General features: G+C 39.8%; 1 protein-coding gene across 2 annotated transcripts; it reads left to right on the top strand.

Annotated features, from left to right (window-relative positions):
• Positions 1-22,505: 22,505 nt before the first annotated feature.
• Positions 22,506-54,037, top strand: LOC104031741 (transient receptor potential cation channel subfamily V member 6). 2 transcript variants are annotated; one of them, XM_075715747.1, is made up of 16 exons: positions 22,506-22,636; positions 33,834-33,931; positions 34,471-34,593; positions 35,556-35,696; positions 36,241-36,339; positions 36,561-36,736; positions 37,301-37,447; positions 41,677-41,889; positions 42,215-42,301; positions 43,451-43,527; positions 43,830-43,995; positions 44,280-44,346; positions 44,946-45,214; positions 46,263-46,369; positions 47,808-48,046; positions 53,937-54,037. In XM_075715747.1, exons 1-16 carry the CDS (start codon positions 22,506-22,508, stop codon positions 54,035-54,037), a joined length of 2,241 nt encoding a protein of 746 aa, XP_075571862.1. The 2 variants fall into 2 exon arrangements, with proteins under 2 accessions (XP_075571862.1, XP_075571866.1); XM_075715751.1 differs by lacking the exon at positions 53,937-54,037 and having other exon boundaries at positions 47,808-48,081.
• The last annotated feature ends 18,052 nt before the right edge of the window (positions 54,038-72,089 follow it).

The raw sequence follows: 72,089 nt of genomic DNA, 5'->3' as shown, positions 1-72,089 counted from the left end.
CCCCAGTTCCCTCAGCCGCTCCTCATAAGGCCTGTGCGCCAGACCCTTCACCAGCCTTGTTGCCCTTTTCTGAACACGCTCCAGCACCTCAATGTCTTTCTTGTATTGAGGGGCCCAAAACTGGACACAGTATTCCAGGTTCGGCCTCACCAGCGCCAAGTACAGGGGGACAATCACCTCCCTGCTCCTGCTGGCCACACTATTCCTGATACAGGCCAGGATGCTGTTGGCCTTCTTGGCCGCCTGGGCACACTGCTGGCTCATGTTCAGCCGGCTGTCGACCAACACCCCCAGGTCCTTTTCGGCCAGGCAGCTTTCCAGCCACTCTTCCCCAAGCCTGTAGCGTTGCATGGGGTTGTTGTGACCCAAGTGTAGGACCCGGCACTTGGCCTTGTTAAACCTCATACAGTTGGCCTTGGCCCATCGATCTAGCCTGTCTAGATCCCTCTGCAGGGCCATCCTACCCTCCAGCAGATCGACACTCCCACCCAGTTTGGTGTCGTCTGCAAACCTACTGAGGGTGCACTCAATCCCCTCATCCAGATCATCGATAAAGATATTAAACAAGGCTGGCCCCAAAACGGAGCCCTGGGGAACACCGCTCGTGACCGGCCGCCAACTGGACTTAACTCCATTCACCACTACTCCCTGGGCTCAGCCACCCAACCAGTTTTTTACCCAGCGAAGACTACTCCCGTCCAAGCCATGAGCTGCCAGCTTCCCAAGGAGAATTTTGTGGGAGACGGTGACAAAAGCTTTGCTAAAGCCCAGGTAAATGACGTCCACAGCCTTTCCATCATCCACCAGGTGGGTCACCAGGTCATAAAAGGAGATCAGGTTGGTTAAGCAGGACCTGCCTTTCATGAACCCATGCTGGCTGGGCCTCATCCCCTGGTTGATCTGCACTTGCCTGTTGAGTTCACTCAATATGAACTGCTCCATAATCTTCCCTGGCACCGAGGTCAGGCTGACAGGCCTGTAGTTCTCCGGGTCCTCCTTTCGGCCCTTCTTGCAGATGGGCGTCACGTTGGCAAGCCTCCAGTCATCAGGGACCTCCCCTGTTAACCAGGATTGCTGATAGATGCTGGAAAGATGTGCTGTTTGGCTCACAAAGCTTCTGTGAATAGAAATTTTAAAGAAAAACAACAGTAGAATGACAAGCATGTGTTTTTAAATGTCCTCTAGATGGGGATCTAACAACATCAATGCAGAAACAGCTCATCTTACAAAGCACCTATTCTACAGGGGAAAAAAAGGTCTCATGTCTTATTAACCCTTGCCATTCACTTTGCTGGACAAAATTGCCCACTCTAATTGAGCCTCTGTCCAGACTACATTTTAGGACTCTGATGATAACTTTCCACCATGTAGCCTGGGAGACAATTTTCTAATTATTTTCAAACTCACATTTAACCCCAACTAACACTTGCTGTACCAAATATCTTTCACATTTCCTGAATTTACATACAGTTTTATGTTACCATTGGCTTTCCCTTTTCCTTTGTTTATTCCCCCTTTATTTTCTACTATTAGTAATGGTCTTTTTATTCAAGATCTTCACATTTTTTCCGAGATGCCCAAAAATCTGTCTGGTGTTTAGGCAGGTCAGGAATTTAGCTTGTCAAATCAACATAATAATTATCCCAGGCCTATGAAAGTCACTGCAGCATATGCAAGGATATATACACTATATAGACACTGAGACTTCTACACCAGGTAGTGGTCTTGGGTCACCTTCACCTTGCTGCCCAAAACATTAAAGGATTTCTTTCCCACTAGTCTTCAAGATTTTACACTCAGCCCAGAAAGTGCTGATTAGACCCAGACTTCAGGAACTTAGAAGATCAATTTTTCAGAAATATTCATTAAATTGAATGGTTGAATATTATTACATGGCTGTATAAATTTCTTATATACTTACTCCTACTGAATGGTATATAATAAGGAGTGAGATCAGTATGCCAGGTATCAGTAGCTATACACTAACACAGGACAAGGACAGAAGCTTCAACAGATCTGAAGACAGAGTGCATCAGACAGAGTAAAAGGGAATGGGACTGGAATGTGGAATTTTCAGTCCTGCAGTGCTGCTAGTAAAGCAGCTTCAAGGGGCATGTTCCCTACAGAGATCTCTGGATCTAAAGGAATCTGTACCCAATTCAGTGTAAGATTGTATATCAAAGGTGTTCTGCATTCCTCACAGGGAATGTGGAATACTTTCAAGTACTCACCTGCACCTTTGAAATTCTTCATTTAACCAAAGTAGGTAAGTAAATAGATGCCAGATGTGGAAACTCATACTACTACTCAGGTCATGGTGTGACATAGTTATTCTGGCATAAGTCCAGGCTCCTGCCACAGCAAGGGATCCTGCCACAGGAAGCTTGCTCCTACCTCTTTTCCCATGCTGACACTAGTGTTGGTGTGGCTCAGTTAAGGAGACACGTTAGGTGACAAAACCATTTTAAATACAGGTTTTATTCGGTCACTTTTGTAATGGGTGAGTTTTGGATCCAGTTAACTGTGCAGTCACACAAATGCTAGTCTGCAGCTAGGCAGCAGAAACACTGAGTGCCAGACACTACAAATTCAGTAGAATCCATGGCCTTAAAAAGAGATGGAGTGACTATGCAAACTTTGCTTGAGTTTAGAGAGTTCTGACTTTTCTTTTCCTTCATTTGTGGTTATATATGTTCACCAGCAAAGAAGATGTGTAATGAGTAGGAAAGGGATGTACTAAGATGAAATGTGAAATGAGAAAGATTTAAGCTAATAGCACTGCTCCTTAAACGCAGCTCCATGGCTGAAGACTTCATAAAAACAAAATGCAAAGTCCTTTTTTAAAAAAAGAAAAGAAAAAAAAAAAGCGGAGAACAGAACCAGACTGTCTAGCAAATGGGTTTTTACTCAGTGTGGCTGACGGTAGTAGGATATTCAGCTGTCCTTCTCAGATCTTGTATGCGTATTTCTCTGGATGTTCCCTGTTACAGTGTTTTGCATGTGTGGGTGCAAGTATGTGTGAAAATTTCAATTTGTATGCATTCAGCACAAGAAAGACAGAGGAAAAAAAAAAAGGTTGAAAGAATTAAAGTAATATTGACTTTTTTTCCCACTTCATCTCGATTCCCAGAATTAAATCACACTTTGTCAGCACTGCCACCCCACGTGGAGGCAAAGATTGCTCTACATTATACAAATCTATCTTCAATAGATTAATTAAACTGATTTGTTTAAAAAGTTGTTGGATATTGTGCCTAAGTTGGACATATTTTGACTGAGTCTTTTTGTGCTTGGGCTCCCCTGGCCGGCACACTAGTAGGTTAACATCACTTCCTGCTTCTGAAGAGGACTGACTCCCATTCAAAAATCTCACTCCACATGGCCTTGTCCTTTTCTGGAATCCTCATGGTCATTCCTGCTTATTGTCACACTGACTGTACTGGACAACAGATTCCTGCCTAAGGCTGTGCTTTTCTAACCAGACCAAGAGGTATAGGTGCATTCCTGCATCCAGTGGAGTGGATTCTTAGTCTAGTCCAAAGGACTGCCCTTGGACTCCTCTGAAGTAGAGGCTCCAAGGTAGAAAACAGCAGTGGATATGGATTCCTCTGTCCATACAGTGGATCCAGAGTGGTGGGGAATGAGCAGCCTATGAGATGAATAAATTGAAACAATTGGATGAACCAGAGTCATTACAATAATTTATCTTTCTAGGGATTTTGACTCAATATTTCATGTGTTCCTCCCTTAGCTAATTCTGTACCATTGACCCGGTGTGAGGTGCAAAGACAATCAAAATATCCAGGCCAGTACAGCACATTGGCCACTGCTCTCAGATTGGGCTGGGGGAGGGGGATAAGACAAACTAGTTAATGCATGCTTTCTCCCTCCTTAGGTTGAAAGAGCTGGTGCATGAAATCTAGTAAAGCAGCTCTCCGGTCCAGTGAAGCACAGGACAATTGGCAGCACGGGGAAGGTTATCACTGTCTGCATCAGATGACTCTCCTATGTGAGGTTGAAACCCCATTGGATTTATAATGAGGAGGTGGACGAGGCTGTAAATTCATTCCCAAGATGGAGCAGTGAGGGCCTTGAGGCAAAAAGGAGCCAATGGAGGGAAGAAAGGAAATGGACCGAAAGATCATAATCAGTGAATTTCTGCATCCTACCCCAAGGCTGTTCCTCAAAGAACAGGATAGTGCCAAGCAACTAAAGTCACACCCACTGGCTGATTTTGATGCCATGATCAGAAAACTGATAGAGGTGGAGAACTTGGGGATACTCCAGTCTGTAATGGGGGACTCCAGAACATGACTGAGAGCAGGTCCCCTTGGGAGTGCCCAAAACTACAAAAGCCAGGGAATGCAGTAGAGTTGAATGGCACAAGCAGAACTGTGTGAAGATCCCAGAACAGAAATAAGGGGAGAGATGCAGAGCAGGACAGAGGGAATAGGCAGAAGTTTTTTGGGACGATAGGGTGGGAATGACTGGGAAGCTACAAGACATGAATGATGGATATTGGAAGTTTCTGAGTTTGAGATGAATGAACTGCTGCAGATCAGACCACAAACAGTTGTGAGAGGAGGTGTGTGGTGAAGTGACTGCAGACAGTTCTATATTATGGCTACTGATCTGGTGTTGCAAGGGGTCAAAAAGTGCACTGCAAATTCTGAGAAACTAGTTCCCCTCTGGCAGACAGCTCTTTTCATTTTTCTGTTGTGCTTATTATCAGAACAGTAAGTAGTCTGCTGGAATCTGATTTTCATGACTGCCACACACATTACACAGCAAGGCACTCTTTGCTTTCTCATGTGGAATTCAGAGATTCTAAGGTCATCAGTACATGGAAAACTTAGAAAGAGGGGTGAAAAAGAGCAGAAACCTGTCTGGGGTCTCAAATGTAGCCATTTTTCACCACTAATAATGTATCCTGAAAATGAAAATATCTTGGTGGTTCTTACAGCAGATTCCAGCACTCAGGTGGTATCATCCCATGCAAGAGATGAAGATAATGTCCTTATCCCAGAGGTTTCACCTAGCTCACCATGACACAGTAACAAGAAATGAAAACCTTCTTAAGCTGGGAATGATGGTGACAATGGCTGATGATAATTTAAAAAAACAGTGCAAATTGGATTTCCACTGAAGCATGGGCTATATTGCCACTTTCTTTTCTCATTCTCTGCTTGTGCCATTTCTGTTTTCATCTGCTCTTGTCTTGATTGCTATTACTTATTTAAAATAATACGCAAATTACATAGTGTGAGTTTTGGAAAAGGAAATCAGACTGTCAACACAGCTTCAGGCTTGGGTCTGCCTCTTACAGTGGTAACAACTTTGAAAGTTATATAGCATTTATAATATGTGCTGAAGAAAAGTAGGTTGGAGGTTATGGAAAATGCTAAGTCAAAAGTGACTTGGGGACTTAGAAATATGTTCAAAGTATATTCAGATAATTGGACTTAGGATTTTACATGCTTAAGGCAAATGGTGGGCTGTAGGGCCCTAAGCCATCCCACCAAAATTTAGATGCTTAATTGTTAGATGTTCAAACCTGTATTAAACCTATTGCCTCCAGGAGGCAATCCTTCCCAAACAGCTCAAACAGCAGGATATATTACTTTATACACTAACTCAGACTGAACTAATTTTTAAATATCTAGATTTAAGTGAGATAAGCACACACACTCACACACACACACTCTTGTAATTTTGAAGAAAGTGAATTCAGACAAAAGAGTAAGTTCACAGCTGGGAGCTCCTAAATCAGACTACTCCACTGCCAGGCCCCTTCTTTTAAATGCATGAAGAACCTGATGCCTTCAGCAGCAGCAGAGGAGTCAGCATAGCCTAGGGAGAAGAAACTTTAACTGTTGAAGCACCTTTCTGTCTGGCCTGTCAAACCTCACATCATTTATCCAAATATCCTTATGGCAATCATCAACCACCTCCCTATGCATTCAATGAATGTTGGAATCTCTTTTACAACGGTCTTACTATGTTTGTTTTAAAGCATTCTTATGTTTTTTCTCTAATTTACTTCAGGCTACCCTGGCCAAATTTAGACACAGGATAAACCATAAATGACTTCAAAAGAGTTTCAGCTTCTTATACTTACTAGTTCAGAAAGTCACAATTGTTAAGCAAGTTCTTCATCTTTACAATTATAAGAAACACAATATGGGAAATTTTGTTAGCCTTCCACTCTCTGAATATGCTTGGTTAATATTTTCAGGGTTCTTTTTTTAGTAATGAAATCTAGGAAGTCACTTTTTAAAAAGCTGGCAATATTCAGGGACACAGTCCAATATGCACTGTAGGCTTCTAAGGTCTTTCTGCAGAAGGCATTGTAGTGCTTGTACAATTTCTGTTCATTTCTCACGGAATCTGCATGTATCCAACCCTCTATTTTTTATTCAGCTTTTATGATGTAGATATTAATGTTTTTCTTCATTTGTGAAGTGATCTAAGGCCTATGTGGGAAAAGATACAATTTCATGGTTATTTAATTAAATTAATAAACACAATTAGTCATTATTGTTTAATAAATTAATATATATCATTATGGCAATAGAATGAGGCCTCCAAATGCGTGGAGGCTACATATACCCAAGGATTTTACAAATGAGAATGTGAGGCAACTCTCCATGTGCTTATCGAAAGTACAGAGAAGAGGAATGGTATAGCTACCATGGGAATGCAAAAGTCATTAGGTGCATTGTCAGGGCCTTGAATCCCTTTCTCCCCAGGCAAAACATCAGTGACATTGTTCTGACATGTTTTCTTTATGAATGGGCAATTATACAAGGTTCTGTCTAATTTCTCTTGAACCTGTTCCAGAGTTGACCACATGATGTAACTATTCATTAGATAAGGTACAGAAATCACTGCTGCCCTCTCCTTCCAGGCTGTAATTTGGTTTGGGGTAAATGAGGGCAGTACAACGATAAGATGGAGATCCAAGATAATTAGGTAGTTTGTAAGAAAGACTGTGATAGTTCACTGCTGTCAGAGGTGTTACTATGAACTGCCCCTGAAGCTGCACAATCTGTGTCATGCAATATTTTTCAGTTGCTCTTACTAGCAAGGAATAATACTTAATATTAAAAGAACTAAATAAATAATTCTGTGTTTAAACAATTAGATATGATTATTAAGAAAATTAGTCTTATTTCATTCTTATTATTCCAATCATGTTTTCTAAATAGCCATGGAACACTGTATGTTAACCTCAGTGACCTGCACTTCTGAATTTCCCGTGGGATAGGTATCATTCCAGCTTCTCTCTGTTCAGAGAAGTTTTACTCTTCCAGGCTCACTGTTCTTCCCGCAGTAATTGTAAGCCTGGGTTTGCAATACTGACTTGCTGTAATGGAATAGGCAGATAAGAGACTGAACTGCTCCTTTTGAAAAGAAGTCAGTTGCAAAATAGCAATGGCTTCATTTAGAGCCAAGATTTTGCTTAAGTAGTATCTGCATGTGTACTAGCTGAGTGGGAGTATTACAAATAGTCTTCAGGGTGTCTGACGTAGGTAGTTACACAATACAGTACTCCAGAAGTTTTAGAGTGCTTTTTTTCTTGCTTTCAGTTTGCTGAAACAAAACCAGTCAACCCAGAAGTGAATGTTTCAGTGTTATTTCTTAGTAAATTAGTTGAGTTGTCTGGAGAGGGAGAGAGAAGTATTTGTGTCCCACTGTGAAGCATTTTGACTGAGAGGGCAGTGTCCCAGGACGGACTGGACAAGTAATGGCTGCAGCCGCAAAGATATGATCTTAGATGCTTTGCATTATCCACACCTTCTGTAATGTGCTTGACCTTCTCTTTATCTAGTGGATAAAGCTCTTTTAAACCTGAGGCCCTCCCTTTTACAGATATTCCTTCCAAAATGTGAATAAATTGATACTGCCAACAGATGACATTTCCTGTTTATAAAGCAAGTGAACATGTTCTGAAAGTGTAGTTGTGGCAGAAATACTCCCTAGTACCATAACACTGTCATGCCTTCTCAGAATTGCAACAGAAAGCAGAAGTTGCCAGAATGTACATTCTTCCCATAATACTCTTGATAATGTGATGCCCAATCTGTAATCTGATCTATATGTTTTGGAATGTGAACCGTGCCCATCACTGCAGCACCTGAGCTCAGCTTCATATTGAGTTTCTTTGTGTGTGTCTTGTAGTGTAGCCCTGGGAAACAAATAGCAGAAGTTGTTTTGAAGATTTCTTTTGTTGTTTTTCCTTCTTTCCAAAGATAGCACATTCACAAGTGTTTTTGTGAAGATGAACCCCAAAGGTGGGGAAGTTCAAATGCCTTCTGTTTGGTAACTTATGTGACTGCCTTCTGAGCTTCTTTTCATGTGAAATGACACAGCTAAAAGGTATATTCTTAGGGGTTTTTCCTCAGGACTTCCTAGTCATGGCTTGGAATGTTTGCTGTTCCTACATAACATAATCAATATGCTATTAATATAAAGAGTATTTTATAACATTTTATAGGAAAGGATAATATTACACACAGCATAGGCAATATTAAAGAACTGACACAAAAGATAAAATGGCAGAAATTATATTTGCCTCCTGGTAGTGAGAATCATAAGTATTCTTAAAATTGCAAAATGATCTTTTATTAGCCCTATAGTAAGTTACTTCTGGTTTTTAAAGTTGTTTGTTCATTTGGGTAAGGTTTCAATGTATATCACTCCCCTAGGGTTGATAGCTGTGGAAAAACTCTGACCATTTAAATTATTTATTGTTAAATTATGTTATAATTTATTATCAGATTGTATTTTCTCTATTATTAAAAAAATTATCTCCCACAGGTAATGCAAAAAAGCAACAGTAGCTGAACAACTGCCCCAATTCATAGAGTAATCACCAAGATACCTCTATGAAACACTCACCGTATGGCAGCGTGTGAACTAAAAATGCAGCTAAGAGTTTGTGTTCATCATACCATGGCAAAGAAACCAGTATAGGTGGTTTCAGACATAGCTGCAGTAGCTGAAGGAACTACCAGTGCAGATAAGAAGTTTAGTAATACAGTTTAAATTTATATTGTCAATATTGTTGCTTCCAATTTTTTAAAAAATAATAAGTAAGTATCAGTCCTCAACCTCCCCTTGACAATAATGTACCCTTTTCAACGGCACTTTTAACCGAAAATGTTATGGAGCTAAAAGTGTCCATGAAATAGTTGCAGAGCTGCAGAGCACTCATGGGTCTGCAAATCAGCAGTGTTTTGTGAACTGTGGAAATGAGCTAGCAAAATAATTCCTACAGGTTTTATAAGCATTAGTGTATTGATTATATGTACACACTTCCCATACTCCAAGTTCTGATTACATTATTTCTGAAAAAGAAACAGGTATCAGAGTTTTGTTACTGGATGGCAGAAATGAAAATGTCTCAGACTGTTGGGAAAAGGAAATTTCCAGATGAGGAAAGATTAAAAACACTACATAGCCTAAAGAAGAAAAGAGCAAGAGGTGACATTACCCTTTTTAAAGACTGGAACTAAAATACTAAACTGATGATCTGGTCTGTAATAGAAATAATCAGTTTTCAAATAAAGTCTGTATATGGCATCATGTGAAAATACATTGGGAGTCAATATTTATAGTTGACTTCAGATGGAACTTAAGAGGTAGAGAAGGCTTTAATACATAACAATTTTCCTTGGCAATCCCACATACAGGAGAAGCCAAATGGAGTAAATGTATTTGGTTAGCATTGCTTTTTCAGTAAACTTGCTGACTCCAAAGGGTAAATTATGGAAAAATGCCGTGGGTGCACAGGGGATGTTCAGGCGGAAAAATACTTTGTGGTCTTTTCCCCAGGGTTTGGATGAAGGTCACCCAGATACAGTGTTCTTACAGCAGCTCTAGAGATGTGACCTCTGATCTTACAGGCTTAAAATCAGAAGATGGGCAAAGACTTGGGCCCTAATGCTAGTTACTCTGCTGTATTAATGGGAAATCATCTACGTAAGAGCTTTAGCTGATCTGACTTTGTGAAGGTCCCACTCTAAGTGAGAGGTTACACTGCATACCTCAAGGGGTCTCTTCCCAAAAAATGCAATGCTACCATTTTATTTTTTTGGAGACTGGTGGATGTTGTGGTTTAACCCTATCCAGCAACCAAGCACCACACAGCTGCTAGCTCACTCCCCCTGCCCCAGTGGGATAGAGAGTATAGTGAGAGAATCAGAAGAGTAAAACTGAGAAAACTCGTGGGTTGAGAGAAGAACAATTTAATAATTGAAATAAAGTAAAAAAGTAGTAGTAGTTAATAATAATAATAATAATAATAATAATAATAATAATAATAATAATAATATACAAAGCAAGTGATGCACAATGCAATTGCTCACCACCTGCCAACCGATGCCCAGCCAGGCCCCAACCAGTGATTGCTGCCCTCCCGGCCAACTCCCCCCCAGCTTATATACTGAGCATGATGCCATATGGTATGGAATATCCCTTTGACCAGTTTGGGTCAACTATCCTGGCTGTGCCCCCTCCCAGCTTCTCACTGGCAGGGCATGAGAAGTTGAAAAGTCCTTGACTATTGTACGCACTACTTAGCAACAACTAAACCATCAGTGTGTTATCAACATTATTCTCATGATAAATCCAAAACACAGCACTATGCCAGCTACTGGGAAGAAAATTAACTCTGTCCCAGCTGAAACCAGGACAGTGGCCTTGAACTTTCAGCAACTTGACTCTGAAATCACAAGGAGCAGATGAGACGTTGCTTCTTCCTAACTACAAATGCAAAGATCATACATGTTTCAAGAGATACGAGATTAAGAAGCAGAATGGTTCATAGGGTACTCTTGTGTGCAGAGAAAGCTAAAAGGGTCTTTGCTGAAGCAGGTTTGCCCTGCAGTCTGTAGTGGTAAGATACCTGAGATAGCTCTAAACCAGCTAGCTTGGTTGGTGGCAGCAGTATCAGTTTACACTGAATTCTGAGCTGCTGTAGCTGCTTGGTGCCAGGTTCTTACCCAAAAACCTTTAGCTAATACACAGAGATACCACAGTGACTACAGTGTGGTTGTACCCTTGGTGTGTATATATTCCAAACAGGTCAAGGTTAAATTTATTTGGTAGAGGGTATGTCTTGGGAAGACAGTAGTTTTCCAGGTGTTATGAAAGGCAAATTCCTTTTTCCCTGTGAACTGAGATCTTGCAAGTTTTTTTTTACTGAAATCCAAATCCTCCAAACCTCATACATTTCAGTTCAGAAAATAATTTAAAAATTAATACTACAAAGTGAATTTTCCCTTGTTTTCTAAGGTCAGGCTTTAAAAATTATTTTTCAGCAGAAATAAGAGATGCAGCTTTAGCTCTTTGCTACTTGTAAGCAAAATTTGTTGATTTAGTTATAATAACTCATGATTATATCACAAATTGAAGTGTTTGTAACCAGTATTCAGGTCTCAGCAACTGCTGAAAATACAAATAGAGCTGGTTCACACAAAAAAAACTGAAGGACAACAGAGTTGCATTTATTGGATAGTTGTTCACCTCCAGTATCTGCTTTGGCTAATGCTTGAAGAAGATGACAGTGATGTAATTTTGATGGCTGTACAGCTCTAGCATGCACTAACATCAGTGAACAGGTAATGATCAGACACAGGAAGTTCATATGTTAATTAACAAAATATAAATTTTAAAGAGTTGTCAAATTTTTATTTCTTAAAAGCACTTCTATAGATTCATAGCCTTTGAAAAGGCTATACTCTCTCCTTGCTCAAAGCAGTGCCAACATCAAAACTAGATCAACTTGCTCAGAATCTTGTTCAACTGAGTTTTGAAGAGCTCAAAGACTGAAGCTTTCACAGCTCATGACAACCTGTTCCACTGCTAAACCATTCTCATTGCAGTGTTTGAAAGTTGTTGCTTTTTGTCCTTGGTACTTCTGAGAACAGACTGTCTCCGTCTTCTCTATGACCCTGTTTAAGCTAGTTAGACACTGCAATTAGACCTGTGCCTTCCCCTCCCCTCCTCCCACTCCCCCTTAGCTGTCTACATGATAAACAAACCCAGCTCCCTCAGCCTCTTCTGGAACAGTGCTGTCCATCTTAGTGGCCCTCTGTTTGACATGTTTGTCACTCTCTCTCCTGCAGTGGGGGGCCCAGCCCTGGACGCAGTCTCTTATATGCAGCATAACACTTCTGAAATGGAAGAGAATAATAATTTCTCTTTATGCACTTCCTACAGTATTGATAATACAGTCTGGCATGTGGTTGACCTTCATTGCTGCAAGGGCACACTGCTGGCTTATGTTCAGCTTGCAGACTTTTCTGCAGAGATCTAGCCAATCCTTCCCTAGCCTGTACTGACATGCAGAGGTTTTTCTAAGGCGACCCAGGCTTGGGTATTTGACTTTGTTGAGCTCCATGACCTTTCTGTTGGCCTGTTACTTCATTTTATGAAGTAGTCATTGAATGGCAGCCCTGCCCTCCAGCATAGCAACCACTCCCCACACTTTGGTGTCATCAGCAAACTTATCGAAGGCACCCTTTGTACTTTGAATGTCTTTGTGATACCATTAACAATGTGAACGAATTTTCAATTTTCATCAATCCAATAGAGGGCAGTCAGTCCTCAGCTAATTAGCACACAGGGCACAGAGGAATGTCAAAACATATATACCACCCCAACACCAGCTCTTGTTGTGTTTTATAGATAAGTAAGTTAAAAACTAGGACACCCACGATGGAGACTGTTGGGAATAATTAAAATAAAATATGAATTTATGTTTGTTATTCAATTGCTGGGCATTATATTGAGCCTTGAGCTTGTGTTTAGTGATAGTGGATATATAGGGACCATACCTCCATATTGGGACATAAGGACTGAATTAGGGAGAAGTGAGGTTACTACTGACTCATCTCCTAATGCCATTTGATGATACCGGATTTGTGGTGCTTTCTTAAGTGGTGATCTTTGTGTCACATTACCTATACTCCCTTCAGCAGCAGGAGTGATATTTTTGTTGCTCACTCAAGGAAAAAGTGTAATTTTGGATCATCTAAACAACAAAACAAAGAAACCCTTGGTTAATATGTATTTTAAGGAAGATTTAATTATTTGGTCCGTGGCCATGGACAGCAAGAGGCTTCAGGGAGGCTATAAATGAGCCTCCGCCTGGAAAATGTCATGAATCATACTTGCAAAGGGAAAGGTAACTCTTTATTTCAAGTTCTCTTCACAGAAACCTTCAGATAAAATGGTTGCTCTAATTGTTTTCTAAATGTCTGTCCTATTCAGAGTTATGTAAGTCAATGGAACTTCTCTCCCCTTAAAAACCTAGTTAGTAGTCACTGCAAACATGTTTCATATGCTTCAGGAGATTCTTCATAATAGAAAAATTCAACTGTTCCTGGCAAAAAAAAAAAAAAAAAAAGACAGACCTGGAGACAACAGGTTCATCACTTTGGCTCAGCATAGGCAGTGCCTGGAGTATGTACAAGTGCCTGAAGGCCTGACTTATCAGAATAACTTTTGTTCTGCACTCAGTTTCTAAATCAGTGCAGGTCTGTTTTTAGGAAACAGCTTTCTGGTATATTCAACATTCTCAGGGGGGAAGAGAGGGTAATGTTTAATTTTAATCATTCATCATGTTCTTAATTGTGTGGTTGTAATGACAAACCTGTTTCTGCTTTGGAATAAAACTTCTCTCACCTTCTTGGCAGGGATGAGGGTAACAAATCACCAATGCAAATGCAGCTCTTGTAGCTCTTTGGGTGTCATGGTATATTCATTAGCTGATGAAGTCTAGTCAGATAACATGAATGTGAAGAAAACCTCAACATATTACAAAAAGTGCAAAAGAATGATAATGAAATGAAACTCTCTGATCCAGCACAGTGTTATGGCAGGCACAAAAAAGAAGAATTCTGCAATATTAAATAAGGTGAAAACAACAGAATCTGATGAAAAACAAAAAACCAAACAACAAAAAAATCTCAACAACCAACCAGCAGAAATAAAGGAGAAAATAATTAATTGCTTATAAGTAACTAAATTTACAAATAAATTATTTTAGTTTTAGTAGTTACTTTAATAAAGGCATTAACTAGAAAACAACCAGTTCCATTTTACAGGAGGTTTTAATTTCCTTTTTTAGTGCTGTTAAAATTTCATTTAAAGTTTAGTTCACTGCCTTCTCCCTGAATCGGTTCCACTTTGTGTACAGTATTCTTCAGTTTCTACCATAAAATTTTCCATGAGGTGTGTAACAGTCCTTTTCCCAGAAGCTCAGGACAATGAATGCTACAGCCTTTGAGTACTTTCTTAACCATTGTAATACCATACCTCCATAGAAAGAGTAATCCTTTACTAACACAGTAACACAGTAACCTGAACCTTCCCTGGGTTAGCTAACCAAAAATGATTAATAGACAAATACTTCCTCTGTCTATGGGCAAGTCCTTTGATGAATATCCTCCTTCAGGATAATCTGCTTGAGAGGAACATTTCTAGCTTCTCTGCTCTTTTTCAGAGGGGACCTTTTTAAACTCTGTCTGCTTGGGATCAAGCTCTGATATACTCACCTAATTAAAGGCCTTCCAATAGTTAATGCAAGGAACCACTTACTTCTTTGTCACTTCTCTACCAGGAAAATTCTATAAGCAGCTCTTCAGATACTGTAAGTGGACTCAACCATTTTTTCAGTGATTATTTCTTTTCTGTTGTTCAAAGCAACAAGTTCATGTAAACAGATAATTTTTTCTACTTTAATACTGCTTCTAGGATCAGTGGATTGACAAAGTTAATTTTGCAGAACAACCAGTCAGATCTGGCCTCTTCCCATAATCTCTTGCTACTGCCAAAACTTTCAGAACAGGTCAAGACTTCACTGGGACAATCTTTGATACTGCAATTTGAAGACTAATAAGTACAGAGGTATTTATAGGACCTCTTAAATTGTGAGGGAAATGTTAGGAAGCAGCAAGGGCTGGCTGCACCCAAAGGGATAGGAAGCTGAGCATGACTTCACATCAGACAGTACAGGGGCCTCATCAGTTAGGGTACAGCCCCACACTACTTGAGCAAGGTGGGTAGGCAGATCTGGAGATGGTAGCCGGGTTCAAGCAAGACCATAGATTGTCAGGCAATTTTGTGGTGATGAGGCAGGTCTCAGATCAAGCTAGGAAGTTAATCCATTGATCAGAATGATGTCCAGTGATGGTAACCAAGGTCCACTTATCACTAGGTAGGTCCATGTTGACAAGGCAAGTTTGAAGTCAAGCTAGAAGTCAGTCAGCAGGTCAGGGTCCAGATCATTGGAGCCCATGGCCAAACATAAGCATAGCTGTAGCTGAGCTAAAAATTTATGCTCCTACAAAATAGCTCAGGTAGGAACAGAAGGCCCAAGACACATCTTAAATCGGGCTCCTACGCTCATGGGCAGGGTGTATATGTGTATGTGTGAATTTGTGAAGGCACTGGGTTAGACTGGTCAGGGCCATCAAAGCCCATTAGTGCACTCAGGAACCTAACCATAGTGTCCCCTCCCAGCAACATGTGTCCTCACACCCTACAGGGATCTGGGGTCAGAAAGACTGTTTGTAGAGTGATTTAATTGTTGTGGGTTTTCATAGGACTATTGCAGGGACCACAGAGACAAGGACAGGGTACTGAGAAAGAAAGAAGGCATGGGAGACTTGGGGGTGGTTAGTGGAGCTCAGGCTGCCTATGAGGTCCCTAAAGGCTGGGTGGGCCTCAGAGGCACGGGGGGATCAGTGGGGCAGAAATTCACTCTATACCTGACAAGCTTTGGGGGTGGGGCAGGGCAGGGCGGGGCAGGGGGAAGGGTCCAAACTACCTCTAGGAAACCTGGGAGGCTGGACAGGCTTTGAGGTGATGAATGTGTGGGTGGAGACCCCAGGTGAGACTGGTCAGGGCCATTAAAGCCTTTCAGTACACTCAGGGACCTGACCAAGGTGGGATTGGGGAATAAAAAGAAGTAAAATATTTTGACTCTGCTCTGGGATTTCACAGGTTACAGATGTTTGTAGCATGCCCTGTAATCTGTGATGTATAGTTGAATGGCTCTACCAAGCTGTCAGGAAGTGATGTTCTTAAAGACAAAAATTTAACAGGGCCCGGTTTTCCCATGTTGTCCAGGACCAAAGCTGAACCCTTGTCATCAGCAGTTACCTTCAAAATTCTCCCTCTTCCACCAAAACATATATTCAGGAGCTCCCTAATGATGCTTTGGATAACGGCATAACTCAGAGCTGTATGTTCCAAGTATGAAGTGGTGTGACCTGTTGTCACACAAATAAACCAGTCACTCTTTAGGAGCAAGGAGAACTTCTACCAAATAAGAAGGGTCTACCAATTCCAAAACTCACATGTAGAACTTTACAGTTACTTAATTAAAGACTTAGGTATTCTTATGGCACTCCTGACCACAAGGTAAAACTAATTAGTGAGGTACTCTTTTTTGCTAATGCTTTTTCACCACTGTGTTACAGGCTGGTTTTAGAGAGTCCTAGTAACACCCTTGGGCTATGTTAAAATCCCAGACCTCCTTTAAGAAAATCCAAATGAGAAGTTTCTCGCAGCTTGATTTCAATATCTTACAGCTTCAGATCCTACTGTCACAATTTTTATGTTAGTCTACAGTCCAGGTGAGTTTCCAAGCCCTTTTCTACTTTTTCTGCATTACCTATTTTTATGATAGGACCCACTACCAGTTCCCTGTGTGCAGGACTAGAATATCTGTTTCACATTCACTCATTCCATCTTTTCCAAAGGAATCTGCTTCTGCTTTTATTGAGTACATGTGACCCTGAGACACCCTCCTTTGCCAGAAGGCTGGGGGATTGGTCTCTTACCTAAACCAACAGCAAGCTTCCCAACTCACCAACAGAGTTTTCTGACTTAAGCTAACAGGTCAAATCACAACAGTAGGAAAACATCCAGGACACTTGCCTAGGCTTCCCCAGTGAGGTAGAATCCTACTGACCTACTCATTCAAGGTTACGCATGAATTAGGAAGTTTCTTGGTGAACCTGTTTCACTAAAAGCTCTCCTTTAAGTTGCCAGTATAGCTGCACTCACCAGCAGTTTTCAGTTCTTGCTATTCTCTCTTTTGGCTTTTCCTGGAAATGCTACAAAGTCTGCTGCAAATGTTGGTGGGGTCAGTTTTATGAAGTCTAGTGATCTTTGTGCTGCTGCACCAGGATTTTCTGTAACAGCCAATGGAACTATTGCTGTTTCCTCATCCAATTCACCACAACCTTGGGAATGGATCTTTCAAAGGAGTCTGTGCCTCTGCTGCCATTCTCCACCACAAGTAGTTGGCCTTGCTTCTGCCACTCCAAGTCAAAAAGTGGACACCCACTCCACTTTAAGTCTCTTCTTAACCAGGCTTGCCACACACACATGTTCACACACAACAGACACACACATTAATTAAGAGAATTCAGAGTAATGTTTTATTTACAACAAGCTTGCCTCCAGTCTTTTGCACTCCTTCAGGCCAGGAGACAGATTCACAGAATTACACATCAGGATTAGTTACATAATATATAGTAGATCCTTAAAGGACACCTATGCCCTGATACAGTTTGTAATGCATTGTTAAGTTACTTCTATTTCTGAGTTATTGGTGATTTACTGATGGTTAAGTAATTCCTATTTACACAGTAGATGAGATCATAGAATCATAGAATGGTTTGGCTTGGAAGGGACCTTAAAGATCGTCTAGTTCCAACCCCCCTGCCATGGGCAGCAACACCATCCACTACACCAGGTTGCTCAAAGTCCCATCCAACCTGGCCTTAAACAGTTCGAGGGATGAGGCATCCACAAGTCCTCTGGGCAACCTGTTCCACTGTCTCAACACCCTCATAGTGAAGAATTTCTTCCTTATATCTAACCTAAATCTACCCTTTTTCAGTTTAAAGCCATTACCCCTTGTCCTATTACTACATGCCCTTGTAAAAAGTCTCTTTCCAGCTTTCTTGTAGGCCCCCTTCAGGTACTGGAAGGCTGAACAACCCCAACTCTCTCAGCCTGTCCTCATAGGAGAGGTGCTCCAGCCCTCAAATCATTTTTGTGGCCCTCCTCTGGATCTTGTGAAGATAAGAGTTTCTTAAGACTGGTGGAGATAACACTACTAGCATGCTTCTTCTGGAATATCTAGTTATTTTCCTTCTGTTACTTAGTTTTGGTTTTTGATATATATCACCACTCAGTTGTGTGATATGAAACTGTACATAATACTGTGCATTTGCATACAATCATCCACAACTTTGTTTTCCTATGCTACACAAGTAAGATACTATAGCTTGAATGACTGGAAATATCACAGTCCAGCAGGATTCCCAAACATATCTGTAATACATCAAGCAGTTGTTGGCTAGTCATTATTACAACCTTCTCAGATGGAAGATTATCCATTCTACACATGGAGAAACTACATCACTGCTTACTGCTGACTTGGCGAGTTCTTGACTTTCTGTTCTGTGTTCTGTCTGTACTCAGAAACTGTTATTTTCCATTGCTTTTCCCTGTACTTCTGCTTCTCTCATTCTTTTCTCTCACAACTCACATCTTCAGAGCTTTTATTAGATGTTGTGATTTCAGACAAAGAATTGCAGTACAACCAGAAATGTACAGAGGTGATGTTGAAAGGCTGAAGTCTGGTTGTAGGCTGCACTTCCACTCTTGTTCTTAAGACGGTAGCCTAAAGTTGGGTATGGAATCCATGCACTTTGTTTTTGCCATTGCTAAAATGACAGAATTTCTCTTGTGATTTCTGAAGTGGGAATTTTTTAAGAGCATATTTTTATGAGAGGTAAGGTGAAAGATTTTTGGAACAAAATTGGGTCCAAAAATAGAAAATATAATTTTATTTTTAAGGTTTGAACATATATGTGATTCAGAAGGAATATATGGAACAAGACAGGGAGAAATATGCAGTGGAAGAATAAAAGCTTCTGAAAAGGCCTGGCAGCCTGTGACTCTTATGCTGTCCCTAAGACAGCAAAACAGACAAATCTTTGTGCTGAAATTTTCCAAGCAGAAGGGTTAGGGCAATACTTATCTCTGACATAGAAAATTTGGGTTGGCTATAGGCTAGCCAAGACAACTTGGCTACTCAATGACTGTACAATGCTCTGAAGGTGTGTTAAGCGTCTAGTTATGCTACTTTATTTGTCTACCAGATGCCTAACATGGATTTGGGGGACAAATTTGGAAGGCAAATGTAGAAGAGAATTTCAATTCGTCATAATAAATAAGCTGACTTCCCTTTCTTTCCTTTCTCTTCAGAAGCCACTTTGGTAAGTTTTCCTGATACCATTTTTTTCTGTGCTTAACAGAAACCTTTAAAATCTTTTCAGAAGATAAAAATGGGGGACTTTACCATGTGCAGCTAATATTGTTTCTCCTTTAGGTTCAACAGGCTTCCTTACTTTTACAATGCCTTTTATCTTCTCCATTTCCTGCTAATCACAGTTCATATTCTCATGGATTTTGTGAAAAACTAGGATTACATTTATATCTTTGTAGTAACTTTAAAATATGACCCAGCTCTTGCAAATTCCCCCTGCCTCTAAAAAAAAAGAGAAAGAGAAAAAAGAACATGCACTCCCATCTTGATTTGTCACCAGTTAAGCACATTGGATTTAATCCTACATACCTTCAGCACTCAAAATTTCCAGGAAGGTTAACAGGTTTTGTGAGAACATGGAATGTAAGGGTCACGGCTATTCAGAAGGAAAGGAATCCATGCCATGTACTATGCAAATTATGTCTGTGTCTGCATTAGTACTGAAATTACTTTTATAATAGGCCAGGTAATAGCCATTTTGATTTATGTTTGAAAGAAAGAAGGAACTGAAGAGGTGGCTGCGATGAAGAGAAAACTCGAGACTATGTAGAAGTTTTTCCTGTAGTCTTTTTCTGTAATTTTTCTGTAATAATTTTTCCTTTTCAGGGTGTTGCTGGAAAAGGCTAACTTAAGTTCCAGGGTCACTAAAAGCCTGTTCATTCATTCATACTCAGCTATTCAGATTTATGCTTTTTTTTTTTTTTTTTTTTTTTTTTAAATCTAGGCTGACCTAAAAGAAATGCAATGCACTATAAAAAAATGTGGAGTAGTGTCTCTGGCAAGATCACAATCTCCAGTGGCAAAAATGGCTTTCTTGTTCCCTTGTATTTGTAACAGTTATGTGAAAATAGGAATTCCTTGGTTGTTGCTGAAGTATTTCCACGTATTGCCTTACTTACACAGTTTCGATAGCTCTACAAAGGGCAGCACATCCTAACTGTGCCATATACAATATTGATAGGTCCCCCAGCACCATGGGGTGACTGAACTGCACAGAACCAACATCATCCTATGACTGCTAGTCTGCTCCTAATTTTTTGGTGTTAGACACTGTGGTGTGAGGAACACATTTGGCCAGGTTGTGCTTTGTATTTCTTCATGCTTACATTGCTACTCATGGCCTTTGGCCATAGGAAGGAAATTGTGTGTAAGGAGATTTTGACATCAGCTGTCATATTTGTTAGGTAGGGCCAAGCTGGAATCAAGAGATTCCAGAAACCGGGTCAGTCAGAATCAGCCCAAGTCAGAAACAAGAGAAGTCAAGACACACACCAGGAAAGGGCAACACTGGCAGCCAGAATAAAGACCCTATTTGCAGTAGGAGCCTCAAACAAGGAACAGGTAGAGCTAGAATAATGTTGGGAGCTAAAGCTAGGCCTTGAGAATGAGGGCTAGGAGCCAGAGTCACAGTATGACTCATGAACCATGGAAAGGGATACAAAGAGCTAAAAGCAGATATTGGGTATGTGGGAAACCACATACACCAAAACTGTACAGACTTACAATCTATCCTTCAACTACTAGGCCTTATCAAGTCCTTAGTTTTTGAAAAACTGTTTACAGGCTTCCGCTAGACTGAAAGTCCAGCAGTGCTTAAGAGGTATGGCCATGATCTGCTAAAGAGACTTTGGTCCATGCAGTATTCTTACATATTCCATCCGTCTTTCATCTCTGTATTCTATTACCTTCGAAATTGACCTCTATCATGAATTAAATGACAGCTCTCTTTTGCAGTTTTAAGACTTTATAGCCATACAAGTGGGTAAAGGAAAACTATTGAGTCAGATTTACTGCAATCTGAAGCTATAATGAGACCTGTACTGTAATGAGCCTCCCACGACAATGTGGGGAGCTCACCTGAGATACTGGTTTGCAGTTGTTTGAACTGCCCTGGCTGCTGCAGCTGTTGTCTTCATGGCTAGCTGAGTACATACACCGTGAGTTTACAGAAGTTTGGATGTGAATCCTGGTTTGGTAAGTCTAAGTAGCCTCTAAATAAACCAGGAGCTTCAGAGAGATGACTCAGCCCTATTGTTTTACACACTTTTCTCCCTTACCTACTGATTCTGCCTAGGTCCAGGCACCCTGAACAGAATCCTTTTCCACTACAGCAAGAGTAAGAATAAAGCGACATTTCTGTTGATTCAAGATGCAAGAATATTAGGACAAATCTTGGGGGAAAGAAGATAAGAAAGTAGGAGCTTTTTTTCCTTTGCTTTTTTTCCTTTTCTTTTTTTTTCCCACGTAGCTTCCGGCTTCTTCACAAGAAGGAGGATGCCTCCTCTCTCATTTTGATATTTTGTCTACTGCTTTGCAGACACCTCCCCAGGACCTTGATGATGTTTTTCTATACCAAAACGTAGTTTTTGTTAAATAGAAGTTTTCATCCCTTTCATAAATAAGCTTTTCTGGAAGAAATATGAAGAAACAATGAGAGACTGTAGAACATTAAAGGAAAATTAAATATGCAATGTTTACATATTAATCTACATAAACTCTTCTTCCAACTTGTGAAGTGATTTTGTTTGACACAGAGAGGTGGAGTCTATAATGATAATTTCTTTAATGGGATTTGCAGACAGTTGGGGTGGGAGGTGTGTCCTCCTGTATACTACCTTCTGAGAGAGCACAGTGTCTTTTAGGGCACGTTCCCACATGTTCACTCACCTAAAAGGTGTTTTGCCTGACTTGTTCAGCTGTCTATTTCAAAATTGCTTAGATGTCGCTTTCCAGAAGAATTCAGAGATACATAAGGAGGATGATTACTTCTAAATTCTAGACTTCAGAAATGAAATACTAGAAGCCTAGGACATTGATGCTGTGTGAATTCTTCAGTACTGTATAGGGACTTTGTGAGGGGTAAGGCTGCTGGCAAGCCACTTCTAAATCAGACACGCCTTTGGGTTGGGCTATTTTGGAAACTAAGTACTTGATGAGGCTCAAGGTATGGGGACAAGTGATCTTATTTTGGTTTTTTTACATGTACTTCGATCAGATGATGCAGCTGACAGACAGTGTCCTCTGTAAGTAACAGACTGGGGGGAGAGGAGTGGTGACCTATAGTGAGTGAGCCTTCCCTGACTTTGAAAAAAGTGGGGATTGCTGGCTTTCAGGCAGCTAGGCAAGAGAGAAAAAGGGACGTGCTATGGGGGTACCTTTATTTGGGGATAGCAAGCCCTTCTATTTCCGGATGTGGAATGGACTAAGTCAGAAGTTGCAAGGCAAAAAATCCTGGGATAAACATCTGGATGAAATCTGCTTACTCCAGCAGAAAAGGTACAGTGCATTTCAGCCTTCTTTTCTTCCCTTTCTTCTGCTGCTCTCTCCCTGTAGCTGATTCTCACTCTTTTCCCTTAGGCTTTTCTGCCAGTAGATAAACTTTAAACAACCCTGGAGCACTTTTCTCTATCAGATTTCTTCTTTCAAGGTGGAATGCTTCTGGAGTTCCAATCTTATCTGCTTTCACAGGTGGGTTTACTAGGTCACAACTGAATTACCCTGAGTGCAGGACTTCAGTCACAGATTAATAATGTATACTCTTGTCTTTCCTGCTTCATAGGTAAAGCTCACAAGAAAATGCATGAGTGTTTGTTTGGGTTTTTTTAATTACTGTTAAGAGTGTGTGTGACATATATGCAGCAGTCAGCTGAAATGATGGTGGTTTTGCAAGGATTCTGCTTTCAGTCTCTCTAAAGGTTGCCCGTACTGTGGAATAGAGTGAACTCAATGTTGTTCCACATTCTGGTGGTCAGTCACTTCCTGGGTCGGACTGCTGTTTTCTCACCCCAATGGCCCAGGTGTCAACATGTACAGTGACTCCTCTTAGACCTTACATTATCAAGAAGGTTGCCTGTGTCTTCACATGTAAATACTGAATCAAGGATGTTTGTTACTGCTGTGCAGGGTTGCTCCTTCCACACACAGGAATGCAGTATTATTCATGGAAATCCAGCTGAATCTGTTTTTCATTGTTCCTTGTCATTTCTGCATGCACAAACACTGCTATACTCAAATAACAAATTGCTTCCAGTCCCTTGTAAAATTTGTTTTTTCTTTCCTCACAAAACTCTGAACATCTCTGGGGACGAAAAGGTGGCTTGTGTGGGACAAAATCTGTCTATCTATCTGTACGTATGTATGTATACACACATATATGTATAGAAATAAGTAGGATAGTACCTTAAAAGGGACAAATGTACATATATGTCTTTAAGGAAAGAACTTGAATATATATCATCATCTAACTTCTGATGAAATAACAAAAGCCTGTTCTATTTTACTTCAGAGCAGTGGGACTTACATACACTTAAAATGGGAAGGACAGTGGGAACAATAGTATCTCCATGGAATGCTGAAGTGTTTACATTTTGGTATGTTCATGAAAAGCATCACAGGTAACTGAAAAGTTCTCAGCAGATTCTGTACTATCCAAATAAATGTGTGCAAAAGAAAATTCTAGATATATTAATATTTTTATAATTATAACATCTTCTTCATGTTTTTAAGTCATAGAGATGTGGAATAGACATCTGGAGGTCTCTATCTAGCCTCCTGCTTGAAGCTGGACTATTGCCAGCAATTGATCACATTGTCTATCTCAGTCTTGAAAGCCTCCCAGGACAGAGATTCCACTGTATCTTTAGTTACCTGTTACAGTGTTGTAGTAACCTCTTAGTGAAAAAGGTTTTTTTCCTAATGTTCAACCTGGACTTCCAAAATCATCATTTGATGCTGTAACCCCTTGTTTTGCCATCTGCTGTTACCAGGGAGGGTTTGTCCCCCTTTTGTTGCTCCCTTTCCATCATCTATCAGTGGTCCTGGTTAACAGGGGAGGTCCCTGATGACTGGAGGCTTGCCAATGTGACGCCCATCTACAAGAAGGGCCGGAAGGAGGACCCAGGGAACTACAGGCCTGTCAGCCTGACCTTGGTGCCAGGGAAGATTATGGAGCAGTTCATATTGAGTGAACTCAACAGGCAAGTGCAGATCAACCAGGGGATGAGGCCCAGCCAGCATGGGTTCATGAAAGGCAGGTCCTGCTTGACCAACCTGATCTTCTTCTATGACCTAGTGACCCGCCTGGTGGATGAAGGAAAGGCTGTGGACGTCATTTACCTGGACTTTAGCAAAGCCTTTGACACAGTCTCCCATAGCATTCTCCTTGGGAAGCTGGCAGCTCATGGCTTGGACAGGCATATACTTCGCTGGGTAAAAAACTGGTTGGGTGGCCAAGCCCAGGGAGTAGTGGTGAATGGAGTTAAGTCCAGTTGGCAGCCGGTCACGAGCGGTGTTCCCCAGGGCTCCGTTTTGGGGCCAGCCTTGTTTAATATCTTTATCAATGATCTAGATGAGGGGATTGAGTGTGCAAATGACACCAAGTTGGGTGGGAGTGTCGATCTGCTGGAGGGTAGGATGGCCCTGCAGAGGGACCTGGACAGGCTGGACCAATGGGCTGAGGCCAACTATATGAGGTTTAACAAGGTCAAGTGCCAGATCCTGCACCTGGGTCACAACAACCCTATGCAGCGCTACAGGCTTGGGGAAGAGTGGCTGGAAAGCTGCCTGGCTGGAGAGGACCTGGGGTGCTGGTTGACAGCCGGCTGAACATGAGCCAGCAGTGTGCCCAGGTGGCCAAGAAGGCCAACAGCATCCTGGCTTGTATCAGGAATAGTGTGGCCAGCAGGAGCAGGGAGGTGATTGTCCCCCTGTACTCAGTGCTGGTGAGACCGCACCTGGAATACTGTGTCCAGTTTTGGGCCCCTCAATACAAGAAAGACATTGAGGTGCTGGAGCGTGTTCAGAGAAGGGCAATGAAGCTGGTGAAGGGTCTGGCGCACAGGCCTTATGAGGAGTGGCTGAGGGAACTGGGGTTTTTTAGTCTGGAGAAGAGGAGGCTGAGGGGAGACCTTATCGCTCTCTACAACTACGTGAAAGGAGGTTGTAGTGAGGTGGGTGTTGGTCTCTTCTCCCAAGTAGTTAGCGATAGGACGAGAGGAAAGGGGCTCAAGCTGCACCAGGGGAGGTTTAGATTGGATATTAGGAAAAATTTCTTTACGGAAAGGGTAGTCAAGCATTGGAACAGGCTGCCCAGAGAGGTGGTGGAGTCACCATCCCTGGAGGTGTTCAAAAAACGGGTAGATGTGGCACTTTGGGACATGGTTTAGTCTAGTCTACCCTTAATTGGTTTAGAGTGGACTTGGTAGTGTAGGTTAATGGTTGGACTGGATGATCTTAAAGGTCTTTTCCATCCTAAACGATTCTATGATTCTATGATTCTTTCACATAGTATGCTATTAGATTGCCATTCAACCTTCTCTTTGCTTGACAATCCTCATTAGTCACGTGCTGCAGGCCCATGAGCATCTTGTACTTTGCTACTGATAGAGAAAAACAATCAAAATGTTAGGGCATATAAACCCTTCTTCATAAACTTCTATTAGATCACTATAGCGCAACCCCAGCGGTCCCCAAAACTAACATTTCTGTGTTTCTTCATAAAACTGCGTAACACATACAGTATCATTGTCTGTGAAATCAGAGTTGCATGGGAACACAATTGTTCCCTTCCATTTTAGGTCCATAAATTTCCCACAGCTTTCAACTAACATAAATTAGCCTTCTGCTATTTGGTCAGAAATTACATGGTGCCAATATGTGGATACTCTCTTCCTAAAGAGGGGCAGGACCATTTCTTCCTCTCACGATCCTACTCTTTCCTTTCCTTTCTTGTCCCCAGAGATCCTCAGAGCTTGAGGAGAAAGAAAATGCACATTTTGCAGAGGACTGGCATCAGTTTTATTGCTTTCATATTCTTAATTATGTACATACAGAAAAACACAACGGGAATACCTTCTGTGGTGACTTGTGTATGGGTACTACTCTTATAAAACCTTTGCTTTTGTGGAAAAACTGTTTTAAGCCAAGAGATCCTTTACTTCATCCTGTCATTTTGTTGTGTGGAATTGCAGTGTTGTGGCTTCAGCTTGAGTTCTTCTTAGTATTAATGGTGCTGGAATATATACAGGAATAAGCAGAAATTAAATTCTACTATTATCTTACTGAAAGCCTGTGGTAAATATGTTACTATTTAATTAGTATGCTCTGATTGCACACAGAAAGTCTGCAAGAGAAAAACAATGCTTTTTCTTGTCCTGCAACTGGTGGTGATAATACCTGAAAGCTAACTGGTTTGGTAGTTCTCACCTTCACTGTTGCTGTTCATTCTCTTTCTTTGTGTGTAATAGTTTGTTGAATCTTATTGGCAGTTGATCTAAGCATTATCCACAGTGAGGGTTTTCACTGGCTTAATCCTGGACTGTACAAAATTTCCCAAAGGGACATCCAAGTTCAGGAAATGTGATACAATCTCCTAATATTAGAGTGGACTTTGAGTTTATTTTGCCTTATTCTCCTGTTTTCTTTCTGTTCAAGACTCTCCTTTTTAAACAGCCTGTAGCTCAGCATGGAGTCCCAGGGACAGTAGTCACATCTCATATGTCCTTTCTAGAATTATCTTTGGAAGTAAACTCTAGGATCTACATAACCTGGAGCATATGAACATAAAAACCCAATATAGTTCATAATCATGGGGAAAAAAGAGATAATATTTATTAAAATTCAGGCCTGATAGAGGTGAAAAGGAATCACAAGCCTGTCACAGTCTAACAGATCTTCTACAAATTATGAGAGCCATTGCTTGATTTATTTTTTTTAGTCTGGCTTTCAGTGTAAGAGGTTCTAAGGAAATGTGAACAAAATCTCCCTAGCATGTAATTTTAGAAATTCCACTGTATGAGAATTGCATTGTTCATAAAAAAATAATTAATAAATAAATTAAAGCAAGTGAGTACGTGGATCCAGGACAAGTACATTATATTTTTCTTTCTGCTATTGCCTGCCTCTATAACTTTGATTGACAAATAATCTATCTCTATGTGTCTCTTCTTTCTCACAGCTGCTGCTTAGGGATTAGTGGTATCACCTGTCCTTTGTGGGATGCTCTGAGGCTTAATTATTCTAATCACAATAAAACATTTAACTTGTGTGGTACATTTAAAGAAGAAAAAAAAAAAGCCAAACCAAAGCATTTTAATACATTAATTAACTATAGAAATCTGTGCTATGAGACATAATGCCTTAGGGGTGCTTGAGAAAATTTGCATAACTTGCAGAGAGCTGTGGTCATTCCAAACATGTCTCAATAAAAACTTTATATCTCCTTTAGTTTCCAAATTTGTTGGTGGCTCTTCAGTTTCACAGACATATTAGCAAAGTGTTTTGCTTACCCTGAAAACAAATATGGGACAAATAAAAAGTAGCTCAGAGCTCAGCCTAAAACCATTAAACTGAGTTGCTTAAGAGTTGTACAGGGACACAGAGAGCCTTCAGCTTCTAGGCAAATCTTTCTCAAGCTAGTAGTGAATGGGAGATATCACCGTAGTTTTGATGTTCATTTGTTTAAACAACATTACTGATTTTTCAGTGCACAAATTAACATAGGACTGTCCTGTCTTAAAATCCACAACGCCTGTCAGCATTAATTGGTTCCTTTGCTCCCAAAGGTGACAGTGAAATAAAGATGCCAGCTCCCAGTTCCACCACTTCATTTGTAATATGTTTCAATAATAGTGCTTCTCAGTAGTCAAGATGCAAAGAACAGCCTGTAGAAACTGCTGCTGCATGTAAAGGCGTCACTGGCAGCATTTCTCATCTTATGCTGTTACACCTTCATCCTAATGGAATTTTTTAGTCTAATAATATAAAACAAGCCCCCTTAATTTCAGAAGTGTAAAGGTCTTCCAGAACTCACATTTCCCCAACAATGCACAGACATACACACATCTGACCTCAGTGCCCAACATGTGGCTTAGGCTCATAGATTTAGGAAGCTATTTGCCTTCTTAAACTAGGCTATAGGTTTCCTTGTGAAGAAGTAAACATTAAATTTGTGCTCTGAAAAAAGCACCCTAAATTAAAAAGTTGTTAGAGAAAACTAATTAGACACAGGGTGAGGAACACAACCTAGAATAAAACTGCAGGAAAATCCCTGTTGAAGAGGGTTGGAAGTTTTGATGCAGTATGAGGTTATGCTTCAGAGAACAAATTTGGTTTATGAATAACTCAGTGATAATAAATAATAACCAACACCTGCTGAACTGTTAATCCAGTTCTAGCATGAGGTTATTCTTAGGATGGTCTCAGATGCAGAATTAAAGAAAGGAGATTAATGCAAGGAGATTGCCCTGCTGGAAGTGACTGAGCAAGATTTCTATTGCTTAGCATGGTAGATAGCTAAATATCTGAAGGGATAAGACTTCCCTGTCAGTTTCTTGTCTAGTAGCATCAGCAATTAGTAACCAGTTTAATTTATTTCCAGAGAAGCTCTGTTTGCTGTCAGCTGAAGGGGTTTCAACGTACATGCACAAGAAGTTCCAGTTAATTTGCTGAGTCTTGCTGTCAGTGCTGAAGAAATTTCCTGACCCTCACCCTGTCACTGCATTGATTGTCCAATCCCCTGTTATCTGTCTCCTTTCACTTCATGCTATTACTTCCTAAGTCATTCTTTAGCATCTTGTTAGGTGATTGCATTGATCCTCTTTCTGGCTAGTTAGCTTCCTCTGAGCACTCCTTTGCTCTCCTGAAGTCTTGCACACATTTACATAAACATACTAACAGAAGGAAAGGAGAAGATGAATTTCCTTTGGCAATTTCATGATGGAGTGTTGAGCATGGATATTCCGAGCAGCACAACAGGGAAAAAAAAGAAAGCTGAAATAATATCCTACTGATGAATTTATAGCTCATTCAGAAAGAATTACTTTAGACCCTCAGTCACTGACACAGCTATGGGGATAAAGCATGAAGCCAGCAGATGCCAGACTTAAACTAGAGCAAACAATAGGAAAATTCCATACAGTGAATGACTTGAGCAGTAGAATCTGAGAAGGGAAGGAAAGAGGAGAAAGAGATGATCCACTGCACCTCTGGTGAGCTCAGTCTTGAAAAAGAAGCTTCAGATTGGTTGTTGTCCAGACAGTTCACATATTTAACATATTTCCTTGTTTTAAAAGAATAACCCTATAAATCCAAATTCTTCTTTTTATAACAGAGTTAAGACTTATGGACTTGTCCTTGCATTCTTTATCTCTTCATAAGTGTAATGAGCAGGATACATTCCAAAAGAAGGGCTTAAGAAGCTGTAAATCCAAAAGGGTACATATTAGCAGCAGAAAGTGGTTGTGAAATCCTTAACCTTGTTTAAAACTATTTTACATGATGGCCTCAGTCAGAATCTGACCTACATTCTATCTTCTCTTTGTTTCACAATGGATTTTCGGGTGTTCCTGATTTTGTCCTCACCTATATTGAAAAACAACTGACAGCTTCCTGAGCATATCATTGAATCATCTGTTAAGAAAACTGACTGATACTAATGCATGATCAAGGCTTTCTAAGTGCCTCAGCACAGCTACATTCCTTAGCTCAGCAAGAAGAACCCAGGAGTACTTCGAGGTGGATACTGTTGTGGTTTTCATTGCCCATCAGAACTACTGGTTAGCTGTGTAGCTGTGCTTATCCCTAAACTGAACCTGTGAGGCAACAACAGTACTGCCTAGTGTTACAGACCTGATTTACCTGGCTAAATTAGGAGCTTAGTGTCCCTTGACTCCATAGCTGATGGAGAGAATGGTTTATAACAGGAGCTTAACTTAGATGTGCTGAATTATCTTCTCAGGGTGCCTAAATAGGTCTCTGCTGAATCATTCTCTGAAAGCCACCCTCTCCATCCAGTGACTTAATGGTACTTTATGGAAATGAAGCATCTACTGTAGGCAGCTCTTTTAAGAGATTAAGTTATAGATTTTACCTACTGCTGCTTTGACACACAGGAACTAGAGTTGTAAAATGTAAAATTCATGCTGTGTTTGATGGGTCAGGAAGAAAATTAGTTAAATATGCAGAACTTAAATTAAAATGTTTTGAAGGTTCTAGATTCAGGTGACATTTATTTTTTATATTCACTTTGGCTCACCTAGTACTTGACATTTATATGCTCAGCACATTGCTGTAATGCATTAAAAATGAGTTGATAATTATAATGGTATGCTTTAAATGAGACTAAAATGTTTCCCCAATTATGGGACAGAAAATTAAATGAGAGTAAAAGCGTACAGTATAAACATGTAAGTCATGGACCTTTGAGGCATCAGACACAGCGTGCCATGACATTTACCAGTACTTCTGGGTTCTTCACCAGCTTGTTGTTTGGCCTGGGATCTCTGGTTCTTTAAGCCCAGTTGGAGGTTCCTACAATAAGTAGAAAGGTTTGACAATTTTGCCCTAAATTTCTGAAAGCTGAGTATAGTAGTTATTAGGTGTCTCCTTCTTAGCATGCTTGTAATTTGATTAGTTGTTTACAAGGGCTTTGGAGAATTTTGTGAGAAAGGTGTTGTGTGTGTGTCCTCCCACATTGTCTCTTGCCCAATCCTTCCTCCACTCTGAGGTCAATTGAGGGATAAAGGCCTGCCCAGTAAAGCATCAACATATTAATTGTAGCATTGTTTATACTGTTGAAACCCCGCCTCCTTCCCATTTCCTGCCTCTGAAACACACATTCTCCAGGAACACGGAGTCTTTTGCAGCCAAAATAATGGCAGACATGCCAAGCTTGCTTCACTGATATTGAATCTAAACACTTTTACTCAGAGTACCTCTTTATTTTTTTCCTATTTGTCTGATCCTAGATGCAATGTTCATATCAAATCATCTTACAATAAGGAACTAATGCAACTGACGCATGTGTAAGCTAAAGAAGGAATACTTCTCAAAGCTGCAAGGCTAAGAGTTTGAAGGACACATAAAAATATCTCAGAATGGTTCCCTGGTTTGTTCAGGATGGTTCTTTATGTTATGAATATTTTTATTTCTCCTCTGTTCTTCAGCATTTTTCTAGTGTAGTTTCTAGTGACTTAGATAATGGGGTGCTGTTGGTGACAAGAAATGCTCCTTTTATGGAATGATAAATACAATGCTCAGTTATGCTTTTATTACTTGTAGCCCATGCCCATTAATGTACACTTATTCAAATGATTCCTATTTGTCTGTGTAGTTCTGATACTTCTCTTTGTTTTGCTTTATCCTGCAAATTATCTCAAGTGTATCAGTGCCTTTCTGCTGTAAAGGTGTGCAGAACTTGCACATTTCAGGTGGATTAAATCCAGACATAATGGCATATAAAATAATTTTTTTTTTTTGCATCAAGATTCTGTTGTTCATAAAAGAATAAATTAAAGCAAGAAATATATATTTTTCTAAGCCACAGAATTTATGTTGCCTGTTTTCCTATGGTTTTATTGTTAAATTATCCTATACCTTATAAGCACAAGCTCTGAGAAAACTTCTTGTGCAATGGGCCATTTATATTCTATCTCTTTCTCTGATGTGGGTTTTCTTGTGGCTTTATATAATAGAGTTATATTCATAGATAATATATTCTAACATCGGTGTTATCACTTAATGCAAAACACCTATTGCTTTATAGAGTATTTGCCCTATAAACTGTATCCCCAAAATCTTGTAACTAAATAATACCAGAATACAAGGAAGAAATCTGGGACATTACAAGGAGAAAGCATTGAATATATCTCCATATACTGAATACATATATATAGAGAGAATGTATGGTTTGACTAATGTATTTGTCTTACATGCTTTTTTTGTGTGTGGGTGTGTGTGAGACTAACATCCAGTCTATGGGCGGTTGTTAGATTGTAGTAAAAGCACAGACTGGGGCTGCTAGGAAGATGAGAGCTGACATTCTCCTTGATCCTATCAGCTTGAATTTGTCATTTCTCTACTGTGTTCCTTAGACTTATTCCACATCGCACATTACAGCTTGACATGAGCCATGCTAGATAATTAAGAACAAATTAAACATCTGTAGTACAAGAAAGCAGAGTTGATATAAAAGCGCAAAAATAGCATCTGAACAGAGATCTAAAACTGAACTTATCCTATTTGGAGAGAAGAATCTCTTTCTATTTCATACTGAAAATTCAAGAGATATAGGCTGTTCCTTTGGTTTTGAGGGTCTTTCTTCCCCTTAAATCTTTAGCTCCTGAACTTGGGCTGCTTAGAATTCTTTATTTGTATTAAAAAAAAATAAAAAACCCCCACCCCAAAACACTTTTTACGAATTAAAAGATAAATCTGAAAATATTCACGGATAACAGAAATATTTACCCAAATTAGTAGGTTTTGTTCTATTTTGTGTGATTTTTTTGGCAGCCAACTCATTATTTTTCACATTGGCAAAGCTTATTTGAATGCTGAGCAAGCAGGCATTGCAGGTAACTCTTTGCACCCTCCCTTCAGGTATTTATACACATAGATATGAACCCCACCCAAACCTTCTCTTCTCCAGGCTAAACAGTTCCAGCTCTCTCAGCCTTTCCTCATATGAGAGATGCTGCAGTCCCATAATCATCTTTGTAGCCCTTTGCTGAAATCTCTCCAGTAGCTCCATATGTCTTTTTTACTGAGGATCCTAGAACTGGACACAGGACTCCAGGTTTTTCCTTACCAGAGCTGAGTAGAGGGGGAGGATCACCTCCCTTGACCTGCTGTTTGCATCAAAGACCTTGCTGTAGTGAGATTTTGTGACTATACTTGTAAATTCTTCATCAGCCCCAAAGGATCTACTGAAATAACCCAGAGCCTCATGGAAGACCCAAGGCCATTCTTCAACTATAAATGAATCAGTCTGGAACTTGTTTGATAGCATGCTCTTTCCCAGGACAGGCATACATTTAAATTCTCAACAATTTCCTCAATTTTCTCAGCATCAGAGAAAAAAATAGTACAGCTAAGCTTTCAAATTTTTCCTCATAACTTTGTATGATGAGGAACTACATTTCAGAGCTCATTCTTTTAATTACAGCATAGAGAGCATTGGTAGGACACAGGGAATTCTCATTTGTCCTTTTTCTGTTCCATCCATTATGGGAGTAATTCAGACGCTGACCCTTTTTTAATTTATTGTGCTGTGTAAAAAAACCTACTGGCTTTGTCTGGCTCCTGAGATAACTAGTCTACTGGCAGGAGGGGTATCAGATGACCCTCGTTCGCTACCTTCTGTGCCTCAAAATGTGGGCTATACAAACCAGAAACATTTTGGTTATTCGTTTCTCCTATCTTTCCCTCTGCTGCCACCATATGGTTAAGCGTCAGTAAGTCAAGAGATGGTGAACTACCTGGCTTTTTAGCACGGCATTTCTCAGCTTTTGCCAGTTGTTTTTTGTGGGTTTTTTTTTTTTTTGCATTCAAAAATACCTCACATGGTAGGTGTGCATTACCGATCTTTCAGTGAAAATGTTGAAGATACATACTGTCTCAAGCAAAGGCCATGCTAGCTCTGGAGAGAGGCACCATGTGTTTGACTGTGTTTCTTATCAGCCACTTTTCTTGACTACAGGATCTGGGAATCCCCACTCCTCCAGGCTGCCAAAGAGAACAACCTCACAGCCATTAGGAAACTTCTCACTGACAGAACATGTGATATCTATCAGAGAGGTAACTTGATTATTTGTGACAAATGGTTTTCTGTGGAAGGCAAGAGCCTGCTACAGCGAGTAATATGTTTGTTAGTTTGCTAAAACATTAGCATTAGCAGACTCAACCTACTTAACTGTATGTCAGCAGCTTTGCAACGAATTGAGTTTTCTAACTTGGAGGACTCATCAAACCCTAAAGGAATGGTGAAGATCGGAGGTTTACAGCTTGAATGGGCCTTTTTTCTAGGACTGAGGGAGGTGGTTTACTGTGGAAGGTGGTTAGTGGAAGTGCTGTGTGCTCATTCACTTAATGCCTAAGTCTGCTGTCATTTACAAACACCTGCAGTCTCTGGTCCACTTTCAGATTTTGATGGGGTGAAGGACAGAGACTATGCAGTTATGTGGCTGTTACCATGTCATATGATGAGGCGACACCTGGCAGTACTCAAGGGAGGACCTAGCATTCCCATAATTCTCCACCCCAATAAAGCCATTTCTGCTTTTATCGCATATAGTTGAATGTCTAGATGACTCACATGATTCTCCTACTGTTTTTAGGTGCAGTGGGGGAGACTGCCCTTCACGTAGCTGCCTTGTATGATAATGTGGAGGCCGCAGTTACCCTGATGGAAGCAGCTCCTGACCTTGTCAATGAGATGATGACATCAGAGCTCTATGAAGGTAACGTCTCAGGGAATGAGGATGGGCAGGATTCTCTGCAGGGGGAGGGAGGAAGTGCTACCTGTACATTTAGGAAAGTAGCTTATACTGTTCCTGGTTCAGTATGTTGCTAAACTGTTACTTAGCAAAACCAACACACAAATGTCTCCTGACCATTTGTGGAAGGTGGAATTATAGTAAACCCAAGTACATACATATGCAGACATGCAAATACATAATAGACAAACCCTTAACCACAGGTGGGCCTGTTTGCTATAGTGGGATTGCAAGGGTATGTACAGTTTGCTTCCTGCCATAGTCATATATAACAAAGGGGACACCTACCAGATCTCCTCTGAAAGGAGAAAAAAATGGTTCTTTGGTTGACAAAGAATAGGGGTTGAAAGCAAATGTGGCCACTACTTTTGAGTCTAGACTCTGAGCCAGGTTTTTAAAGAATGGTTCTGATTGACTACACAGAAATGCCTGACAGAATCCTGAAGCCACTAAAATAATAACGATGGTGTTTTAAAAATTCTAATACCTAGTTTGATGGATTAGAGCAAGTCTTCTTTGGGAGCTTTGTCTTGACCTGGCCTTCATGTCCTATGAAGGAAAGTATAGTCCTTTCTGAGAGACATGAGCTTTCAGTGTGTTTCTTGGAAGAGTGTGGCATGCCTTTTTTCCCCCCAGAAAAAATCTAGAAAGTGCATCCTGTTGGTTTGGTGAGGTTTTTTTTTGGAAGGTTGTAAAGTCAGTTTTTATGAATTCATAAAAGGTTTACATAGAATGAGACCTCTGGAAAATCTGTAGTCCAACCTTCTGCACACAACAGGGATAACTTCAAAGCTAAATCATATAGCCACTGTGGATGCAGTTCCAAAAATACTTAGATTTACCATGAGTGAAATGTGAACTGCAGGCTACTGATCAACCTGAAGCTTCTTTCTTGGAAGGCAAGGTGTTATTTCTGTGTCTTACAGGGCAGACAGCTCTCCACATTGCAGCAGTGAACCAGAACATCACTTTGGTGAAGGCTTTACTCAAGAGAGGGGCCAATGCCTGCACAGCACAGGCCACTGGGCACTTCTTCAGGCGCAGCTCCCAGAATCTTCTCTATTTTGGTACAGCCTTATCTTCTCCCCTTGCTGCTATGGGAGGGAACCAGCAGAGTGATGAGGGAATATAAGGGAGGTTTGCTTTAGTCCCCATCTAAACTGGATAAGCAGAGGTTCCTGTCTCCAAGTGTCATCAGTCTCACCCATTTTAGCGGACAGTAAGACTCCATCTAAGTATGTGAATACTACATAAATATAACTATATAAATCATACACATTTTATATATTTTCATGTATATAAAAAATATATATGGCATAAGAATTATAATTTAATTTCTTCCTAGCAGCATATACTGCAACTTACTCGTCAACCTTCTTATGAAGATAATCTGAAAAGAATACTTCTTCCTTTTAGTGTTATGTGGAGCAGATCTTCTTTTCCTTTCTGAGTAGGATGAGGAGTGGGGCAGGAAATTTACAGGTTACCTGAAGTAATTCTTCCTTTCATAACTTCTGGCTTCATAGCACAGATAGCTTACCCTCAGCGTGCTTTAACCTCTCCTGCCTCCTGGAGTCTTAAAGTTGTTTCTTCCCATTCTTTTCTTTGCAGGGGAGCATGTTTTATCATTTGCTGCCTGTGTGGGAAATGAGGAAATTGTACAGTTGCTCATTGAAAATGGAGCTGATATTAGAGCTCAAGATTATCTGGGTATGTGCTGTGGGGCCTAGTGAATTGCATACAGTGGTTCTGGACACTTTAAATCAGACTCTGTCATCTGTGAATGCACATACTTTTTTCTCATTACAAACAGCTGTGGGATGAGGGATGTGAGGAAGATGAAAGCAACTGTTAATGGCATCAGTCAATTCCCAGTCTTTGCACAGGGCTGGGCTATTCCATATATTTTATCTGGTCTGCTTCCTTCATAGGTAACACTGTTCTTCACATCCTGGTTCTCCAACCTAATAAGACATTTGCCTGCCACATGTACAGCCTGATACTTTCCTATGACAGGAACAAAGAGGGACCAGGATCACTTGAATTGATTCCTAACAATGAGGGGCTTACTCCATTCAAACTGGCTGGAGTTGAGGGCAACACTGTGGTGAGTTTAAGTGACACAGTTGCCTCCATAGGGAAAGAGGTTATTCACAAACGGAGACTTGAAGTAACATCATCCAGACCAAGCGAGTTTGTGCATGTTCTAAGTGGATAGAAGATACATAACAAGTCCTTCTTTTTTTTTTGCCAGAAGTCTCATGTAGGACCAGAAAACCTGTATAAGAAATTTCTTTATCCTAATGGAAGAAACGAGTGCTTAAAGAATAGATCTTTTGACCCAATTTTTGAAGCATTTGAGTTAAACAGGTATTAACAGAAAGATCCACTCCAAGTAATTTTTTAAAAGTCTGACTGAAATTATTGTTTTTGTTGTCTAGATTTCATTACCCTAAATGTGGCACACAGGAAACTTCTTCAGGTATCCACAGACATTTATTCATAGTCAAGAACTCAATATTTAATGTAAATTCTCATCTTTCCCCTTAACGAAAAGACGAAGATGCTTAGTACATTGTAATTAAGGGTTTTTAACACCTTTGTTTTCATTGCAAATACACTATATACTGGAAAGCTTCTGATATCCTCCACCCCCTTCTTTCCTCCTCAGATGTTTCAATACCTTATGCAGAAGCGGAAGCACAATCTCTGGTCCTTTGGCCCCTTGACCACTGTGCTCTACGATCTCACAGAGATTGACTCCTGGGCTGAAGATCAGTCATTCCTTGAGCTCATTGTCTCAACCAAGAAGAGAGAGGTACTGTGGGCACCACGTGCTTTCTATGTGCAGACCATGGTGATTATAAAAGGAGAAGAATGATGAGTTTGAACGTTCAAGCTCTTTTATATTGTCCATAGAGCAAGGACTTTGTACCATGTGCTGCAGGTAATACATGAAATATAGCAGCTTTTTAATGATCTGGCTACATCTGATGATTTACACACAGTTTCTTCTGAGGTATGAAACTTGCAGGTGACTGGAAGAACTTAGTGTGAGCAAGCTACAGGAAGTGACATTCTGTGATTCAGTAAAGGGTTCTCTTTCTTTCACCAGGCTCAAAGATATCAGTAACAAGTAGCTCTATCAGTAACAAGTAGCTCTAGAGTAGCTCTAGCAAGTAGCTTTCTATAACTGTGATACTGATTAACTCTCACAATGTCCATGTGAGACACAACTATGTTCAGAAATCCTAAACTGGAGTGCATTTAAAACCACTCATTATTATTCTTCCCTTCATTTAATGACATTGCTTGTCCAGGTTTTGACTCAAAACAAAGTAGGTGAATTATCTCTGCTGTAGGCTCAAAAACTTGTAAAGGGATCACTAAGATAAAAATAGCAGATTGTAATGGCAGGCTTAGACAGATCTGCTTAACACTTTCAAGGTACACTACCCTGTCACTTGTCATCACCTTAAATAATCCTGATAGGCCAGGAAATGAATCAGAAGGCACTGTAATTAGCACAATTCTACCCATCCTGTATCATTTCCATCTACCAAAATTTTAGTCAAACTTCTCTAACAAAAGTTTCAGCTATTGGAGAACTTTGCACAATGTGGAGGAAGTCTGTGAAACTCCCCTTTGCTTTTATTTAAAATCTTCTAAATTTCTATGTGGGGCAATACATATGGAAATTCAGAGGAAAGAAGTCTATGTCAAAAAAATAGAACAACCTTAGAAGTTGTCCAGAAGACTAAACCATAATCCTAAAAGAAAGAAGAATATTGTGCCTCTGTCTTCTCCCAAAACATATAGTGCATGCAGGTCCAAGGTTCCTAATTTCAGAGGATAAGATGTCCCCAAATACCATGAGATATAACTATTTCTTTATTTTCCAGAATGCTCTTAAATACAAGTAATTGCAATGTTTGCATGCATAAATAGTAATTCTTTTTTGTATTTGATATATGTTTGGTAAAAATGTTTGCTGTCTCCTCTAGAAGAATGCAATGTGTCACCCCACCCTCTCATACCCTCCTAGTCCAGTATTGGACTAGAGTAGCATCTTTAGGCCCCAATCAGAAGCATGTTGCTCTTGTATTAAGGGGGTTGCATACACAAATAGGTACTAATATATATTTTCTGACCCTTAAGTAGATGAAAAGTGGCAAAAATAGAAGGGAACAAAGCTACAGGAAGATTATAGTAAGCTTCTAAAGATATATCATCCTTTTGAAAATGAAATTTACTCTGCTATGCAAAGAATTCCTGAATACTGACTTATACACAAAACAGAATTCCTACAGCCATCTAGCTAGGCTCATTATCTCTTACTTCTTTTTGATCCTTTAGGGTATTTATTAGGCCATTCAAGAGTCATGTCCATTTACTGAAACATACATATTCCTTGCACTTTGTGCAATCTGTCTTTGGCTCACTTAGAAGAAACAGGGCAATGTAGCGAAAGAAGGAAAATATCTATAGAGTGCAATAAGAAGTTTTCCTTTAAAGTAACCCACTCATGCCACTTTGACTTATGTGTCCTTGCTTATTGCAGTGGTCCCCTAAACATTACAATAAAAAGTAGGTCTAGAAGCATTGAATAAAGTGTAAAGAGCACCCTGTTTGTCCTACTTATGCTCTAAGCGCCAGTCTTCTAGCAGAAGCTGAAGGCTTGATATAGATGATTCAGTTAAGTATCACCCAGATAATAATGCAGAAACTTAAAAAGTAATATTTTTACATAAGCCATGGAGCTTTAGACAAGTGCTAATCTCATTTGGAAAAATGTTGCAATTTTCTTATCCTAAATCATCTGATACAAAAGATGTGTATTGCTGTACTAACAGGAATATTCTGTCATCCTCAGTTCTATGTTCCCACACACCAAAAAACATTTCAAAGGTTTATCAGATAAATTTTAGTTGTTAGTCTTCCGTTTTATGCATCAGAACTGAGGATAATTTCCCATCAATTATATACATGCCTTTGTTTCCCTTTTACAGAAAAGGCCTTGTTGACATTTTGGGGCTCAGTTGGCAACCTCAGAAAGGATTCTTGGAAAAGTAGCTTATTGCTCATGTGAACCCTGCATATGTTCTGTGAGAATAGCCAAATAAATTCTTCCCTTTTTTATAGGTAGAGAAACTGCAAGTGAAATAATACTGACTGTCTTAAAGTAGCTGAATAGAACTGCTTTTGACTGTCTCTGGAGTAGACTGAGCCCCTTGACCTACAAAGCACACTTTGATCCTTCACAAACATACCAGCCATAGTCCTGTTTCTAGACTTTCAGTATTTACATATTCTGCTTACATCAATAGAAATTACACTTTCATGTAGGGAAGACAGGCGAAGGACTACAGGCTCACTCTTCAACTGCAGGAAACCATTACAATTATAGCTTCAGTTCAACTATACTGATTTCTTCCAGACTGGCAATGGATCCTAAACAGTTATAATGACCCTAATATTCTGTCTTCCATTTTATTCATCAGCATAGTGCTCTTGTCACTACAGTGTTGAATACATCCCCATGTGCATTACTTACTAAAATTAACATCTTTCCCATGTGGTTCATTCTTTCTTCACAGACTAGTATACTAAGCAGAGCGTCTAGTTTTGGGTGGGCTTGAGAGTGATTGCTTTTTTGCAAACAATATTGTGTGTTCCTATTGGACAAATCAAGCTAAAGAAGTGCACTTGGCCTAGATTCATCCCATCTAATTTTTGTCACCAACTGAGGTGTTTAGTTAAGGAATACAGATTCCCTAAGTTTTACATGTGGTCGATAAAGAAATGCAAGTAACTAAGTATCTCCAGAGAGCAATTTAGATCTTAGGTGAGCTGATTGGCAGTCTGTAGGACCCTATTGCCTAGTTGGCTGCTAAATCAAGGTAATATCAGTGTGAGTTTTTCAGAGAGCTAATGGTCTAAAGGACCTTTTGATATGTTTCCTAGAGATAAAGAGTTTCCACAAATGCTACTGAAGTTGATAAGAAATAGCTGTTGAAACCAATGTTAACTTACATGTATAAATGCAGAACTCTTAATTTGGAGAAAAAAATCTAAATGCATTTCACAAGGTTGCGCAGAAACTTTTTTCTGTAGCTGAAAATATAATCCAAATTACCTTATTTGCAATTCTGTGTTCTAATAATGACATATATTTTGCACAGAGGAGTGTATCTGTCTGCTGTGAAGTGCACTGTGCTGTCTTCATTAACACAAAATATTCTTCAAAATTTATTCCAGTTACAGTAAAAGACAATTCATTAATTGAAGTAGTTTTGTACATACTTGAATCCCTAGAGTTCACAGGATTTATAAACTTTCTGATTAGCAATGTTCAACAGAGGAAAATATGTTGAATTTTTTTTTTCCATATCATCTCACTGTATTTTCTTTGTCCTTTATATGCATGTGTGCAAATCAACCAAATCGACCATGAAAGCACTTGAGAAAATTTCTGGGTTCTTCATGTTAGTTTTTGAAATGGAATTGTATGATAGGAGACGATTCTTCCCTCCAGTGCAGGGGAAAGGATTTATAAACTTTCTGACACTGTAAAGGGATTTATAAATTTTCTGATACTGTAAAGTTAACCCACCCCTAGTATGTATATATCTTGATATTATAATAAAAAATAAATAAATCAATAATATCTTGTATTTTCTGTAACACATCCTCATATATTTGCATTCATGGACCTAGATCATAGGTCTGTCTCAAGTGTTTATATGTGTCCAGGCCTACACAGACAATACAATTATTCCAGTATCTAGCATGCTTCTCTTGCACTTCCCACTGGTATTCAAAAGTTGTTCTCTGCAGGATATATTTTTTACTTTTTTTCAAAGCTCTTTACTGGCAAACTGAGCAAATCCAAATGCACTTGAGCATTCAATTTTTGCAAAATAAATTCAACTTCCTAATGCTGCATAGCATAGGTGAGAATAGTTTGTTAACATTCTCCCAGGAAACAGTGTGAATGATGCTTAAATGTCCTTATGGCAATTAATTCCTTCTTTCTATTTTTCTCAGGCACGCCAGATCTTGGACCTAACACCTGTGAAGGAGCTGGTGAGCCTGAAGTGGAATATGTATGGTCGTCCCTATTTCTGTTTCCTGGCTTTATTCTATATACTCTACATGGTCTGCTTCACTATGTGCTGCGTCTACCGACCACTGAAGCCCCGAATAGGCAACAAAACAAGCAGCAGAGACAATACAATCTATGTCCAGAAAATGCTGCAGGTACTGTGTCTATAGGAGTTAGGGCCCCATAGGCAGCATTGGGCAATTCTAATCTAACCTACTCAACTGGGAAGTCCAAGTCTTTCCCAGTTGCCAGCTATTGCAGCTGTCCTCCTCTCTTTCTGCCAGCTGCCCTTTGTCAGTGAGGAACATGGGGCATGATCTGTTCTCTGTTGCTGGGGCTGGGCTGGTTCCTGTAGCCTTGTCAGGCCTAGTCATGTTTATTACACTAACAGTGGGCCTTCTTTTCCCCTATTCTCTTTTTTAATTTCCTTTCACTCCCTTTAAAATTTAATTTTAATTTCCTTTCACTTTTTTTTTTCAGGAATCATATATGACATATGAGGATGAGCTGAGGCTGGTGGGGGAACTGATCACAGTCATTGGAGCTGTAGTAATTTTGATCCTTGAGGTAAGAGAAACAGTGAGCTATATGGTTTCAAGGTTAATCAAGACAGATTTTGCTTCCTAGACAAACATGAGTTTGTGCTCACAACTTGGTAGGGGTTATTTGCTTAGTCTAAGTGCTTTGATATATGCCTATGGCAATAGACACTGTCAACAGTATCTATTGGATGAAACAGAGACTGTGATAATGTACTAGTGAGACTCCAGGTGTGGAAGAAACGGTTAGAAGGACTGGCCACGCGATCAAATACTATTGCAGGGTAGTGCCACAGTTCCCATTAGCACCATCTGTGGGTCCAGCTGAATCCCAAGTGTTGCACAAGATTCTTAGAGATTCTTCACCCAGCACCCCTAAATACTCATTTGTTTAGGGGTGCTGGCTGAAGTGATTTCTGTGTGTACACAGAAAAGTTTATATTTAATTGGAGATCAGTGACTGTGTGGGCATATAAAAGGAGCCTTACTCAACCAGAGTTCTGAGGTGGACATGTTTAGGTGTTGTTGTTACCATAAACTCTCAAAAGAAAAAAAAAGCAAAAATTCTTTTAATTAAAACAAATCCATCCCCCACTTGGTTTTATTATAACATGAAATAGAAGACTAAAACTTTTATATGCCAAAACTCAAATGACTATGCCAGGGTGAACTGAAGTAAAATGGGCCTTGTAAACAGCTTTCTTTCTGCCCGTATATGTTCCAGAAGGACAGGTCCTTCTTCTTGTGTTTGGTCAGGGCTCTGGGGCTACACTACAACTAACACAGTGAGTCTGAATTATAACAAACCCCTTTGATTCCCCAAGAAGGTCTTTTTTGGCTTCACTTCTGAGACTCACCTGTTTGTCTGCTGTCTTCTTAGTAACCTATATGAACTTCAGGCTCACAGCTTTGTGTTGCAACATCTCTCTCCACATACCAAAATCTCTCAATCTGCACAAGTGTTCTTAGATTTTCCTGGAATCTCTGTCACATCCCAAGAGGGCACACCTGACTCAATCATTCAATTTTTGAAGTAATAGAGAAATCAAACTGTGAACCAGCAAACAAAGCAGATGCAGCTGACCCCAAGATCCTGTGAATATTGGTGGTTACCATGACATTCAATAGTGTAATGGAATCTGTCTAAGTCCGAAGGTCAATAGGATGTCTCTCTTAGATCCCAGATATCCTTAGAGTTGGAGCAGCAAAATACTTTGGACAAACCATCCTAGGAGGGCCTTTTCACATAATTGTGTAAGTACACCACTTTTTAAGTCTAAAAAATTAATTGTCTCTCATTTTCCCCACTGCTGTCTTTTGCCAGATGAATCACTTTCTCCATTCTTTTGGAGTATTCCTTCTCTTGATTTACTTCTCTTACTGGCTCAACCGCTGTGTAGGAAGCCAGGGGAGTGGACAGGTAAAGTTGATAGTGCTGAGAGGTCTCTGCCTATGGGCCTGGTGGCTATATATGCCTGTATTAGAATTTTTGAAAAGAAAAAGGAGGGTAAGATTCCTTTACTGAACTATTTTCACTGTCTCTTCTTCCTTTTCAGCATCACATATGCTTGCATGATTCTAGTAACCATGGTGATGCGTCTCACCAGCACAACTGGTGAGGTGGTGCCCATGTCCTTTGCCCTGGTGCTAGGATGGTGCAATGTCATGTACTTCGCACGAGGCTTCCAGATGCTTGGACCCTTTACCATCATGATCCAGAAGGTATAAGACACTAACAAGTACAGGCTTGTTGCACACATCCTGACACCTTTTTGCAGATATGGAGTACTGAAAGAATACTTTTTCTTCCTCAGGACTAGCATTAATGGCAAATGGACAAGTCTTTGTTTGCACAGAAGTTTTGGGACTTTCACATTCTCTCTTTAGTGAAGAAGTTTCCTTTAGTGCACTCATGCTCTTAGAATCTGGAAAATGGTTTACATAGGGTTGCACTGTGGCTTGGTGGGACAGCTGGGCCTTATGGTGGCTCTGTCTTTGCTCTACAGATGATATTTGGAGATCTTATGCGCTTTTGCTGGCTCATGGCTGTGGTGATACTAGGCTTTGCATCAGGTGAGTCTCCAAAAGGAAAACAGCATTACGTTACCCCTGCCAACTTCATTAGTATGAATTAAGTGCATGGGTTTTGATTTATTCTCAGGTTGCCCTTTGAGTTAGCTGGCAAAGGTGGTGATGATGTATAGCTTCTATTTCTTTGAGCATGGTCACTTTACAGTACTGATTTCTGTTCTCATGAATTTGGTTTTCAATTCTTGCCCTTTCCAGGGTAATAGAAATTAGGACAATCCAGATAATTCCACGTATATGTAAGTCAAGGTTTAAAAACATGCTGCATTTATGATAATTTGTCTTTGGAAAATGAGATTAACACACACAGCTTTATTATATCCTTGAAGAAGAAAAGATCACTATTTTGAGAACAAACAAATAATCAAAGTAATTCTCAGTCATTTTATAATGGACACCAGTGATCCTAGTCAGGGATTTGTCCTTGTTATGCTGGTTTTACTGCACTAGCACAGAAACACATGCAGCTCCTTCCCAGACCACTTTGTGTTGTCAGCATTTCTTATAGGACTCTGTTGTTGCTCTTGAAATGTGATTTCTGTTGTTAAACTCTCTCTCCCCCTGCCCCTGTTGCTCTCCTCTAGCTTTTTACATCATCTTCCAGACAGAGAACCCTGAAAACCTTGGGCAGTTCTACAACTATCCCATGTCCTTGTTCACCACCTTTGAGCTGTTCCTCACTATCATTGATGGCCCTGCAAACTATGATGTGGACCTGCCCTTTATGTACAGCGTGGTATACTTTGCCTTCGCCATCATTGCCACCCTCCTTATGCTCAACTTGTTAATTGCCATGATGGGTGACACCCACTGGAGAGTGGCCCATGAGCGGGATGAGCTCTGGAGAGCCCAGGTAATCTAATTTAGGTGGTAGGGGGGTTGCTTTGAATAAAGAAGGGGAAAAGTTGTCCAGGGAAACTGTGCTAGACACATACTTAGAGTAGGTAAGTATACGTACTCTGCCATCCGTGCTCTAAAGGAGGTACTTTACAACCTTTCCTTGGCCTTCACTTTTCTCAGGGGCTAATACAATAAGCCATGTCCTTTTAATTCTGTTTTACAGCTTCTGTACATCAGCCACGAAATTTCTTTCATCCTTTCTATTAGTCTGAAGTGTCTAAGTGCAAGACTACTCTTCTGCACATCTTCCCATGTGAAACTGTCTTTTGGTATTATCTTTGCTATGCAGGTGTTCCTACCTTATTTCAAATAGCAGGTAGAAGCCCATCCAGCCTTTCTTGTCCATCCTGTGTCTCCCTAGCTGTTTGTTCCTTACGCATGGAATCTCTTGTTAAATAGAATTAAAGTTGCATCTGTTTTTACAAATCACATTTCTGTGTAACTGAGAGTTAAATTATAGGGATTGACTGAGAGGAGATAGAATGCAAGGTAATGATTACAAGTAGGTCAGTAATGTCTTTAGATCCATTAAGAGCTGGCCTGACTCTCTTGCTCAAAAGGCAAAAAAAATTCAACCAGATCAGTTATTAGCTGCTCAACAGGAAATCCATTTCCTAGCATTTTCCTGTGAGAAAGCAGTAAGTCAAATGGTTAAATGTAGTTGTGTGCCCATATTGGTAAGTTCTGCTGATAGTTAATGCAGGTATAAATACTGTCCTCTTCTCTAGCTTGCAAATTAATTACCCTACTTGTTGCCATCAGGTATAAAAAGAAAGAAATTTAACTGTGTTTTAAGAGCACCACTGCTTCCTCAAAACATGGCACAGTTAGGACTAAAATAGTGTATTGCCCTATAATAAATGATTTTTCTTCATTACATATGGAGCTGTAATGAAATACAGTAATGAGTCAGTACTCATGAAACTGACAGTTTTGAAAGAGGGTGATTTTTTCTAATTCATCCATGTTCGTTCTTTTTTTTTTTTTTTTTTTTCCTAAAGGTGGTTGCTACTACTGTCATGCTGGAGCGGAAACTGCCACGGTGTCTCTGGCCTCGCTCTGGAATCTGTGGGCTGGAGTATGGTCTAGGGGACCGATGGTATCTCAGGTAGGTTCTCTTCTAGTGTGTGCACATAAGGATCACAGAAGAAGAATCCGACGTATGGATGTTAATAAAGAGCCTTTCCAGTGGCCTGGGGAGGAGTGTTTGGAGTCCTTCCCTTCCAGAATACAGACCCCAATCTGTTTTCGGCCTGTGATTGATAGACAAGCACTGTTCCCCTCAGAAAGCTCTGCTGTGCAATTCCTTGTGAAATCAGCTGATGTTTTCTTAACCAGTAGTCACAGGAGGTAGACCCCAGGAATTGCATGGGTTATAAGGCCTGAATTTTTCTTTCAAACTTCTTATAATGAATATCACAAAGCTTCACTGCTATGTTTGGTTGGCTCTCCCTACCTATTAGAAGCACTAAATGGCAGAGACAGAATCAATCAATTAGGCGTTCAGCAGCACTGAACTGCACTGCAGATGATTCAAAAACCAAGCAGGAATAATTAAAGGCAAGGTTTCTTTCTGGTGTGAACCTAGTAACTATATTATACTTTGCAAAGACTGTATCGGGGGTAAAGTCTTAGATCCAGGATTTCAGTTTAGGCACAGAAATAACAAACTATCTGTAGTCTGGATAATACTAGGTTCCTCATTATTTCTGATTTTAATCAATATTTATACCAAGGTGAGAAAAGACTAAACTTTGTTTGGGCATGTGTCTTTTCTAACTGTGTCATCTTTTGCTGGTAAAGCCAGAAGAGGGAGTGGTGCCTGTATGAAACAGGACTTTGTGCATTTTCAGATTTGCTGGGCAGAACAAGCAGACCTAAAGTGGTACCAATATGCAAGACCTTCAGTCCAAGGTGCAGAATATAACTTTGCAAAAGCAATATCCCAGCAACAATTCTTCATTGGATGCTATAAGAAAAGAGTGCTGATGTATCTAGTTCTGTCAAATTACATGTGTGTTCATTGTATATAGTGTAGGATGGTATTTCAGGGTGCAAGTTATAAGTAATGTAGAGAAGGGTTGGTGGAAGTGGAGCAGTTAAATAGAAGTTCAGCAAAAGATAAGTGACATCCTGAGGCTAGCAACCATGGAGTATCAGAGGAGGAAAGACAAGAACAAAGGAAATGTATGAATATACTTGTATATAAAAAGGATCGGGAGCTAGAGTCAGGTGGCATAGGTCTGCCAATAGCTTACAGCTGGCAAAATGGAAAGGGCAAATCATGACTAGGACATGAGTTGAAGGGCAGGAAACCACAGGCAGATAAGGGTACTGAAGTCAATGATGGGGATGAAGTTCTAGGAGATAATTGTGTGCTAGCACCACGCCTATAATCAGTTTCCTGTTTCTGTGTAGGTTTTCTGGAATGTCTGGGTCAGTAGGCATATTTTTGGGAGAGGCTTGCTTCTTGTGGCTGCTTGGTTTTGTTGATAAACTGGCATATTTATACTTCATTCGGTTTATGTTTTTTAATTCTCTTACAGAGTTGAAGACAGGGTTGATCCCAACAAACACAAGATGATTCGGTACACAGAAGCATTTAAGGCTCAGGACAGGGATAACCATGACAAAGGTTTGGAAAAGCTGGAAATCAATAGGAACATCCTGTGCAAAAAGGAACTATCTGCTCTCTCATTGTCACGGAGCACATCCAGGACTAGTTCTCACCGTGGCTGGGAGATCCTGAGGCGCAACACCTTCCACCAGCTTTGTGGAGAGGTTGGTCATGCCATGGAAGAGGAGGTCTATGATGTCTAAGAGCCTCTTTTTTTACTCCACAACACAGATCTCTCGCCGCAACAGTTGTCTTCTCAACAGGTCATACACACTCCAGCACACTACACACATTTGTCAGCCTTGAAGAACTCTGCTGGTGAACAGTTCATGAACACTTCATGGTATCTATGCTATCTTTTCTCTCCTACTTTTAAGTGTCCCTGCTGTTGCACTGATACTTTCACCAAGCTCATGGGCTTGTTGAGCTAAGGTCTGTGGTGGTTTGTAATGCTTTGTAATGCCCTACAGAAATGAGCAAAAGAAGCTAGCAATGGGATTTCATCCATTTACAAAGAAGTGATCAGTAAGCCCCCTCCCAGACTGTTACATATAGTATAATCTCTCCCTCCAGCTTCACAAAATCCAAATGCTGTCATAGCAAAGAGAGCTGACTGACGTTCTGTTTTATGATTTGGTGCAGAACTGAAAAACAAACCCCTGTAACTAAGCTCAGGAATGAAGGTAGTTGCTGACACTGTGATGATCAAAAGGACTGTAACTACTTAGCTGGCATTCGGGGCCTGACAGATTTTGCCCTCTGAAGAAAGGCAGTCTCTGTTAGCTGCATTGTCAACTTTGCTATCTTAGCAGGACTGTTTTGGTTTTGGTTTGGTTTGGTTTTGGTTTGCTTGTTTGTTTGTTTTGTTTTGTTTTGTTTTCTGGTGGGTTGGTTTGTTTGTTTTATTTTGTTGTCACATGAATGCACTTTAAGCTTTTGCAAAGCAGTGATTGCTATTCCTGGGAGAATTCTGAAGGATCTAAAGTGGGAACTTCTTCTCCTAATGAAAGCATGTATGACCTCGTTAGATGACTTTCAGTAGTGTGAAATTTCATCAGAGCTATTAACGTCCCAAGTGAGCTGAAGCTGGTCTTTTGTTTTCTGTGGAAGAGTAGGATTCTGAACCATAGTTCTCTGACTTATTACTGAGCCATCAAGGCTACAATACAGCACTGAAAGGGATGGACAGGAAATGTTGGATAGATGAATAAGAGCCATTGCAGAGGCATTTCAGAAACTGGTGCGTGTTCTCTCTCTGAAAGTCTAAAACTATCCAATGAACAACTGAGCCATCCACACAGTTCTCTTCCAGGCATGATGCTGTGCCAGTGTCAGTTTGCCATCTGCCTAGGGCCACTTTAAGAAAAATGGAGAAATGTTCAGAGAAATGGACTGTCATTTCAGGGTTTTTTGTATTCTCACAGGGGTGGAGTTTCATTCCAGTAGCAGAAGTAAGTGGAAAGCAATCCATGGTCTTAACATTTCCTTCCAACAGGAGTAGTAACAGAAACTGTTTTTTAAGAAACCAAGGATTATTACCTAGCACTAGACTTTGAGCCAAATCACCCTGTGATAATCAAAGCAGATAATTAAAAAGCTGAATCCAGTGGATTTCTGATTGTATTGAAATATCACAGCAAACATCTCCTCTCTTGCAGGTGCTGTAATGAGCATCATGATATTTGCAGTTATGTGTGTTTATTTAAATGTCCTCTTTCTCTTACTTGAATGTGTATTTATGCTCCAATGGAAGACTGACAGAAGACTGTCTCTCTGGAATTCAACTACATACTTTTGAGTTGACTCATTTTGTTGAATTGGAAGTGTTGTCTGGTCTTGCTAACTTAAGTATTGTCAGTCCTTCCCAAAACCTTTGGGGTTTGTACTGGTGGCCTATGGAGATGGGAACAATGTGGCACATTAACCAGAACTGTAAATTTCTGCTCTAATTGTAGATGAATTTTCTTTCATAATGAATAGGAAATAGCAGGAAGGGGAGAACTGATGGCTTCCCCCTCCTACCCCTGCCCCCAAGTATGGTAGTCTAGTTTGAAAACCCACAGAAATACAATTAAGATGGAGCCACATATAGCCATTTCTACAAAAGGACTCCTCTTTGTGACATTATCATAATAATAATAGTAATAATAATGTTTAAAAAGCTAGTTTGAAGGATAAGCTGTGTAAGCCCTGGTTCTGATTTTGTGTTCTTCTTCATTGCTATGAAAAATAATGAGAATTTTGATCTTGGAACTCAAAACAAGATATTGACATTGCAGGAGGCAGAACAGAACTCAATTAACAGTGCTAGGCCTTTATAGATTTCTGTATCTGCTCTCCATAAAAAGAAAAAAATCCAGTAGCAGATATTTTTAAGGAAGTGCCTTCTCTTGTAAAATTACATTCTGTAATAGTTAGCTTTCAAACTCCTTGCACAGAACCCATGCACAGAACAGCATCAGAACTGTGTCTTTGGAGTTACCTAATGCAAATAAGATAGAGAATCATAGAATCATAGAATTTTTGGGGTTGGAAGGGACCTTTAAATGTCATCTAGTCCAACCCACCTGCAATGAACAGGCACATCTTCCACTAGATCAGGTTGCTCAGAGCCCCATCCAACCTGACCTTGAATGTTTCCAGGGACAGGGCATCTACCACCTCCCTGGGCAACCTGTCCCAGTGTTTGACCACCCTCATTGTAAAAAATTTCTTCCTGACTGCTATTGGAATTTGCTTCCAGTTTCCTGAGTTGACTTGCATATTAAAAAAAAATCCTGGAAAAAGACCTTGTACAAAAGGGGGCAGAATATTTTACCAGGAATGATTCCCTAGTCAACTTTGCATAATCTTTCTGTTGATGATGAGTGGTACAGACCATTTTTAGCATAATTGATTTGATCTGGAGGATAAACAGCTATAGAAGAAGATCTGAGGTGGGAAAAGTGAGCAGATATAATGGGCACACCAGAAGATGGAAACACTAAATTTAATACCTAAATGTGGAATACCTACCCTCTTCCATTAGGACATATACACATGAGCTCTGCCCATGTGAACCTCAGATGAAGTAATAGGAGGCTAAATAGACTAACATTTGAGCTGGTTCAATGCAATCTGGCTCAGACTTGGAAAGAGCAATGACTACAGTCACACAAAGGCAAAACATTTTTGCTGTAATATTCTGCATGAATCTGCTGCTTCAGGATTTGCTTCAATTTTTTGCATTTTGAGTTATATCCTAAAATTCTGAAACAGTATTGCTCCTCCTTGCTGTTGCAAGGTGTCTTTCCTCTGCCTCCTAATAATTTTGCAATAATTTCAAAGCAGACATTCCCCCCTCCTTGAAACTGCTATCCTTAAACTATCTTCTATGTTACGGAAGCAACTTCTGCATTTATGATAATGTGGTAAGAACAATCTTTTGATCCAGTTGCTTGTAGTATTTTGCTGAGAATAAAAACATTAAATATATTGAGTATTTTGCTTCTTTCTGTCTAAAATAAATATCATGGGCCAATTTCTCTGTTTGTTTCTCTAGTAGCAATAATGGACGTTAGCTGACAAATTGTTTGGATTGTCATGTTTGGGTCCCTGTTAAATTTTTTGGATTAAAGCTGTTTTTCCACAGCAATCCACTTCAGAAATTTCTTTATACAAAATTTGTATAGAGTTTAAAATACTGATTTCCAGTTCAAAATAAGAACTATCAAGGCCCTTATTTTTTAAAGTCATTGAGTGGTTTTCACACAGTGAAAACGGCAGTACAAGCTCTTTGGAGAAGAAGCCATATTTTCATGTTGGTGGAACGACCTATTTTGGACAGTGAGGCAATAGTCCTTGCTATAGCTGCTTGCAATAAAATACACATAGGTACAGAGAGTTTTCTCAGTAATACACATGTGAAACAGATACGGATATCCCAGTTTGGCATGTACAATTATGGTTCACTGAATTTGATGTTTACACCATTTCTTAAATGCTTACTATTATTTCGTTTCTAGCCTGGTTAAGCGCTTCATCTTATATTATGCATTAAAGCAAACAAGGCAAAGAAACTGCAAGTCAGACTAATGGCATGAATCCAGATTAATTAATTTCCATAAACTCCTATTGAAGCGCTTTCTGTACTCTTGAGAAACTCAGCTGTAAACAAAGGGTCTGGCTTGTTTATTAGATATCAGTAAAATGGCTAATATACTGAAACAATAGTTCAATTGGGCTTTGTATTTGCACTTGCTTTTTCTCTTGTTTGCAATATCTAACTTTAGTTCTGGTAATATGTGCTATTTTTTCAGATTTTCATAATAAATACAATAACAAACCCATCCTTATCTATGTCTTGTATAGAAGTAAACAAGTTAAAACAACACTTTAGGTTGCTTTATTGAAAGCTTTCTAAATGGGAATAAACCAATCCAACAAATACTTGGTTCATAGAAGATTAGAGTAATATTTAATCCATTAACTATTGATTTTAAGAATAAGGTTATTTTTATTTCTGAAATGATAGCATTTTAATCAAGCTCTCAACTATGCACAGAGAACTCTTTGGCAAGAGTTTTGGGCCTGCCTTGAGAAATCTGCAATCCAAGACAAGAAACTAGTGAAGATGTAAGCAAGCATCTCTGAGATGGGCCATATGATAAGCCTTGGGTCTTGCTACTGTTTTATGCTGGGTTGATAATTGCAAAGTATGTAAGATCTGCTGCTATTTTTTTCCTCTCTGCTGCTCCAACAGAAGCACACTTTACTATCATCCCTCTGCATGGGAAAGGAAAACCTTGTCCTTAGAACACCTTCCTACTTATTATCAAATGCATTGGTTGGCTGAAGTTCTCTTTTTGTTACAATGAATTAATTGAGACTGTATCTCAGAAAAAAGCAGAACTGGGAAAGAAAATACTACAGTGTTCCATAAGCTCAATCAACCTATAGTATCAGAATTAATGATTTTTAAAAACCTCTGAGAAGTTCTAAGTTAATTTAGGAATTTTAATATAAAATATCAATACAATAAAGTTTCAAGGGGGACAATATCTGCAATGCATACTAATCAACTATGTTATTGATATAGTTAAACTGGACTGACAGCCACTTGGCAAAACCATGCTGTGCGTTGATTCTAGCCCCACTTCTGCCTCGGACATGGAGGGAAAATTGAAGAGAAAGTGGTAGTCTCCTAGAATTCCCAATGGGATAGCTGGCAAATGAAATGTCAGCAACCAGATGGAAAAAAGTTAGATTCCTTGTCAGATGTGCTGATTTCTGTAGCATCTTGAGAAAGAAGTTTTCAAACTGCCTCAAGCTGCTTAAGTACAGAACAGCTAAAGCTTTGACTGAGATGAGTGAGGCACTTCACACCTCTTGTACCTGTGGTTTCAGGCTTCCCACAGACCCAGCCAGATGTTAGGGTATTAGTTACTGTCTCCTCACTGTTTCAGATTATCTCCATTTGGAAAACTTTTTAAATAGGAAAAGATGAGATCTGATTCTGCATCAAAAAGAACTTTATGGAAAATTCTATGGAACAGAATAAACAGTCCTGCCTTTCAGGAAATAAGAGTAAGTTACAAAAAGTACTTGCTTGGTGCTATTCTCATTTATATTGTAAACTATTCCCTGGCTTTTCCCATTATGCTTCTGATAAATAATAGAAAATTCACTAGCTTGCCTGAAAAAACTCTTCTGGGGGGAAATTTAACTCAGTTACCCTTCACCCTTTTTTTCAGCGTTCAGTGCCTGACAAATGAAGCTCTAGGGTTTCACGTAGAGGTGAAATAGACTGGACTAATTCTTCCCACAAATAAATGCCAGTGATTCTGACCATAAATCAGTGGCATTTTCTATGGGACAATTTTACAAGTCAGCTTGGGTTTGAAGATATAAGAAAAGCAAGTGATTTAAAAAAATCTATGAAAGATTTGAGGTCAGTGGATTTCTAGTAAGATTTATCCATTGGCTCATAGAAGAGTTGGTTGTAAAGGACATCTGAGTTCATCCAACATCAGACCCATGTCTGCCATGACTTTGTCTTCCAGAGTCTTGAAAATCTTAGAGATCCAAAACTCTTCTGTGTACCTGTTTCTGTGCTGCACCACCCTTGTGGTGAGAATATTTTTCCTAATGTCCAACCTGAACCTCTCAAATCACAACTGATCATTGCCCCTTGTTATTCAGACATTAATAACCTTCTTTATTTGTATCCTCATCCCCCCGAAAATGAAGATTTAAAATAAAATGAAAACGCAAGTCCATCTTCACTGTTTCCTGTAATTTCCCCTCTCCCATCTGGTCTTGTGCCTATATTTTGTCCTCCACCAGCATTTTAGAACTCAATATGAATTTGTATAAGCTTATATATATACATACATATACAAATCACATTAATTACTGCAGCACATGAGTTTTATATTTACAGGCAAAAGGTTTGAGCTAAAAAAAAAAAAAATTACCTAATGCCACTTAGCAAATAGTATAAATTTGGACATTTGTCTTGGTGTTTTTCTGATCCCCAGTATGAACAATAACCTTGTATCTCCTGGGGTTAAGGATATACTTGATAATGCCATTCAGATAGCCTTATGGGTCACCTTACAAACTAGTAAGTTGTGAAGCCCTTACCTGCTGAAGGACACGGGCCGAAGCATATTGAAAGGCCTCTGGAAGTAATTTGGAGGGTATGGGTCTTCATAAAGTTCCTTATACGCTTCACACAAAACATCATATATTGATAATTAGGACAAGAACAAGAATTTTGATAACTGTGCTCCCTGAGAGTCTTGCTTGAGGCACATCAACAAGACAACGGAGGGTTGTTTCTGCTTTGTAGCCTCAAAAACGACTTTCTGAAGTGATAAGCTCACCATATTTTGCAAAGTTTGCCGTTTATGTGCTACAGAAGATAAGACTTAAATAGTTTGGCCTGTCATTAAAGAAAGTATGAGGGTTTCCTCCTAAGTCACTGAATTTCTATCCCAACTTATCTTGGCACCTTTTTCTTAAATTGTAGTTTGTGTGCAATTTTTCATGATTCAGCCTTTCCCTGGTTTCACCAAGCTTACAGCCCTTACATATAACATTTAAAATACCAGCCCCAGGTCTACTCAAGCTTGCTGACCATGGCTGGGCTCAGACTAATGAAAAGGTATCAGTACTGTTCATTAGGCCTGTACATGCTGGAGAAGAAACTGGTTGCTGTGTCATACCGTCAAACAGTTTTCAGGGCAGTGTCTCTGTGAATAAGTCAGGAAAGTAGATTTTTATAAACATTGTTTCCAAACTTTGGGACAATAAAATGGGTAAACACTGGAGAATGACTATTTAGCTCTTAACTTTAGAGGAAATTGCTAATAATTTTAAAACTTTGCTTTACAGCAGGAATACATCTTTATAATATTGTGATATTGTGGTACATTTTGAGTATCTTTGTGTTGATAGATTCCAAAACCAGAAACACTTCTTTGGCAGAAATAAGACTGAAATTTAGTGATCATAAATATTTAGTAAGTGCTAATACAGACATTTGGGGATTAACAAGGAACAGACATGGGCGTTTAGATATCAGGGTGTTTGTGATATGAACAAATTGTATGGGCGGAAGGAGGGAAGGAAGGATGAAGGAGGGGAAAGGTGGGAGGGAAGAAAAGAAGGGAGAGAGAAAGGGAGGAAGTAAGTAGGGAAGGAGTGAAGGGGAGAAGGAGGGAGGGAGGGAAGGAGAGAGGGAAAGAATAAGAAAAGGCAGGAGGGAGGGAGGATGAAAACAGAGGGAGGGAAGTGGGAGGAGGGAGGTCTGTATGACTTGTTTTTTCATCTGAAGTGCTGAAGTTGAACTGACATGCTGTTACCTGACCAAGGCAAAATCCATTCTTAATAAATGACAGTAGGGCCACTTTGCCTCTACAAAAAATGTCAACATCTCCTTAAAGGCTTTTTTTCTCTCTCATTAGAGAAAGAGTCTCATAGTACTGCTGTAGTCAGAAAAGGAGAAAAGAATCGCAGAAATCCAATTCCTGAAGCAATTTTTACACTGAATCAATGAGAAATGTGCATTATAGGCTGAAAGTTTTCTCTTCAACTGTTTGTTCAAACTGGTTGTAAACTGTGAGTTCAGACTAGCCTGTAGATGGTGAACATAGCAAATGCTAGAACTTGAACTAAATGTGACAACTCCAAACATTTCAAAGATGAAAAAAACTAAGTGGGATATAATTTTCTTGCACTTGAACTGAAAGATAATAAAATTACAAGAATAGGTTTTAAGGAGGTACGAGGCAGATGCAAGCAGAAGAATTTGAACTATGATTCTAAGTTTCCTTTTTTTTTTTTTACAAAGCAATGAGATCACAGCTGCTCATAATCTTCCCAGAAGTCCCTCTATGCTGCTTCTGCACATAGATGCACATACTGCTTCCACATATTATCCTTTATAACAGACACGAAACAATCTACTGGATTCAGATAAAAGTTAGTTCTTTATTCAGGCTATGCTCATTGTACTGTTAGCTTACTCAGTCTCCTGGGGACAGTGCCCTGGACTGCTGAAGCAATAGACACTGGCTCACTCTAATGTGATACACTGGGGATGTAGCTGAGATGCTTGAGAAGACTGGCATGCTTATTCCTCCTATGTCTCAATGTTTGGGATGGGCCTTACCAACTCCCATTGGTAAGGCCACATGTTATTCCACACATGAAATAATCAGGAATGGATCATAAATGTCAATGTGCAAAAAGGTCACCTTTGTGGCATTGTGTCAACAGCTGGCACTGGCTCTGGACAGCCTGCACACACATACCTGGGTGTCAGTCGTAAGTCTGAAGCAAGTGACCTTTAACAAATACTAATCTCACCAGGGAGGGGCTGATGGAAGGAGTGGCTCATCAGCTTACAGGTAGTGATCCTAACTGGACTTAGAGCATAACAGTTTCATCAGAGTCATGGTCTGGTGGAATCCATGCTGAAAGAAGGCATGTGGTCAGTCCAGGTTATTTGGTTGCGCTAAGATCTTTAGCCACCACCTTTTCACAACAAGCCTGGGTGAACAGGCTCCTATTCTCTGTGAAGGGCAAAGATAGGATATTTTGAAATGCTTTTTACATATGGTAGCAATGTATTTCCCCCTCTTCATGACTCCAAACAGGAGTTGTCATTTATGGCTTTGTTCAACATTTTTCCTTCATCAATATTTGATCTATAACCTTGAACACTGCTCAGGTAAAGTGAGCATTGTTGGAAGTGATTTTTGATTTAAGAGGGCTTTCCAATATCAGTAGTTTGTGAACTGGGTGCTAGGAGAGCCTGAGGGAGCACTCCTTTAGGAAGGTACAAATGCAGCCACCATTGTTCTGCATGATTGTTCTGCTTCTCTTACTGGCAGCAACACAGACCAAACGATCTAGTGTCAGAACTACCTCCTCACAATACAAAATAGATGACCTGTTTAAACTCGAATATATATGAATGTGGGAAAGTGAGGTCATTTTCAAACTATAGCACAACTTTTTACTAGTAAAAGCAAAAGGGTAAAGCAATATAGTCAGGAATTCTGTATGTTCTTGGGAAAACTTCTTCTAAAACCTTAGATCACCTATACTTTCTGAAGACCTAAGTCCAAAGGCTCAGGCATATGATTGAATGCTAAAGTAATAATATCTTTGTTAAATACAGTGTGTCTGCCTATGTGAGACTAGCTCTCCAGTCAATACTGGTCAGAGGATATTGCTAATAGCTAATTAAATAAATCCTTTAATTCACAACAGTTGTGCCTGTGTTGTTGGTGATAAGAGGTTCTGACACCCCTTTTGATGATCTATGCTACAAAATACTTCCTCTAAATGTGCATTTGTCTTCATATTTTAACCTCCTGTATGTCTGGGTTTTCTTTAGTAGGAAGGAAGAAGTATTTTTCTGTTTCTGTCCTTTCTGTGTTCACTACTCCAGCAGCTCGTTCCCTATATACTTCCATATAATTCTTTGAGTATGGAATAACCTGCCAGCTTGTCTTTTAAAACTCTATTTTTATCGCAAATGCCTTTTGTCAATCAGTAGCACTGGGGCCACTCCCTGATCAAGACTTTCCCTAGTTTTATTACATGATAGACTTACAAGCTGCTTTAGAAGGTTTTGCAGCTCTGTGACAAATAAAACCTCCCTGTTCAATATCACATGCAACCTGATACTCAAACTAATGTGCATAGGCTGTTAGAAAATGAGATTTTATAGGAAGATGTTATCCTGGGGCTAAAATGCAGAAAAAATCTCAACCTTCTGAGATATTCCTCACATATATACTTTCCCCTGGGTCTTCTCCTAATCTTATGTCTACCTCTTAATTGCATCAATTTTGTCTTCAGACACAAGCTTCTTCTGGAGTAACAAACAATTCAAGGCAGCCTAGAACTGTATTTGTCTGTGGGGCACCTCCACTTATGCACTGAGCCCTATGCAAAAGGTGGGCAAACTAGTACATTCAGAATAGACTCATAATAAAAAGCAAAGGAATCTAATTCAAAAAACTGAAATAGAGACATAACTGCACCTGTTTTAGTGCTGACTGTATATAATAATGTACTAAAAAGATGGGGGCCCGTAAGAACAAAGGCATAACCATTTATTTTCCACAGTAATGTGAAAATAGCTACCATGTCCCTCATAATGGCCTTGTCATTCAGAGTGGCATTGCTGAAGGTCAGAAATGAGATAGCTTACCAATTTACAAACTAGTTTTTCATTATCATCTTTGCAGACTCCTAATTGCTGAAATCCATTAAAAAGTCTATCTGTACATACCATCACTTTTGCAAGACACCTATACCTAATTTCTCCTCTGTTTATAGAAAGCATATTTATTTTCTTCTCAGGAACTGCAGAGTTTTACTCTTGAACTTGTCTTTATGGTCAGACACAAATGCTACATTGTTATTAGAATCTTTATTTTTAATGGTAATTGCATAGCATCCTCAAAAGCATTTTGAGAACTACAGAGTAACATTGGACTTACAGAAAAGTTCAGGCAAGTATTTTCTCATCTGTAGGCATACCTGAAGAATACGCAAATAAGATATAGAAGCACATAAGATAACTGAGTAGTTAATGCAGGTTGCTTTAAATCAATCTCCTGGGGCTGCACATTACTTCATTAGACATCTGGGCTGAGTTTGGAGGTTTGGGGGCTGGAGTCTTGTATCATTATTGTACTGACTAATCTTGGGTTTTCTCCCACACTGGTATCTTCTGCTGTCATTTAGCCATCTAGGCTTCCTGCACAATAATATACAGAAAATATTAATTTAATGTACTGGTTTTGCTCAGAATAGGGTTAATTTTGTTCATAGTAGCTCGTATGGTGCTGTGTTTTAGATTTGTGATTAAAACACTGTTGATAACACAGGGATGTGTTAGTTATTGCTGAGCAGTGCTTGCACAGCATCAAGGCCTTTTCTGTTTCTCACACCACCCCACAGCAATGGGAGGGGACACAGCTGGGACAGCTGACCCCAACTGACCAAAAGGATAGTCCGTACCATGATGTTGTGCTCAGAAATAAAAGCTGGGGGAAGAAGGAGGAAGGGGGAATGTTTGTCTTCCCCAGAAACTGTTACGAGTGATGAAGCCCTGCTTGCCTGGAAATGGCTAAACACCTACTTGCTGATAGGAACATGTAAATGAATTCTTTATTTTGCTTTGCTTGCACATTCAGCTTTTTCTTTACCTATTAAGCTGTCTTTATCTCAGCCCACAAGTTTTCTCACTTTTACCCTTCTGATTCCCTCCCCCATCCCACTACGGGCGTAGTGAGCAAGTGTCTGTGTGAGGCTTAACTGCCTGCAGGGTTAACTCACAATGGTGAAACGCCAAAAAAAAAAGAAATTCATACTACACAGAAACTTGGCTGAGAAGCCATCTGAGTCAGCAAATAAGAAATGCTTAAGGGAGGAGAGATGACCAGACAGTCCTGCATATTCTTGGCAGATAACGTCAAATCTAAGGGAGATATCTCAGCAGCTATCAAAACTTCCTTGGACCTAGGGGTCTAAAAATGGTTCAGCTTATTTTCAAGGTACAAAATCAGAATACACAGCCATTACATCTAGGCTGTGGCTCTTTCAGCCTGTCCTCATGAAGCTACTCAACTTATTTGTAATTAGTCATTGAAAAAAATATGTGGATTTGACTTTCTGAACACAAACTAAGTGCCTTAAAAGCCCAAACTACAGAATAAATCTACTGGTGTTTTACCTGTACTCTGATCTGATTTTATTTAAATTCATCATTAGTTATAAAATACTATGAGATCTATTAAAGAGAAGTGCAATATTACAGCTCAGTAGTTTTTGTTCTCTTGAATATGGTATCTGAATTCCTGCAGTCTTTGCTTTGCTTTTTTTTTTTTCCCCCTTCTGAGTATTTCAGGCTCCTTGTTCCCATTTACCTTCACAGTCTCCATTAGTTAAGGTTCATATGTTTTCAGGGCACTCCTTAGTCATGCTGTTTCAGTCCTCTCCTATTATCTGCAACTGATCTTCAATTTCTACCTCTTTCTTTCATTTTCAAATTAGTATGTTTGTTTTATGAGTTGCATCCTTTTGAAATAAGATTTCTGAACCTTTGGAAGCACTTGGTTAGTCTATTTCTATTCACTTTGATCACATCAAACACACACCCACATACCCACAAGTGGGAATTGCTTGTTTGTAACCATTGAGCATTTTCTTCACTTAAAAACTTCAGTATGCAGACAAGTAACCCTTTCCTGTTTGTATTTGCCACCTACTTGTATATTTCACCTTTGAGACTGGGAAAGCCCTGTCACACATAAAGAACATAAAGTCAGCGATGGTGAGAGTCCTGTTTGACTAGTTCTACATGTCACTAAATAAAACAAAATCCATTAAGGACGGGAGAGTTTTTAAAAAAGTGATTTGAAGGAAAGCAAATGCATGAAACAAATCCAAAAGTGATTAACAACTATTTAACCTTTCTGTGGGTGATGTTTCATGCATTGCCTTGGCACTGAAAAGTCAAAAGAAAAGAAACCTAACCAGGCAGAGCTGTTTAGTTTGGAATAACTCCCCATTTCATGATATGGATCATAAAGCTACAAAAGAAGAGACAACTTAATTTTCAAAGCGGACTTTGAGTTTTCAAGTTTAGGTTCTTGTTGCCATATGAGCTCAAGAAGAGTTAGCCAGGGAAGCCTATGCATAGAACTGAGAATCTTCTCTCTAACCATCTTATTCTGTACGTTTAGGAGGTGATACAGAGCATGGATAGAACAGGGTACAATCTATTTTGTTCGACATAGTCTCTCTATTGGGGCAAGTTCCTATGATTAGAGAACTAGGATCATAAAATCATGAAATAATTCAGGTTGGAAGGGGCATCAGGAGGTTATTTTGGCCATACTCCTGCTCAAAGCAGCGTCATCTATGAGGTCTGACAAGATCACTCAGGGCTTTATCCAATCTGATCTTGAAAGCCTCTGAGGAAAGAAAGTGCACAAACCCTCTGAGAAACCTGTTCCAGTGTTGAACTGTCCTCACAGTGAAAAGCTTTTTCCTTATATCCAGTTGGAACTTCTTGTGTTAACTTTGTCTCTTGCCTCTTGCCCTCCCACCATGCACTGCTGTGAAGAACTTGGCTCCATCTTCTCAATAACTTCTTCATATGTACTTGAAGGATACTATTAGGTCTGCTTGAAGCCTTTCCTTGCCCAGGCTGAACAAGATCAGTTCCTCCAGCATCATCTGCTCACAGGGCAAATGTTCCATTCCTCTGACTATCTTTGTGGCCTTCATCTTGCCTCATTCAGTTTGTCTTCCTTGTACTGGAGAACCAAAAACTGGATGCAGTACTCTAGATTTCGTCTAAGAATTGCTGAGTAGAGGGGAATAACCACTTCTCCTAATCTTCTTCTTATATGCCTTTGAATACAGCCCGGGATATTGTTTGCCTCCTTTCCTGTCAGGGTACACTGCTGGTTCATATTCAGCTTGCTATTTACCAAGACTCCCCAGATCCTTTTCAGCAGAGCTGTTCCCCAGCCAATCAGTTTCCAGCCTGCACTTGTTGCAGTGTGGACTTTGAACGTACACTTGCTGAATTTCAGAAGCTTTCTTTTGGTTCATTCTTCCAGCCTGTCTCGGTCCCTTTGGATGGCAGTCCTGCTCCCACATGTATCAACTGGTCCTCTCAGTTTGGCATCATCTGTTAGGTTGATGAACAAGCACTCTGTCACCTCCTCCTCCAGGTCACTGATAAAGATGTTGAACAAGACAGGCTGCAGGAATAACCCCTGCCATAATGCACTAGTTACTGGTCTCCAGGCAGAATACAGGCTACTGATCAATTAACCAGTCCCCTCTGAGCCTGACTATTCAATCAGTTTTTATGCATGTTGTTGTCAACCCATCTAAACCACAATGCCCTAACTTGAATGCAGGAATACCAAGCAAGAAAGCATTCAGGGTTTTGCCAAATTTGATGTGAATAACATCTGTTGCTCTCCCCTTATCCACAAATCAAATAATTTTATCACAGAGAGCAATCAAGTTGGTCAGGGCTGATTTAACCTTGGCAAATCCATGCTGACTGTTCCAGATTACCTTCTCCTCATGTCCCCAGAGGACTTGCTCCATGATTTTGTCCAGTGACTAAAGTGAAGCTATTCAGCTTGAAGTTCCCCAGCCTGTGATCATTGACTCAGTCTTCCACTGGTAGTTTTCCTTCTCATTGAACTCTTCTGCCAAGCACAGAGGCCTAAGACAGCTTGTTGGTGAAGACTGAACAAAGAAGACATTGTGTACCTCAGCCTTTTCTGTGTCCACTGACTATAAATTACCCACAGATTCAACAATACGCCATCATTTTCTTTGTTCCGGCTTTTACCACTAACATAGCAATAGAAGCTCTTTTGGTTGATGCCCTTGTGAGTGTTAAATCTAGTTGAGCTTTAGCTTTCCTAACACCATTCCTACCTGTTTATGCCATATTTCTCCTTTGTAACCTGATCTTGCTTCCACTTCTGTATGCTGCCTTTTTGCATTGGAGCTCCATCATGAATTCCCTGCTTAGCCAAACCAATCTTCTGAGACATCTATTTGTTCGTGAGTACTGGGATGGACTGTTCTTGCACTTGGAGGATGCTGCCCTTAAAGACCTACAGATTTTCCTGAGCTCCTTTAGAGTTCATTTTAGAGCCTCCTCCTGTGGAATCCCACCCACCAGTTTCCTGGAGAAACTGAAATCTTCTCACCTGAAATCCAGGGTCTGTAGTCTGCTACTTCAGTATCTTGAACTCTCCTATTTCAAGGATGCCACCGATTATCACATCTGCAACCAGTACTTCCTGCTTATCAAGTCCTTCTGAGAACACTTTCATTGTAGCTGCATAATAATTCAACAAGAGTTTAACTGAGGGTTCACTGATTTTGTATGACAAAACAATAGCCCCCCCCCTTTTTTTTTCTTTTCATGTGGGCAGCATTGGGCTTAGGTAGCCCTTTCACCCCCAATTTTTCTGTGCTCCTGGATGTGGTTTCGCTCATTTAGTCTGTGGGGCCAGGCTTTATGTAAATTCCCATACTGATCTATATAATAAATAGGGACCGTGTTCCTTAGGGCTCATGAAGATGTTTGAAGCTTTGAAAATCCTTTCCTAGGCAGTACTTGGCACTCTCTATTTGATAATATTTCACTGCAGTGGCAAAAAGAGTGAAATGTTTTGTGCTGGAATGAATGTGCCTTAATTTGGAAAAGGTGTGCAAAGTAACTCCTAAGAATTGATGCTGTCATCCTGTAATGTAATGTATCCTGTAATGTAATCATAGTATCATAGAAAAGTTTGGGTTGGAAGGGACCTTTAAAGGTCATCTAGCCCAACCCCTTTGCAATGAGCAGTCTGCAATATATGTAACACATTGGGTGCTTAGTTATCTAAGTGATTTGGGGGATTGATGTATCAGGCAAAATGAGCCAACATGAGTTGCTGACGTGAGTCAAGACATCCTGATGGCAATCTCTCCGTTCTGCCTCCAAACAGTATTTTTCTGCTCTCCCTAAAAACTACTCATGTCAGAGCAGAGGAATGATGTAGTGGTGTTCTCAGGAGAAACTTCTTATCCACCTATGTTCAGACATTTTACCATAATAATCATGAAAATATACTGAATGCATCCATCAGAAGATATACTAGAGGTAATACCAACAGAAGCAAAGTGTCAAGAAAAATGGTGTATTTTATTGCCGCTGAGGGTTTCCTAAGTTCATTTTGATTGGTGACCTTGGCTCTGTGAGATGACCTAAAGGGTGGCTTGTCCCTTTGAAAGCCAGATAAGCCAATGTACATGTGGTGAAGTACAGCACACCCCTGCTAAGTTCAGGCTGTCCTGTTCACCTCATCATTCTTTGCTACATACAGCAACTAGGAGGGAGCATCCACAACAGCAATGCCCTATTTATTGCCCAGTGCTGAGCAAGGACAAACTGTTGAGATATACTTGGTGTTAGACTTCAGCTAAAGAGGAATGAATGTGTCTGACCCATCCATACTCTAAACAATTCCATGTTTGGGTCTATGTTGTCTGTCCTTATCCCCTTGCCTAAATCCTTGTTGGTGCATGATCTTTTATGCAAACATTCTGAATGCATATGAAGTAAGTCTGTGTCTGAGTACGGGTAGGCTTATGCTCTGAAGGCAGGTCAGACCCAGCTATTACTGGTGTTTATCTGAGATGCCTTCTCTGGAAATGGGGATAAATAGGGTGATGTTAATCTCTTCCTTAAATCCTGTATTAATCTATCCACAGCAAACACATAGCTGACTGGCAAAGCAAAATCTGAAAGATGCTGCTTCAGCAATTGTAATGTCATCATGGTATGTGTGTGTAACTTTGTTCTGCTTGATCACTAAAGGGTGAGTACACATTTCATCTTCCTTCAGCACATAAATGTGCTCTTACTTTCTGCTTATCTAATGGAAGCACACATCTGAATTAAAGTCAGGTTACCATGGATGATGGAAGTATAAGCAAAGGAAGAAAGCTGAAACTCAGCTTTTCATCAGCATCCTATATAATCTTGAGGTGCTTGAAGTCTGCTTCAGAGTGAACTTTAGCATAGTATCATGGTATATTCCCATGACTGAACACCTGCTTGTAAAATACTAAATATAAAAAAAAGCAGACTGAGGATCTGTTCTGTTAAAGCGGTAGAAAGGAAAGGTGCCAAGCAGTTCATGGACAAAATGAGGTTTAGTATAGCTACTAGATGAGAGTATTGCGCTTATTGTTCAGACTATGACAGAGGCAGGGCTTTGTTACAGAGTTTACAGCCATAAGACTCTATTCACTCTTCAGTAATTACAACAGCTACTTGAGATGAAGTGATTAGCATAAAGAAGTATGGCTAGATATAATGTTTTGGATCCAGAGCTAAGTTTAAAAAATTTTAAAAAAAATCAATCTATTTCAGTAAGACCCAGATGATTTAGAAGCCATTATGCAGTCATGGAGAACTGCAAACTGTAAGACCTGGTAATCATAAGAGGAGATATACACCCTCTGCATTAGACCAGGAGAAGATTCCTTGGACAATAAGTGAAAAAATCTCATAGTAGATTGTCTGCAGATGTAACACTCTGCTGACCATGCATAGGTATATTAAAGCAATGAGAACTTCATTGAAAATAAGCATTTTTCCAAATGACTTGAAGAAAATGAAGGGGTTTCCACGTATTACTATGTGCAAAAAACATAATCACAGGCAATGCGGTGTGAATGTGGTTTCGTAGTAATTGAATCTTACACAGTAGGTGGAACAGAGCCCATGATGAGTTCAGAGCCTATTAATGGAGGTGGTTTTACAGGGTGGAAACACCATGCACTGCTGTATTATAAATATTTCTTAACAATGAACAGGAGAATGTACAGGTCCTTTTACACTTGAGGCTGAGGAAGAACATGGAACTATTCTTATGTAGGTCTGCTGGAGAATTTAAAAAGAAGTAGTATATGGAAGTTTACATATGGAGCAATGGAAACTTTGGTGATCTGTCATATGTTGGGAATCAAACTCTTTCTGCTTTATTCACCCAGATGCTGGGAAAATCTCCAAGTATAACATCAAAGTTACAGTGTAATTGCATTTAATTGGCATTAAGTCTTGTCAGATCAGGTCGTAAGTATCACTAAAGAACAAAAAGCAACAAATGCATCCAAAAATTATGAGGGAAATAATATTAAGATAATAATTTATTGGGATCTGAAAATGGTAATAAAGAAATTGCCCATTCCTCTGACAGAATCCTTTGCACAGGTGCAGTCTAATACTGAAGACTCCTAGTCTTGACCCCATGTTTCTGCCCATGAGGTACCCTAATGGCCAGCATTTCTTTGACAAGACATGCATGAAACTACCCAAATCCTGGCAACACTGATTTATAAAGTATTTAAACCCTGGAGGGATTCTCAGACTCCCCTGGAAACCTCATGTGCGAAGCATGATCTAGGCACATTCTCAGGCTGTGCTAATGGCAGTGTTTAGCCTGCACCTTGAGGGAACACAGTGCTAGAGCTCTTATGTCCCATACCCTGCTTGAATTTGAACTTATTTTTTCCAGACTGGCACAAGACTCTTTGGCAGCTCTCAATTCCTTAAAGCTTTTCTACTTAAAAAAATCCCTTTGTGGCTCTCTCTCAAAACATTATGATGAAGAGCGTGTTTTCAAGGTAGGTGAGAAACAAAGTAAATAATCCATGAATACCAGCCCCAAGCATTCCACAAGGCTGAATGAGCTTCCTAGCTGTGAAAGTCTTAATTTTAATGTTATATTATGCTAACAGCTATTTGTTAGAGCTTATTCAGGCCCTATATTCCAGCTTCTTGAATAATCACAATGGCAATTCTCAGTAGCTGGGAGGAACAGAGTGTTAACCATGTTGGGTCAGGCTGGGTCCCAGACATCCCTGGAGATCCTCCACTGTCAGACATCCCTGACAGCAGGGTTGTACTGTCCCACTTTGCACTGAGGTGGATCAGTTCTATGAGGTGGAGAGCATCTTCCAAATAGTTCGATCTTTACTGGTTGGTGAGCTGCTTCCAGCTGCTGCTTGTTGACTGGTATGGCAAATAGCCAGACAAACATTCTTGCATAAATTTTCTTTCTGTCAGTTATGTGGCTTTTTTTTCATAACAGCTTTCTAATTGTGCTTATTTAGCTAAAGTTACTTCCCTAAGAGTAACATACAGAAGGTTAGACTGTGGGCCTCTGACATTAGCTTAACTATTTGAGTTATGCCAGACCAGTAAGTCAAGACACTTGCCTCTAGAAATTAAGAACTTATGCAAAATGTTTTTTGACAAGTCTCATCATTTTATTAGATTTTTACATTTCTACTGACTAACTAGAAATGTGTCTGCGAAAAAACGGAATTATGGAAGAAAGCAGTTAAAAATAACTTTTCACAAGTAAATGAGGGAAGCTTTTTATCTTCAAAACATCATGAATTTGTCCAAATGGAGATGGTTGACAAGTCGTGTCCTCAGGGGTCTGTACTGGGACCAGTGCTGTTTAACATCTTCATCGATGACCTAGACAGTAGGATTGAGTGCACCCTCAGCAAGTTTGCAGACAACACCAAGCTGAGTGGTGGGGTTGACACGCCAGGACGAGATATCATGCAAAGGGACCTGGACAAGCTGGAAAGGTGGGCCTGTGTGAACCTCATGAGGTTCAACAAGGCCAAGTGCAAGCTCCTGCACCTGGGACGGGGCAACCTCCGATATCAATACAGGCTGGGGGATGAAGGGATTGAGAGCAGCCCTGTGGAGAAGGACTTTGGGGTGCTGGTGGATGAAAAGCTGGACATGAACCAACAATGTGCGCTTGCAGTCCAGAAGGCCAACCATATCCTGGGCTGCATCAAAAGAAGCGTGGCCAGCAGGTTGAGGGAGGTGATTTCTGCCCCTCTACTCTGCTCTGGTGAGACCTCACCTGGAGTACTGCGTCCAGCTCTGGAGCCCTCAGCACAAGAAGGACATGGACCTGTTGGAACAGGTCCCGAAGAGTGCCACAAAAATGATCTGAGGGCTGGAGCACCTCTCCTACGAGGACAGGCTGAGAGAATTGGGGTTGTTCAGCCTGGAGAAGAGAAGGCTGCAGGGAGACCTTATTGCAGCCTTTCAGTACTTAAAGGGGGCCTATAGGAAGGATAGGGACAATCTTTTTAGCAAGGCTTGTTGTGACAGGACAAGGAGTACTGGATTTAAACTAACGGAGGATAGATTTAGACTGGCTAGAAGGAAGAAACTTTTTACAATGAGGGTGGTGAAGCACTGGAACAGGTTGCCCAGAGAGGTAGTGGAGGCCCTATCCCTAGAAACATTCAAGGTCAGGTTGGATGCAGCTCTGAGCAACCTGACCTAGTTAAAGATGTTCCTGCTCACTGCAGGGGGTTTGGGCTAGATGACCTCTAAAGGTCCCTTCCAACCCAGCACATTCTATGATTCTATGATTCACTTAACTTTTGTTCATTTAGTAAAAATGCACTTTAAAATTGGGCCCAATGCTGTAATTGCTTCATTCAGGAACTGGTATACTTGTGAACAACGTTGTTTTCCACAGTAATAGTACTACCTGGATATTTTCAGAAGGTTTTGTGACTGTGGAACTGGACATACAATCATTTTAACTGTAAAGGAAAATTTTCTGCTAAGCTCAGATCTACATTTGAGAAGACAAAATTGAGACAATATTTAAATTACTTTTTAATATAGTCCATTTCAGTTTATTTCATCAAGATTATTTTATGGAATTAAAGTTAAATCTAAGTAAATATTTTATCTTATCCTTTTCTGAAATCTATAAAGAAATGTTCAACTTGTTGAGTGTTTTTAAGGCTGTATTACCATATTATCTGAAGAGCTCACATGTTTTAGCACACTTGCCCTCTCGACTTCCTGTGAGATGAGTAATGCCCATAGCCCAGGCAGATCCCCAAAGAATCCTCCCTTAAAAGCAGACTCCTGAATACCTTAAGGTAAGTCACTTTGGCCCAGAATTGTGATATCATAGAGGAAGTCTGACAATTGATCTCCAATCCTCCAGTCTAGAAACTGAGCTCAAAATTGGAGGGTTAGGTGTAAGACAGTAGAAATGCAATTTTAACTCTAAGAGGACAATTGTAGATTCAGAGTACTGTCTGACTAGAACAATCAGACTGTCTCCGTTCTGTCTTTCTACTTTCTTATATTCCACATCTCTAATAAACATACTTCTTCATTTGGGGGAAGATGAGGGGAAGGAAAAAGGAAAAATGATAGGACCAGAAATGGAGGAATAGAGGACAGACAGAAATAACAGAGAGGAAAAAAGGGAAAAAGCTAAGTAAGTGATTCCAAAAAAGGTTTAGATCAGATCTATAAGATTTTATGCCAAAATGAAACTAAGGAAAAGCTTCTCTAACAACATCACAGGAAGTGAATGCTCCCTCTAAAACATAGCTTGAAACCTATTTACATACCACCCAGGTGATCACAGATCTGCAGGGAGTAGTGATGAATGTTTCCACTGAAGATGAAGGGGTGGGATTTCCACCCAATGATATTGTGATCTGCAGTTACAACTTCAGAGATAAAAAAATAAACAGTAAAACTATTGCCTCAGATCTGCTTCTTTCATTTTGTAAGTATGATGCATGTGAATTTGGTAAAAACTAACTACAACTGGTAAAACATCACCGTCTGAGACAGATGAAAAGAAAGGCCTCCATGGTCCATGGCCCATTTTGCCTTAATCTTGGGACAAAGGAATATAGCCTTGAAGCAAGTGGAGGATATCATGGATATAAAGTTATACTAGTCTTGGAGGAGGCATGACTTCCATAGCATGTTTATGCATAAGCAAGTGAAGTTCTGCTCTACATCACTGGTTGAACTATCATTGGAATGGTGGTGCAGGACTTCAGTTCATACAGCCTTGACTTGAAGATCACAAAAAGGGAAACAACAGCTGTAGATGTGCCAACAGAGTGAAGATGTGCTCCTGCTACAGACAGCAGAGCATTGCTAACTCCCAGCATTCATCTTTTCTCATCAAAGCAATAAAGAACATTTGAAGTATTTTCTTTATGAAAGGGCAGCTTGCAGGAATCTGTTTTAGTGTCTTTTAAGCTTGCTCCAGAGCTGTGTGTATGATTTATTCTTACTTGAGAAAATATATGAATCATTCCATCTGGAGATGTGGATTCAGTTATTCCTATTCCTCTACTGCTATGTGGTATTCTCTTTGCCAAATCAATTTTCCTTTCCAGTAACTTGTTCCTCTGTTTGTCAAGTCAATAGACATTGTGAAACAATATATTCTAATACAAAAATGTCAGGGGCTTTTTTTTAAGACTTCCAAGCATTATCATAAGTACAAAGTACTTAGAAAATAAAGGCACTAATCACTCTTTCAAGCTACATCTCAAAAAGAGTAGATGGAAAAGAAAGGAGAGAATCAATAATTTGCTAGTCCAACATTGCCCAGATTTGCTAGGAGTGTGAATTATTTTTGTTAACATATACTGAAGTCCTAGCACAGCAGACATCCAAGTGAATCAGGATTAAAAGATACTCTGAAATTTCCATTTGTGGCTGAGTTTCCTGATCAGCAGCCTTGGCCAACCCATGGCTAAAATGAGCAATGGAAGCTGAATCTCATGAAAGTTGTTTCCCCAGCTCAGAGACTGACAATACATAGGTGAAAGATCAATGTTTCCCAGAGACATGGAGCAAATGCAACAGGAAACCCTAAAACATGACATGAGGATGGATCCAATGCAATGCACACAGCGGATTCTGCCAGGTCTTTTTCTTTACATTTTCTGCTTAAGGCATAAATAAAAGACAACAGTCCTCAGTAATTGGTCTGCCAGACGCAGTAAGAAGTATTGTTTTGGTTTAACCTTAAAAATCTTAAAGATAAAAGAAGAAGATAACAGAAGATCAGAGGGTTTGAAGGCAGATAGACTATTTATGTTTTTCCCTACCTACTCAGTGACTTCAAAGAATGCAGAGGTGAAAAAATCCTGCGTAGACTGAAGGAGGTAGGAGTAGAAAATAGCTCTGATTTCTCATTACAGACAGAGGAGTAGCTATGAGTACATGTAATGAGATAGAGAAAAGCAAACTAGAAAAATTATTGGCTACTCAGAGGGCCAATGACTCCTGGCTGTCTGGATGTTCCGACAGTGTTTACCGGGGATGGCAATTTCATTACAGAAGATTAAAATAAAAAATGTTATCCTTTAGGTAAGCATATAAAGGACTCTGAGCTTTGGCCTCATTCATATCTGTGTGCCTGTCACTTTGTGAATATTCCTGTGTGCACACTCATGTATATGAATTTGCTTTCAGGTTCTGTCATAATTTTTTCCTTTTAGTACCTGTAGAAGGTGGATGTCAGTCTGGTGGCAGTCTATTAGGGATACATTTATATCTCAGTGATGTTTTCAGCTGAGCAGTGTCATATCAAAAGCTCTTTCTCATAACAGCTGCCTAATTTAGTTAATAAACTGTAAAATTACAGTTGACAGTTTCAGTACCTGTTCATGTTGGGTCATATTAGGATTCAGACCTCCATGCCTCAAAGAGAAACAACAATGTACAAGTCAAACTTTTACTCCGAGGAAAATATGAATGCTGCAAAATGATAACGGATAAGTGGAACTGGAGAAAAAAAAAAAAAGAATAATTAAATGCATTTGCTAAATCCAATAAATTAGGATTTAGAACTGCAGAGTCAACTTTGAAGGTTTTACTTTGAACGTAAGTGTGGGAAGAAAGAAAGAATAGAATTTATGTGTGCTTGTGTGTATATGTTGGAGGCTGCTGACTGCTCTAATTAAAACAATCACAAAAGTAAAAAAGTAAAAGCAGATTTTCCTTTTCTTAAAAAAAAGATCACTGGAAAATAAATTTTTAAATAAATGTTTAGCAAATCTACAGCTGTTGTTAGTGTAGGTGGAATATGGAATTTTCTTTTCTCCTTTTTTGAAAAAAAAACCCCAAAACTCAGAATTCTGTTTACATAGATTTAGGCAAATCATCCTCAGCTACAATCTTAAGTGATATCCAAATATTTGGTTTCATTTTCTGACTGGACTTGATTGTCAGTGTGCCTGATAAGACAGACAATCTTTCTTCTCACCAGCCAATAACTTCCCCCTA

This window comes from Pelecanus crispus, chromosome 1 (assembly GCF_030463565.1).
Source record: "Pelecanus crispus isolate bPelCri1 chromosome 1, bPelCri1.pri, whole genome shotgun sequence".
Taxonomy (NCBI): domain Eukaryota; kingdom Metazoa; phylum Chordata; class Aves; order Pelecaniformes; family Pelecanidae; genus Pelecanus; species Pelecanus crispus.
The sequence above is the reverse complement of the archived record's forward strand: the minus strand, read 5'-3'. Positions and strand labels throughout refer to the sequence as shown.

Coding starts and splice junctions, on each gene's coding strand:
- LOC104031741 (XM_075715747.1), top strand. CDS start 22,506: ATGGGGGTACCTTTATTTGGGGATAGCAAGCCCTTCTATTTCCGGATG. Junction 22,637..33,833: donor TGCTTACTCCAGCAGAAAAG/GTACAGTGCATT, acceptor TCTTGACTACAG/GATCTGGGAATCCCCACTCC. Junction 48,047..53,936: donor CCAGCTTTGTGGAGAGGTTG/GTCATGCCATGG, acceptor TGAAAATCTTAG/AGATCCAAAACTCTTCTGTG.